Below are 72,089 nucleotides of genomic sequence, written 5' to 3'. Positions count from 1 at the left end.
CCTGCATTCGCTGGCAGATTCTTTACCACTGAGCCATCAGGGAAGCCCCATGAACTGATTTTTTGCAAGCTCTGATGATCACTGACCCAGACAGGAGTTTTTGTCCAGCTTTTCTACTCAACAAACAATAAAACAGTTATTTCCCAAACTAGGCCAAACATTAGATTATTTACCTAGTGAGATGTCCAATCTTGTAGGAGATGTGAATCAGAATCTCCTTGTAAGAAGTCTGTAAATCTGGGTTTGTAGCAGACATTCCAGAGGATTCTTAGCATAATGCAATTTTGAGAAACACTGACTGAAACCAGTCTATTTTATCTCCCTCACCTACAGATTTTATAACTCTGAAACTCGCATGATTTTTGCCTTCCATCCTGATGAGCTGTCATGTTGATCAAGGAGATCTCTGAGCTGTCTGACCCTCTAAACCAACCAAAAGAGATTTACTAAATAATCTTGTTTCTTGGAAAAAAAAAAAAAAAAAAAAATCTGTCCTGAATATTACTGGAAGAACTGATGCTGAAGCTGAAGCTCCAATACTTTGGCCACCTGTTGTGAAGACCTGACTCATTGGAAAAGACACCGATGCTGAGAAAAAAATGAAGGTAGGAGAAGAAGGGGAAGACAGAGAACGAGATGGTTGATGGCACCACTGACTCGATGGGCATGAGTGTTCATAAGCTCTGGGAGTTGATGATGGACAGGGAAGTCTGGTGTGTTGCAGTCCATGGGGTCGCAAAGAGTCAGACATGACTGAGCAACTGCACCCATACTGTTAAGTTCTGCTTAGCTTAAATTTAGGAATTCACATCCTTAGTAGGTAGTTTTTTGTTCTGTCCTATTAAAATACACTCTAGTTAAGGAAGAAGTGATTGTAACAATAGTCCATGTCCACATCAGATAACATAATATCTGGCAGCCTGTATTTTGTTCACATAGGCATGCAGACCTGTTTTATGAGGCTCTGGATGTATAACTGGAATTTGTAGGCTATTAAGATTGCCCTAAACCTCATTTCATCAAAGTGACTTACAAAAAAAGTCTTGCAGATGGCAGTGGGTTGAAGGAGTCATCAAATCTCTGAGGAACACTAGCTCAAAACCTGGGACCACATGTCTCTGCTACTTAGTAAAGTAATTGCAATTTCAGTTGCAAATTATAAGTATTATAAATAATATAGAATATAAAAAGCTAACACTGAGATCCTAACTTCAACCCACATTCTCCTCAAGAAATCATTTGCCTCGATTCAATACTGTTGGCTTCCCCATTGGCTCGGCAGTAAAGAATCCACCTGCAACACAGGAGATGTGGATTCGATTCCTGGGTCAGGAAGATCCCCTGGAGGAGGGCCTGGCAATCCACTCTGGTATTCTTGCTGGAAAAATTCCATGGACAAGGTAGCCTGGTAGGCTACAGTTCATGGTCTCACAAAGAGTTGGACATGACTGAAGCGACTGAACAAGAAAAAAAAATACTGTTGAAATGCAGAACTGATGATCACCATGTAGCTTAGATGGGATTTTATATTACAAAGACATACACACACATTAACCATGTCACAGAGATCATACTAAGCTCTTCATATGTTATGTCTGCTCCAGTCTTTTGAGAGAGATCATTTAAACACCTTCCAGCAGCAGTAATTCATTTTACAAATAACTGTAAAGTGCCTTTTATGTGTTAGGCACTGGGCAAGGTCCCATGAAACTTTATTTTGGAATCATGGAGCTAAAACAGCTTATTTCAAAACATAAATTATAGAGAATCTTTCCATCTATTTTTCTTACCTAAAAATGAGATATTTATCTTACCTAAAAATTCCCTGGTGGCTCAGTGGTAAAGAATCCACCCTCCAAAGCAGGAGACTATACAGGCAACTATAAGGCTAACAGTATATTCATTAGGAAATGCAAAGCAGGTTCAACTCCTGGGTTGGAAAGATCCCCAGAGGAGGAAATGGTAACCCACTCCAATATTCTTGCCCGGGAAATCCCATGAACAGAGAAGCCTGGCAAGTCCATGGGGTGGCAAAAGAATGGGACAAGACTGAGCGACTGAACAACAATATCTTAAGTATAAGCTTCATCCCCTTAAAATTTGCTTTCTCTCCTGTAATATTTTCTGTGACAGCAGCATATGGCTAACTATATCCATTAGGAAATGCAAAAATCTTTGTCATGAAAGTGCTTGTATAAGGTAGAAAAGTAAAATGAACATATGTTGCTATGTATACATACCTGTGGTACATACCATGATGAAAAGTTGCTTCCCTAAGTGACCCTAATAAGAAGAATGACAACTGCAGAGTGATGATTGAGAAAGGATTTTTATATGAAGGAGGCCATTTCCTGACCTAAATTATTTAACATCTGATTAAAAGGGAATGGCTACCTACGCCAATATTCTTGCCTGGAGAATCCCATGCATAGAGGAGCCTGGTGAGCTGCAGTCCACGGGGTTGCAAAGAGTCAGACACGACTGAGTGACTAACTTTTTTTTAAGACTAGGAAAATATGCCAATTTGTCTTTTTTCATTGATAAATGTTAATACATAATATTCCTGTTATATGAAAACTATTTATTTAGGTTGTCTCATTCTGGGACTAGGAACAAATATCTGCATGTGAAGTTTTTAGAAGGAAGGAGGTGATCAGGCGCCCACAGTCTGTTTACATAATGCTGACCTTTAGTACACTGCCCAGCACTGTAAATAACCAAAACCAACTCTGGAAAGTGTTTACTTGGCCTTGCCCTGTGAGTTAGTGCTGAAAATCAGTGATGTAAATCAACCAAGTTCAAATAATACTCCACATATTATGTGCTTAAGTTTCTACTACATGAAATTAGAATTTTCATAAAGTTTTCCAAAATACATTTTTTAAAAACCTGACATTCATGCATCTCCAAGAAGCTTACATAAATCCTAGTAAACAAGATGAAACAAGGAAATGCTGTTTTAGTATATCAGATTGCAATTGATTAAAAAGGAAGATGTAAATGGTTGCTGAAAAATGCATTAGGAAATCAGCACCAGTTTCCAGGTGGAATGATGACCTGGCAACCTTTGCAGATTTCTTTGGTAATCCACAGTCAAAAGCCCTGGGTGGGGCAGAGGGGTGGGGGAGTTGCGGGGGAGGGAAAGACCTGCAGTTCAACCCAGAGATTTATTCTGAGGACATAATCAGTGAAGAGTACAAAGATCTACATAGAAGAATAGAAGAATGTTCCTTTTGGGGATGGTGAACTCCAAGATTTCTCACTAAATATTTAAAAGTTAAAGCCCAAAGTCTCTGCTGTGGGGGTCTCCTTAACTGGACATAACAAGTGGGAGAGAAGGGGTCTTCCTGTCTCTGACATGGGAAGCTGGCTGCACTGTGCTGTACATGGGAGCCCGGGACCATGGAAACGAGAGTGGGCCCAGAGCACACCTGAGAGTGGGAGGAGCACAGATGCTCAGGCAGGCAGACCACCTGACGCTGCGGCGATTGTCTGGATGAACCAATAGAGGCACAGTGAGGGCACTGTCCTGCCCCTCTACACCCCACCGCTGATCTGTGGGCCTGTGTAACACCTGCCTGGGCCTCTCTGAAATACCTGGGGTGGGGGGAGGACTTTTTGAGAGACGGGAAGATTCTGCTATAATATAATATGATATGATCTGGGATACTACTGCAAAAAACCTGGGGGCCCAGGTTCAAACCCTGGTTGGGGAATTCGAATCTTGTAAGCAACGTGGTGTGGCCAAAATGAAAAAATATATATAACATGACTTAATTTTTATCTAAGAACAGGGCAGATTTGGGGATTTTGGAGTTTTAAGTATATAACTGGCAATCACAGATTTAACATTTTTGGATTCAACTATCTTTCATTCAACAAATATTTGAGCACCTGTGTGTGTGTGTGTGTGTGTGTGTGTGTGTGTGTTAGTTGCTCAGTCATGTCCGACTCTTTACGACCCCATGGACTATAGCCTGCCAGGCTCCTCTGTCCATGGAATTCTCCAGGCAAGAGTACTGGAGTGGGTTGCCATTTCCTTCACCAGGGGACCTTCTCAACCCAGATCGAACCAGGTCTCCTGAATTACAAGCAGATTCTTTACCATCTGAATCATTAGGGAAGCTCAACTTTGAGCACCTACTATGTGCCAGAAATCCTTCTAGACTCTAGGACCACAAGCATTACAGATGTGTCATTCTACTTTTAGAAACTAACTCTTAATTAATGACACATTAAATTGCCTTTTGTTGTACAGATGTGGGATTTGAAAAAACTTTTAAGCTAATAGAAATAGTAACAATTTAAAAATTTCAAATCCAGCTATTGACAAATGTTTTTCTTGAAAAAGTTTATGTAAATAAAATACCATGTACTCATTTTGAATATTTTATTATTCCTATAGACACATGTAGTACATGCCTTGAACTTTAGAAAGCAATATAAGAATGCAAATTTATTGCCCCCCAAATTGATATTTTTACCATGAAAATACTTATGGTCAGAGTTGAGCAGAAGAGAGAGGTATTAACATATTATTACAGTTTCAAATTATGATCTTTTTGTATTCTAATATTCACTACAGGATGATCAGTGTGATAAATGATGCTTATGTTTCGTCTCAGGGCAAACCTTATCTAGGCTGTTGAACATACTTTGAAAACTATGGTCCAATGTATTGCTTTATAGGTCCTAATTTTTTTCAATATATTTTTTTAATTTGACTGTGCCACACCACTTGTGGGATCTCAGTTTCCCGAGCAGGGGTTGAACCCAGGCTGCAGGAGTAAAAGTCTGGCATCCTAACAATGAGCTCACCAGGAAACTCCCTTTATAGGTCTCAGTCTTGAGGAAATTAGAGCTACAGTCAATATCCAGTTCAAAAACAAGCTAATTTCAGATATTCAGTTATAAATACCTAAATTTTCTTTAGATAATTGTACCTCTTTCAGTTTTTTAAAAGATATCCCAATTGTCTGGTTTTGCCTGGTAGTTAACTTCATGCCTCTCTGAAGGCATGCTGTAAGGACTGCTGGAAGCAGTACTACCCTGATCTATGTTCTTGCTGGACATGGGAGCAGTTAGGTCACAGCTCCCAGGATACCTCTTGAGTTGGGTGCTTCATGACTGACTTCTGGCCAGTAGAATTTAAGCATTTGCGATGAGTGATGTCAGGAACCAGTTAGGAAAATTGACACTGGGCATTCCAAAATATAGACAATTTAATGCAGATTTTTCTTTGCAAGAGTGTTGAAAAAACTGAGTAAAAAAAAAAGAAGAAAAGAATGAAGTGGCATAATGTACGGTATCATAACTATGGTTGATACTGCTGTGTGATTATTTTGAAAGCTGCAGGACTGGAAAAGGTCAGTTTTCATTCCAATCCTAAAGAAAGGCAATGCCAAAGAACGCTCAAACTACCTCACAATTGCACTCATCTCACATGCTAGTAAAGTAATGCTCAAAATTCTCTAAGCCAGGCTTCAGCAATACATGAACCGTGATCTTCCTGATGTTCAAGCTGGTTTTAGAAAAGGCAGAGGAACCAGAGATCAAATTGCCAACATCCACTGGATCATGGAAAAAGCAAGAGAGTTCGAGAAAAACATCTATTTCTGCTTTATTGACTATGCCAAAGCCTTTGACTGTGTGGATCACAATCAACTGTGGAAAATTCTGAAAGAGATGGGAATACCAGACCACCTGACCTGCCTTTGAGAAATCTGTATGCAGGTCAGGAAGCAACGGTTAGAACTAGACATGGAACAATAGACTGGTTCCAAATAGGAAAAGGAGTACGTTAAGGCTGTATATTGTCACCGTGCTTATTTAACTTATATGCAGAGTACATCATGAGAAACACTGGACTGGAAGAAACACAAACTGGAATCAAGATTGCCGGGAGAAATATCAATAACCTCAGATATGCAGATGACACCACCCTTATGGCAGAAAGTGAAGAGGAACTCAAAAGCCTCTTGATGAAAGTGAAAGTGGAGAGTGAAAAAGTTGGCTTAAAGCTCAACATTCAGAAAACAAAGATCATGGCATCCGGTCCCATCACTTCATGGGAAATAGATGGAGAAACAGTGGAAACAGTGTCAGACTTTATTTTTGGGGGCTCCAAAATCACTGCAGATGGTGACTGCAGCCATGAAATTAAAAGACGCTTACTCCTTGGAAGGAAAGTTATGACCAACCTAGATAGCATATTCAAAAGCAGAGACATTAGTTTGCCAACAAAGGTCCATCTAGTCAAGGCTATGGTTTTTCCTGTGGTCATGTATGGATGTGAGAGTTGGACTGTGAAGAAAGCTGAGAGCCAAAGAATTGATGCTTTTGAACTGTGGTGTTGGAGAAGACTCTTGGGAGTCCCTTGGACTGCAAAGAGATCTACCCAATCCATTCTGAAGGAGCTCAGCCCTGGGATTTCTTTGGAAGGAATGATGCTAAAGCTGAAACTCCAGTACTTTGGCTACCTCATGAGAAGAGTTGACTCATTGGAAAAGACTCTGATGCTGGGAGGGATTGGGGTCAGGAGGAGAAAGGGATGACAGAGGATGAGATGGCTGGATGGCATCACTGACTCGATGGACATGAGTCTCAGTGAACTCCGGGAGTTGGTGATGGACAGGGAGGCCTGGTGTGCTGCGATTCATGGGGTCTCAAAGAGTCAGACACGACTGAACGACTGAACTGAACTGAAGAGAGTAGATTTTAAGAGTTTTCATTACAACAGAAAAAGAATTCTTTTCTTCTTTCACTTGTATGTATATGAGATGATAGATGTTTAAACCTATTGTGGTGCTTGTGTCACAATATATGTAAGTCAAGTCATCATGCTGCACACCTTAAACATACACAGTGCTATATGTCAATCATATCTCAATAAAACTTGAAAAAAATAGAAAAGAAAATTAGTAACTGCAGGAAGCACCTACCAGCCCCCAAGACTGGAAGAATAAAGGGACTAGGTGGTGTCACTACATAACAGATCTATGGGGATGTGACACCTAGCTGGTTCTCAGAGGAGCCCTGTCCTGGTGCTGAAACTACAGAGGGACTGAGGGCTCCATGTGCACTGGTAAAATCATATGGTCCCTTCAGTGGTAGGTGGTAGTTGTTAGGCCTGTGGAGTGGTGCCTGAGCCCTGGTGCTGAGACTGAAGAAGGGGCTGTGCCCAGTGTGTAACAGTGCCACTATGAAATTAAAAGACACTTGCTCCTTGGAAGAAAAGCTATGACAAACCTAGACAACATATTAAAAAGTAGAGATATCACTTTGCCAACAAAGGTCTGTATAGTCAAAGCTATGTTTTTTCCAGTTGTCATGTATGGATGTTAAGTGTTGGACAATGAAGAAGGCTGAGCCCTGAAGAATCGATGCTTTCAAATGTGGTTCTGGAGAAGACTCTTTAGAGTCCCTTGGACTGCAAGGAGATCAAACCAGTCATCTCTAAAGGAAATCAGTCCTGAATATTCATTGGAAGGACTCATGCTGAAGCTAAAGCTCCAATACTTTGGCCACCTGATGGGAAGAACTGACTCATTGGAAAAGACCCTGATGCTGGGAAAGATTGAAGGCAGGAGGAGAAGGGGATGATAGAGGATGAGGTGGTTGGATGGCATCACCAATGGACATGAGTTTGAGCAAGCTCTGGGAGTTGGTGAAGGACAGGGAAGCCTGGTGTGTTGAAGTCCATGGGGTCAAAAAGAATCAGACATGATTGATTGACTGAACAACAAACAACAAGGACACTCTTTCACTGACTGCTGCTGTTTAAGGGATATTTTTTTAAAACACTTAATTTATTTATTTGGCTGCACTGGGTGGCATGTGGGATCTTTTGGTGGCAGCATGTGGAATCTGAAGTTGCAGCTTGCCAACTCTTTGTTGTGGCATGTGGGATCTAGTTCCCTGACCAGGAATTGAACCTGGGCCTCCCTTCATTGGGAGCGCAGAGTCTTAGCCACTGGACCACTGGGGAAGTCTCAGGAGATTGATATGATGAAGAATAAGGGAGTCTCTTTTCCTCTGCTCCCATCTGCCGGTCTTCCATTAGTATCTCATTGTTAGAAGGCACTAGAAGCCAGTTAGCTTCCAAGGAAGTTTAGTAAATAAAGTTTTCAAGGTCCCTACTGCAGAAGTACCTATCAGTGCACAGAGGGAACAGAAAGACTCATGAGGAGACAAGAGGCTGGTGACAGGCCTGGAAGATCACACAAAGGAATTTGAACTTCATTTTTGAGACAAAGAGAAGCTCTCTGAAAAAGAAGAAATCGATTAAAATTTCTGGAAGCCTGTGCTGGAGTTTAAAAATATTTAAAAGAGGAAGAAAATGTGAATATGCCTAAACTTTGCATGTTTTATTTTCATATAACATTTTTTTCCCATTAAGAATGAACACAGGCTTACAGTAGAAAATTTGTAGAGAAAAAAATATGAAAAAGAAAATAGGGCTTCCCTGGTGACTCAGTGTCAAGAATCTGCATACCAATGCAGGAGACACAAGAGACATGGGTTCAGTTCCTGGTCTGGGAAGATCCCATATGCCATCAGACAACTAAGCCTGTGGCCACAAACTACTGAGCCCAAGCTCTAGAGTTTGTGCTCTTCAACAAGAGAAGCCACCCCAATGATAAGCCCGAGCACCACCACTGGAGAGTAGCCCCCTCTCTCAGCAACTAGAGGAAATCCCACACAGCCATGAAGATCCAGCACAGCCAAAAATAAATAAGTAAATATTTTAAAACAGAAAATAATTCTGCCATCTGTCTTCAGTTCTGTTCAGTTCAGTCACTCAGTTGTGTCTGACTCTTTGGGACCCCATGGACTGCAGCACACCAGGCTTCCCTGTCCATCACCAATTCCCAGAGCTTGCTCAAACTCATGTCCATCGAGTTGGTAATGCCATCCAACCATCTCATCCTCTGTTGTCCCCCTCTCCTCCTGCCTTCAATCTTTCCCAGCGTCAGAGTCTTTTCCAATGAGTCAGTTGTTTGCACCAGGTGGCCAAAGTATTGGAGATTCAGCTTCAGCATCAGTCATCTATAGACTGCCATCTATAGACTGTTACAAATAACATTTAAGTACAATTCCTACTAGCCTTTTGTCTAGAACTATACATAGTTTTACTATAGCTCTTTCTTCAATCACTATTCTGTTGTGAGCATTTTTTCAAAGAGCAGTTTTTTTAACAGTTACATATTGTATTCAGTAAAATACCCTATAAATTATGTCACGATTCGTGACATTGTTAAACGTGGAACAGAATGAAAAAGTAGAAGTTTACTAGATTCCCGAGGTTCTTAGATAGCAGATACCAAAATGAATTGGGAGACAAACTGCTCTGCAGTAACATCGACGTCATTATGTGAAAACTGGCTCCTGACTTGGAATGCTTTATTTTCATCTAGGCTGTAACAGGGTCAAAAGTGGAGATGACTTCATACTTAAGCAAGTCAGTCTTCAGTGGGGTCCCCCGAGAACTGGTGTGACTGACATCCCTGTGGTTAGCGGAACTTAGTAGACTGCTATCTGACTCTTGACTGGAGAACACTGGGCAGAGACCTACAGGTTACCCGCTCTTGGGCTAGGAAGAGAGGACAGCGGCTGTTCCCATTGTGAATTTGCGAGGGTAACAGACAAGCGCTTCCAAGGGCAAGATCTTGGCTGCACCTGTGAGAAAGAGCTGGCCTGGAACTGTGTTAGATTCTGTCCACGGGGGGCCACCTGGGGACACTGGTCCCCCCAAAATCTGTGTGGAATAGACCATGTCATGTGCTGCTGCTGCTGCTGCTGCTGCTAAGTCACTTCAGTTGTGTCCAACTCTGTGCGACCCCATAGATGGCAGCCCACCAGGCTCCCACGTCCCTGGGATTCTCCAGGCAAGAACACTGAAGTGGGTTGCCATTTCCTTCTCCAATGCGTGAAAGTGAAAAGTGAAAGTGAAGTTGCTCTGTCGTGTCCGACTCTTAGCGACCCCATGGACTGCAGCCTACCAGGCTCCTCCGCCCAGGGGATTTTCCAGGCAAGAGGACTGGAGAGCTGTGTCTAAACAGACCATTGAAAACAAAACCAGGAACTGAGGGGACAAAGTTCATCTGGAAGAGAATGCATCATCCGTATCAGTAGTTTTTCAACCTGGAATGTGTTTGTACCCCTGGGGACATTTGGCAATGTCTGAGGATTTTTCGTTGTCACAACTGGGGTTGAGTGGTGTGTTACTGGCCTGTGGTTAAAGGCTGGGTGTGCTGCTGAGCATCCTATGATGCATGGGACAGCTGATGATTATTTGGCCCAAGTGTTAAATGCTAAGTTTGGAAGACCTTGGTGCGTATCATGTAGAGAGAAGGAAAGACTCAGTAGGAAACATTTGCCAAACCTTGACTATGGGGCACAACTCTGTGAATAGGCTGAACATACTGAACACTTTCAATGGGTGAATGATTTTATATGTAAATTGTTGTTGTTGTGTAGTTGCTCAGTCGTGTCTGACTCTTTTGCTACCCCATGGACTGTAGTTTGCCAGGCTCCTCTGCCCATGGGATTTCCCAGGCAAGAACACTGAAGTAGGTTACTATTTCCTTCTCTAGGGGATCTTCCTGACCCAGGGATCAAACCTGAATCTCCTCCTTGCAGGAAGATTCTTTACCATTAAGCCACCATGGAAGCCCTCATTATCTCTCTATAAAACTGCTATAAAACAATGGGTGGGAATTCCCTGGTGGCATGATGGTTAGAATCCTGGGCTTTCACTGCCATGGCCTGGGTTCAACCCCTGGTTGGGAACTGAGATCCTGCAAGCCAACATTTCAGAAACAAACTTATCATAGAAAAAACTTAATATATGTAAAGAATGCCTTGAATAGAAGTGTTCTAGAAGTTAATCAAATGGAGCCTTTATTTCTGTGTCCCACTATGACTTTATAATATGTCCACTAGAAATTCTTCCTCTGCTCCTGGAAGATTTTTTTTTTCTCATTTCCAGTTAATAACATTTCTGTGATCACTTAATGTCACCAAAATATTATCAATTTAGAAACTAGAATGTTTAGTCTACCCAATCAAAGCTTTGAGTAGTATTTTACATTAATGGATTTTCTAATGGCTGAGTAGCAAAGAATCCACCTGCAAATTCAGGGGATGCTGGTTTGATCCCTGGATTAGGAAGATCCCCTGGAGGAGGAAATGCAGCCCACTCCAGTATTCTTGCCTGGGAAATCCCAGGGACAGAGGAGCCTGGTGGGCTACAGTCCACCGGGTTGTAAACAGGCAACACGACTGGGCAACTAACATTTTCGCATTCACCTCCTTAGTATTACATTACATTAGCACCAGAGAAGCAGTGAGGTGACCTGTTTTTGTTAATTGGTAATGACATAATTAAGAAATTGGAGAAAATAAACAGCGCTTGCAATTTCAAAATAAGACTAAAGTTTGAGAACTACTGATTAGAGAAAAAAAGTCATGATTAATCTCACTGTAGCACCACCTAGTGGAACTTCAGAAGAAATCAATAGGTTTTTTCCGTCAGTCTTGTTCACTAGCTAAATTGGGCTGGACTCTTTGTGACCCCATGGATTGCAGCAAGTCAGGCTCCCTTATCCTTCACTGTCTCTCAGAGTTTGCTCAAATTCATATCCATTGAGTTGGTGACGTTATCCAACCATCTAGTCCTCTGCCATCAGTCATGGGAACAAGGGAAAATATAAAGTGAACTAGGTTTCATCGAACGTATGCATGGGTGCTCAGTCATGGCCGACTCTGCAACCCCATGGACTGTAGCCTGCCAGGCTACTCTGTCCATGAAATTTTCCAGGCAAGAATACTGAAGTGGGTTGCCATTTCCTTCTCCAGGGGATCTTCCTGACCCAGAGGTTGAACCCGCATGTCCTGCATTGACAGGCAGATTCTTTATCACTGAGCCACCAGGGAAGCCCTTAGATTCTCCTTAGAATTCTTAAAAAAAAAAAAAAAAATTATTTCTATGTTAAAAGCATATATAATTGAGAGCTCTAGGCCCTGTAATTTCACTCCATGTAGTAACATGGTAACATGGCTTCAGAAATTTCAGTCTGCAAAATGAGGAAACACTGAGGATTCTAAGCTTTATTCAGTCACTAAAATAATCTGCAGTATAAGATGGAGACTAGAAAATTAACTGCAACTACTATTGCAAAGTTAAGATTTTTCATAAAATACACTGAGTCAAAAAGCAGATGAAATGAAGTTTCTTCATTATTCAGTTTCTTAATTTTTCCACTAAATTCCAAATAGAGTTGGGGAAATTCTACTGTTTCTTCTGACACTTTTTCTTTAACAGGGTCTATCATTTTCTTCTGTATCCCTAGGGTGTCCTCTAGGATTGTCAAGCCAAATTCCATTTCCTAGACATGAGCGCTTCTGCACTCATGTACCTAAAAGCATGCACCTTTGGAGCTTTTCTGTATTTGTCTGTTGCTCCCTTGGCTTTTCCTTGGCTGGATTATTGCGCTAATGGATTCCTGGCTAATTGATTTGCGTGTGTGTCTGCTAAGTCGCTTCAGTCATGTCCAACTCTTTGCAACCCCGTGGGCTATAGGCCGCCAGACTCCTCAGTTCATGGGATTCTCCAGGAAAAAATACTGGAGTGGGTTGCCGTTTTCTTCTCCAGGGAATCTTCCTGACCCAGGGGCTGAACCTGCGTCTCTTGCGTTTCCTGCTTGGCAGACAGATTCTTTACTACTGCACCATCTGGGGAGCCCTCCTCTACTCACGAGGAATTATCACTTCATTCATGTTGTGTTCGTGTTAATAAAACTGTCGCTCATTGGAATCTAGCATGCTATAGGAATTTTTTGCACGGTGCTAAGTCACTTCAGTTGTGTCTGACTCTTTTCGAACCTCTGCACTGTAGCCCACCAGGCTCTTCTTTCCATGGGATCCTCCAGACAAGATACTGTAGTGAGTCACCATGCCCTCCTCCAGGGGATCTTCCCAACCCAGGGATTAAACCCACATCTCTTATGTCTCCTGCACTGGCAGGCAGGTTCTTTACCACTAGCACCACCTGGGAAGCCCAGCTGGTTTAGAAGATTTATATTTCACTTTTTTTTTCATTTTCAGAAATGAGATCTATTATTTCAATTTTAAAAGACTATCTTTTTCACTTGATATCGTCATTGTTAATTCCTCCAATTGTCAGCTCTTGTCATCACATTTTTGGATCAGCTGTTAAGTCACATCAGCCTACTGTGCTCCAGCCAGGCTCCCTGCCTCTTTTGCCCTCTCAGGTTCTCACTTCCATGAGCCAGAGCACAGACTCACAGCTTCAAAGTACATTCTAAGTACATTCAGCTCTAATTTTGTATGGGAAAAGAACCATTTCTCCAAAGAAGCAACATAATTATGGCTAAAGTCTATCCTGAACATCTATATTAAATTATTAATTACATTTCACAATTCTTAAATGGTCTGTGTGGTTGAAAGTTTTTCACATTGATTGGTCATTTAGGTGTCTTCTTTGGTGAATCACTGGCCATTGAGTTGATCATTTTTCTATTGGAAATGTATTTTTCTTTTTATTTGTACATTCTCATTATCCATTAGGGATATTCATCTATTTCCCCCCTAATCTATGACCTTTTTTAATAAAAAAGGAGGAAAAAAAACATAACTAGAGGTACCAATATTATTTCAGATTTAACCTTTGCAACTGTGCTCAACATTTTCCTGTTACAAACCAGCATCCTTTTAATATGTTCCTAAGTCTACCCATAATACCATCTTTCTCCTAATCTCCAAAGCTAGAATCCCCTAAAGAACCTTTAACTCTTCTCTCTATAAAGTCCCTTATACCCCAAACTATCACCAGGTTCTGTCATTTCATTGCATGGCAACCCACTCCAGTATGCCTGCCAGGAGAATCCCATGGACAGAGGAGCCTGTGGGCTATAGTCCACAGGGTCACACAAAGTTGGACACCACTGAAGTGACTGAGCACGTGTGCACCTGTGCTTTTAAACTTAAAAGGCCAGGAAGAAAATCCTTTAATCATCTCCCTGCGCACCAGACACCACATCGTAGCTACATCCCATCCCTGTGCACAAACAGAAGAACGAAAGTGCTGCTTAATATGGAGAAAGGACGAAGAAGACAAATGGAAATGCTGGGAAAGAGGAGAAAGGGTTGGATGAATGCTGACAAATACTGTGGAATCAGTGTTCTGCTTCATGTTCACAAGTAAAACCTTGACTCCTGAATGGAATATTTGTGATGGATCACTAAAGGGGAATTCAGGATGATTTGCATACTGTTTTTTGTACTTAAAAAAATTATTTTTGACATGTACACTCTATTTATGGTTGTCCTGGGTCTTCATGGCTGTGCGCAGGCTTTCTCTAGTTTCAGAGATTGCGGGCTACTCTCGAGTTGTGGTGCACAGGCTTCTCACTCTGGTGGCTTCTCCTGTTGCAGAGCTTGTGCTTTGGGTGCATGGGCTTCAGTTAGTTTCAGCACAGGGGCTCTCAGTAGTTTCAGCTCCCGGGCTCTAGAGCATAGAATCAATAGTTGTGGTGCACAGGCTTAGTTGCTCCAAGGCATGTGGGATCTTCCAGATCAGGGATTGAACCCACATCCCTGCACTGGCAGGTGGATTCTTATCTGCTGCACCACCAAGGAAGTCCTATTTGCATATTCTTTATCTGAGACTGAGGTAAAGTGCAATTAGCAGGCTGTTGGATACAACATCCCCCTGCATCTCAGAGAGAATTACCTTTTGACAGAGTCCCTTCTTCCCTGCTAACTCGGTGGTAAAGAATCCACCTGCAATGCAAGAGTCGTGGGTTCAATCTCTGGGTCAAGAAGATCCCCTGAAGAAAGAAATGGTTACCCACTCTAGTATTCTTGCCTGGGAAATCCCACGGACAGAGGTGGTCCATGGAGTTGCAAAGAGTCAGAAATGATTTATCAACGAAACAACAACAAGAGTTCCTGCTTGGCCCCAGGGCTGGAAAAATGTTTCTCAGCGACTCTGTGACGTGGGTGTGATGACTCCACTTTTAAAATGAGGAAACTGAGCATGTTTTAACCTTAGTTCACACAGGTATTAGGTGGGTTGGCAAGAATTTGAAGCCAGATACATATGATTGAAAAATCCATGTGTTCTATTTTTTGTTGCCTCTCATACAATTTTGGACTCATGAATAGTATTGGTCTAAGAGAGTATTTCCTTCTTTTTGAGAGACTGAACCTGGTCCACAGCAATGGAATTCTAACCACTAGACCGCTAGGGAACTACCCCAAAATTTTAAAACAATTAAGTTAAATCTAATTTCCTCACAGGCTAGGAAGTTATGTTCAACTTTCTATAACCCCACCACCACTTATAACCAACTACAAATGACACCTGTTTCATTTGCACATTGGTTGTGGTGGTGGTGGTGTAGTTGTTACATCATGTCAGATTCTTGTGACCCCAGGGACTGTAGCCCACCAGACTCCTCTGTTCACCAGGTTCTCCAGGCAAGAATACTGGAGTGAGGTGCCATTTCCTGACCCAGGGATCGAACCTGCATCTCCTAAATTGCAGGCAGATTTTTTACCACTGAGTTGCCAGAGAAGCCCCACCTGCACATTACTGTCTGATATATTTCGCTAACATAACTCACTTATATGAGAACCACAGGACTCATATAAAATTTTATTGAGTAATTCAGCATCTCAGTCTGTACCTACAAAAAGAGAAAGGAACACTTGTAAGTTACATTGTGTTAATCACTATGCTATCACTTTGTTATTCATGAATTCTGTATTTGCAAATACACTTCTTAAAATTTATTTATAACCCTCAAATCAATATTCAAACACTTTAGTGATGGTAGTGATATATAAGGGCAGACTAGGGGAAAATCTGAGTTGCTGAAGGAGGTGCAAGTCTTAATTGAGGTCTGATATGGTTTTGCCAAGAAAACGCACTGGTCATAACAAACACCCTCTTCCAATAACACAAGAGAAGATTCTACACATGGACATCACCAGATGGTCAACGCCAAAATCAGATTGATTATATTTTTTGCAGCCAAAGATGGAGAAGCTCTATACAGTCAGCAAAAACAAGACCAGGAGCTGACTGTGGCTAAGACCATAAACTCCTTATTGCCAAATTCATACTCAAATTGAAGAAAGTAGGGAAAACCACTAGACCATTCAGGTATGACCTAAATCAAATCCCTTATGATTATACAGTGGAAGTGAGAAATAGATTTAAGGGACTAGATCTGATAGAGTGCCTGATGAACTATGGAATGAGGTTCATGACATTGTACAGGAGACAGGGATCAAGACCACCCCCATGGAAAAGAAATGAAAAAAAGCAAAATGGCTGTCTGAGGAGGCCTTACAAATAGCTGTGAAAAGAAGAGAAGCAAAAAGCAAAGGAGAAAAGGAAAGATATAAGCATCTGAATGCAGAGTTCCAAAGAATAGCAAGAAGAGATAAGAAAGCCTTCTTCAGCGATCATTGCAAAGAAATAGAGGAAAACAACAGAATGGGAAAGACTAGAGATCTCTTCAAGAAAATTAGAGATACCAAGGGAACATTTCATGCAAAGATGGGCTCGATAAAGGACAGAAATGGTATGGACCTAACAGAAGCAGAAGATATTAAGAAGAGATGGCAAGAATACACAGAAGAACTGTACAAAAAAGAGCTTCACGACCCAGATAATCACGATGGTGTGATCACTGACCTAGAGCCAGACATCCTGGAATGGGAAGTCAAGTGGGCCATAGAAAGCATCACTACGAACAAAGCTAGTGGAGGTGATGGAATTCCAGTTGAGCTATTTCAAATCCTGAAAGATGATGCTGTGAAAGTGCTGTACTCAATGTGCCAGCAAATTTGGAAAACTCAGCAGTGGCCACAGGACTGCAGAAGGTCAGTTTTCATTCCAATCCCAAAGAATGCTCAGACTACCACACAACTGCACTCATCTCACATGCTAGTAAAGTAATGCTCAAAATTCTCTAAGCCAGGCTTCAGCAATATGTGAACTGTGAACTTCCTGATGTTCAAGCTGGTTTTACAAAAGGCAGAGGAACCAGAGATCAAATTGCCAACACCTGCTGGATCATGGAAAAAGTAACAGAGTTCCAGAAAAACATCTATTTCTGCTTTATTGACTATGCCAAAGCCTTTGACTGTGTGGATCACAATCAACTGTGGAAAATTCTGAAAGAGATGGGAATACCAGACCACCTGACCTGCCTCTTGAGAAAGCTGTATGCAGGTCAGGAAGCAATGGTTAGAACTGGACATGGAACAACAGACTGGGTTCCAAATAGGAAAAGGAGTACGTCAAGGCTGTATATTGTCACCCTGCTTATTTAACTTATATGCAGAGTACATCATGAGAAACACTGGGCTGGAAGAAGCACAAGCTGGAATCAAGATTGCTGGGAGAAATATCAATAACCTCAGATATGCAGATGACACCACCCTTATGGCAGAAAGTGAAGAGGAACTCAAAAGCCTCTTGATGAAAGTAAAAGTGGAGAGTGAAAAAGTTGGCTTAAAGCTCAACATTCAGAAAACGAAGATCATGGCATCTGGTCCCATCACTTCTTGGGAAATAGATGGGGAAACAGTGGAAACAGTGCCAGACTTTATTTTTGGGGGCTCCAAAAGCACTGCCGATGGTGACTGCAGCCATGAAATTAAAAGACGCTTACTCCTTGGAAGGAAAGTTACAACCAACCTAGATAGCATATTAAAAAGCAGAGACATTACTTTGCCAACAAAGGCCCGTCTAGCCAAGGCTATGGTTTTTCCTGTGGTCATATATGGATGTGAGAGTTGGACTGTGAAGAAGGCTGAGTGCCGAAGAATTGATGCTTTTGAACTGTGGTGTTGGAGAAGACTCTTGAGAGTCCCTTAGACTGCAAGGAGACCCAACCAGTCCATTCTGAAGGAGCTCAGCTCTGGGATTTCTTTGGAAGGAATGATGCTAAAGCTGAAACTCCAGTACTTTGGCCACCTTATGCGAAGAGTTGACTCATTGGAAAAGACTCTGATGCTGGGAGGGATTGGGGGAAGGAGGACAAGGGGACGACAGAGGATGAGATGGCTGGATGGCATCACTGACTCAATGGATGTGAGTCTGGGTGAACTCCGGGAGTTGGTGATGGACAGGGAGGCCTGGCGTGCTGCGATTCATGGGGTCGCAAACAGTCAGACACAACTGAGCGAATGAACTGAACTGAACTGATGGCCACACACTGCCTTGTTTCAGCTCTCATACTGTATGTGTGTGTTAGTCACCCAGTCACGTCTAAGTTTTTGAGACCCATGGTTTGTAGCCTGCCAGGCTCCTCTGGCCATGGAATTCTCCAGGCAAGAATACTGGAGTGGGTTACCACTTCCTTCTCCAACTCATACTGTATATCTACATCATTTTCATAGTCTATATCAAATGCCAATTATCACATTTTTATGTGTTCTGTTGCTGATTTCTCTGTTTAAAATGCCCCCCACATGTAGTGCTGAAATGCTATCTGGTGTCCACAAGTGCAAGAAGGCTGTGACGTGCCCTATGGAGAAAACACATGTTTTAGGTAAGCTCTGTTCGGGCATGAGTTCCATTGCTCTTGGCCCAGAATCCAACGTTAATGAATCAAGAATATATATTAAAAAAGCGTCCTTAAAGCAAAAACATAAACAAAACAAGGTTATGTTCTGATTGAGAAACATGCTGGGATGAGAGGCTTGCCAGGAACTTAACCCTGTGATTCCCCCAGAGAGATGGCTCAGTATTTGCTGATTCAGTCTCCCAGAGATTTTATAGAACCCAACTATCTAGAATGATGGGGCTTCCTTAGATGGCTCAGTGGTAAAGAATCTGGCTGCCAGTACAGGAGCCTCAGGAGATGCGGGTTCGATCCCTGGGTCGGGAAGATGCCCTGGAATATGGCAACCCACTCCAGTATTCTTGCCTGGGAAATCCCATGGACAGAGGAGCCTGGTGGGCTACAGTCCATGAGGTCACAAAGAGTTGGACATGACTGAGCAACAGGTCTTGCATCGAGACTGATGAGAACTGACTGCAGCAACAGCAAAAATAAGGTAATTTTTCTTTTAAATTTTCATCATGGAAAATTTCAACTGTGTAAGAGAGACCATAATAAACAGACCTTTTGAGCCTTATGACCCAGGCTCAATAACAGCTGATCCAGTCAGTTTCCTCCTTCTTTCTCTCTAGCTGGATTAAATACAAATCTCAAGACATGTAACATTTCATCCTTAACTATTTTTTTTTTAATGGTAAGGAAAACTTTAAGACTATTGTGGTAAAGTGTCAAAACTATTGAAATAGGAGAGATGAGTTCAGCTCTCATTAAGGACAACTTGGGCTTTACAGACAACAGGTTACGTGTGCGAGAGGGGGGTGGGGGTTGTGCATGGAAAATTACTAAGAGAAGACATCAAGCATAGGGAGAAGTTTTTCCAAACTTATTTTAAGAGCTTTCTTACTGAATGGCAGGCTAGGGTGATTAGATATCAATGATGGGAGATGAGAAATTTGATTAAACATTGAAAGTGATCACATATCAAGAGAGGGAAAAATCCTCTCTAAGCAGACTCAGCTCATCCTTAACAACTATTTTATCGGTAAATTCTTGTTAATGTTTTAAAATTATAAGAGTAGAAAATCTAGAAAGCAGAAAATTACAAAGAAGGAAATAACCATGTAAATTGATACTGAGTGCACATTTTGATTGATTTCTTCTGTCTTCTTACACAGAGTAAATTGAAAGATGGGAACCATATTGAATAGATCCTCTCTTTTCATTGAATAGTAAGCCAGTTTGCCATATCTTTAGTCTTCAAAAATAAACGGTACTCTTTATACATTATCTCATTTAATAAGAGGTATGCCATTTTTTCCATGTTTGCTTTATCATTTTGAAAAGTGTGATTCCTTATTTAAAATCACACTTTTTATCTTGTTATAAGTGTACCTTCACACACACTGTAAGAGATAATCCAGAAGACACAGTATGCTCTCTACTCAGGTCCCTCCACTGGGAACGTCTTGCAGAACTATAGAGCAATGTCACAACTAGGAGAATGACATCTCTCAGTCAAGACAGAACTTTCCATCATCAGGACGATCCCTCCTGTTGATTTTTCACAACCGTACTCACTTCCCTTTGGTCGTCAAATCTTCCTTAACCCTCTGCTGCTGCTGCTGCTGCTGCTAAGTCGCTTCAGTTGTGTCCTGACTCTGTGCGACCCCATAGACAGCAGCAGCCCACCAGGCTCCCCCGTCCCTGGGATTCTCCAGGCAAGAGTACTGGAGTGGGTTGCCATTTCCTTCTCCAATGCATGGAAAAGTTCTCCAGTTGTGTCCGACTCTTAGTGACCCCGTGGACTGCAGCTTACCAGGCTCCTCCATCCATGGGATTTTCCAGGCAAGAGTACTGGAGTGGGTTGCCATTTCCTTCTCCAATGCATGAAAGTGAAAAGTGAAAGGGAAGTTGCTCAGTCGTGTCCGACTCTTTGCGACCCCATGGACTGCAGCCTACCAGGCTCCTCTGTCCATGGGATTTTCCAGGCAAGAGTACTGAAGTGGGGTGCCATTGCCTTCTCTGCCTTAACCCTCAGGGAACCACTAATCTGTATTTCTATAATTTGTCATTTCAAGACGATTAAATATATATATAGCATCATCGACTCAATGGACATGAGTTTGAGCAAACTCCAGGAGATAGTGAAGGACTGGAAGGCTTGGTGTGCTACAGTCCATGGGGTCACAAAGAGTTGGACACGACTGAGCGACTGAACAACATATATATATGGAATCACACAGTATATAAGCTTTCAAGACTGGCTTTTTTCACCCATCCCAAGATTCAAGTTGTTTTCTATATCAGCTTTTTTTTTCCTCTCCCTTTTATTATTGACTAGTATTCCAGGTATGGATGTAGCACAGAATGTTTTCCCATTCATCCACTGAAAGATACTTAGGTTTTTTCTAGTTTTTGGCTATTATAAATGAAGCTGCTATAAAAATATGTGTATAGATGTTTGCGTGAACACAGAAATGCATTATTTTCTATTGTGGCTGTAACAAATTGTGTTCAGTCGTGTCCAACTCTTCGCAACCCATGAACTGTAGCCCACCACGCTCCTCTGTCCATGGGATTTCCCAGGCAAGAATACTGGAGTGGGTTGCCATTTCCTCTTCCATGGGATCACCTAGACCCAGGGATTGAAACCGTGTCTCCTGCATTGGCAGGTGGATTCTTTGCCACTGAGCCACCTGGGAAGCCCCAATTTCTTCAAGCTTAATCTAAAAAACCCTCAAATGTATTATTTTGCAGTTATGGAGATCAGAATTTTGAGTTCCTTCTGGAAGCTCCAGGGGTGCATCTGATCTTGGCCTTCTCTTTCTGGAGCTGGCCAGCATTTCTATGCTCATAGCTACATTCCAAGTGCTGCTTCCAACATCACAAGATCTTCTAACTCTGGCGCTCCTTGTTGTTTTGTTGCTAACTCATATCCAACTCTTTTGTGACCCCATGGACTGTCGCCTCTCTCTTACAAGGGCCCTTCTGATTTTATTGGACCCACTTGAATCATCCAAAATAATCTTTTCATCTTAACATCGCTAACTTAATCACAACTACAAAGACCCTTTTGCCAAGTAAGGTATCATATTCACAAATTCTGGGGACTAGATTTAGTCAAAATATAGCAAAGCCATTATTTAGTCAACCACAAGTTTTCATTTCTTTGGGGTAGGTGCTCAAGAATGTAACTATCATTGATGATCACACGCTTAGCTTTATAAGAAACTCTTAAACTATTTTCCATAAGGATTGTACTAGTTACAGTCCCACCAGTGATGTAAGGGTGATGCAGTTCTCCACTACAACTTTGCAAGCATTTGGTCACCTTTTTTAGTCATTCTGATAGATGTGCAGTGATATCTCACTGTGATTTTAATTTGCATTTTTTTTAATGGTAAAAGACACTGAACATCTTTTCAAATGCTTAATTGCCATCTGAATACCCTCTTTGGTGAAATAGCTGTCCATGTCTTGTCTGCTTTATTTTTAAAGCAACTTAGAAGTGCTTCAGAAACTCTCACTAAGGCTGCTAACAGAATTTATGGGTTCTTTGGGTAGGTTTTTGACCTGGATCTTTGAGGAAACTTAAGTGCAGTGGTTCTAAAACTTAGTGTGCCTCACAATCACCTGAGCTTGATAAAATACAATTTGCTGGGACCCATCTCCAGTGTCTGATTTTCTAACTATGGGGTGGCACCCTGGAGAACTGGCATTTGTAACAAACTCCCAGGTACCACTGATGCTTTTATCCCAGGATCATACTTTGATATGCTTTAGGGAGACTTTAGGGCTACTTGATGTTTTCTTTTGCCATTTCCTTGTCACAGTAAATTTCCTTGTAGTAAACACTACAATGAATGAAATACTTACGCTCCAAAGTGAAGTGCTTGGGGAGAAAAAAAAAAAAAAAGAGGACAGAGGTAAGGCAAAAGCACACAGAAATTAATCTGATCTCCCAGGGGCCAAAGACTGGAACAATTTGAGCAACTAAATTAATTATGAAAGCACTGGATAAATATCCATGAGTCCCTAGTGATAGAAATACGGGAGAAAGGTCAGATCTTCCTTGCACAGGAATTCCAAATACTCCAGGAGGGGAGCTTTAATTCCCTTCTCTTGAGTATGGGCTGGATTTAACGACTCACCTCACAAGACTAGAGTATGGAAAGTGGAAAATACTAATTTTGCCATGGAAAACCTGGCAGACACAGCTTTAGCCCAAATAACCAGGATTAACATGATCAGTGACAAGTCATACTGATATCACAAGCCCTGATATAATGACATAAGGAAGGCACTGCACTTGTAGTATCGTTTCCCTAAATCCATAACCCCAACCTTGTTGTTAGGTCACTAAGTCGTGTCCAACTCTTTTGTGACCCCATGGACTGTAGCCAGCCAGGCTCCTCTGTCCATGAGTTTTTCCAGGCAAGAATACTGGAGTGGGTTGCCATTTCCTTCTCCAGGGCCTCTTCAGGCCCAGGGATCAAACCCATGTCTCTTACATTAGCAGGTGGATTCTTTACCGCTGAGCCACCAACCCCCACCTAATTGTGAGAAAACATCAGAACTCAATTTGAGATTCATTCTAAAAACATCTGCCCTATACTCTTCAAAAAAGTGTCAAGGCCATGAGACTAGACCAAGAAACTCACAAACTGGGGGGAGATAACAAAGAAAAAGAATATTAGTGAAAAAAACGGGAAATCCAGGTGGTCTGTAGCTAACAGTACTATAACAATGTCAATTTCCTGGTTTAGATAAATGTAGTAACTGGTTAAGTAATACATGTCTATTAGGGGAAGCTGGGTAAAGGATACATAGAAATTCTTTGCAACACTTCTGTTAATCTACAGTTATTTCAAAATAAAGAAGTTCCCCACCCTAGAGTTTCTGACCTAGTATATATGGTGGGTACCAAGAATTTTCATTTAAGTTCCCCAGAGATGCTATTAGCCTAGGGAAACACTCTGGAATACACCGCTTTAGGGAAACCTTAGGGCCACTTGTTTTCTGCTTTTTCTTGCCACTATAAATTTCTTTGCTTGGAAAATTCCACGGACAGAGGAGCCTAGTGGGCTACTGTCAGTGGGTTCCTAGATGGTCGGACACGACTTAGTGACTGAGCAGGCACACACATGAGAACGAAACAAAGTTGTTGACCTTTCTGTTTCAAAGCAGGTTTTAATTGGGGGGTGGGGCAGGGAGGGGGTTCAGTGTTCTCCTCAGAGATTGCTTTCACCTTAAGGATATTTAAGGATATCATCCCTTAAAAATGCATTCATCAACCCTCAAATTGAATTTTCCGTGCTTGGTTCCCTTATACTATGTTACTTAAAGATAACAAAAAGCCTTAGAAATTGTCTTAAATACTGGGAAAAATTCAAATAGTTTAAATGCTGCTGGGTACGAAGTGAATCTGGGCAATTACTACACGTACAAGGTTCATTACAATTTGTCTCTCACTATCCATCCTCTTTCTGATCTTTAAACTGAGCACATGGTCAATCAGAATGTGTCAAAAACATATCTTCCCAGGGGAAGCTGACCTGACCTAAAAACGCCTCTTGGAGATTTATATGAAACACTGGACTCTCAAGATAGGATTCACCTCTATCATTCAGTGCTTCTGTAAGTTCACGCCAGGTGTCAGAGGCTGTGGTGGGGAAGGGAGGGGACAAGAGAGTATTTGCAATGCTTTGTTGAGCTGGTCACCCTGCTTTGCTCCCAAGTCACTCAAGTGGGAGAGTATGGTTTAGAATCTTTTGGGGCTAGAAGGTGGCCTAAACAAGTATACATGAAGTATATACTAAACAAGTATACATGAAGTCTTTTCTTTTTTTTTTTTACATCTTAATGCAGATATAATTGACATAAAATAAAACGCACATATTTCAAGTATATGATTGCGTAAGTTTTGACATGCGTAAACACCCACGAAACCATCACCAAATTCAAGATAATGAATATACTCATCACCCCAAAATGTTTCCTCTCTCCGCTTTATGACTGTTTTTCTTATCATCATAGTAACACACTTTGTTTAGCTGTGAGAATGTATATATGTGATCAGTCATGGCCTGAGATATGAATTGATTTTTTATTTTCTACTGTATTTAATGGCCCCTTTTTAACGGGCCAGTTTTTTAGCTGTAGTGGCTTAGACGGTAAAGCGTCTGATTGCAACGCAGGAGACTTGGGTTCGATCCCTGGGTTGGGAAGATCCCTTGGAGAAGGAAATGGCAGCCCACTCCAGTATTCTTGCCTGGAAAATCCCATGGACAGAGGAGCCTAGTTGGCTACCGTCCATGGGGTCGCAAAGAGTCGGACACGACTGAGCGACTTCACTTCACTTCATTCAGTGCTTCTAAAATATTGTTGCATTGTTAAACACAAAGTTAATCTCTTATCCGACGGTTTTGAGGTAAGGATTTGGCCATTTAAGTTATTCCTTTATATACAGTCAACATTCACACGGGTGAGGCAAGGAGTCTTTGCCTTTAATGCAAAGACGTAATTTTAACCAAACATTCAAAATGTTGCAAATCAGTTCCTTTGGTTTTGCAGAAGACTAAGTTTCTCGGTTTCTCTTGAACCTTGAAACGTCTGTCCTTTTAGGATTGAAAAAGCGTTCGGCAACTATGCTTACCTTTCCCAAAGTAACTTTATTCATTCATCAAAATCATCGGCAGGGGAGGGCACGGTCTGAACTCGGAGGGAACGGCAGAATATGAGTTATTCCTGCCATGCTCCTAGGGTTTAGCGAGAACGAATATTCGCCGGGGCACCCGCTATGTGCTGTTAAGTGTCGGCGCCCAGAACTCTAACACAGCCGCTAGCGCTGCATATGCTGGCTCCCGGCTGGGCCAGCAACTCGGTCCCGGGGGCGGCTGACTGCCCCCCGCCGACCTCGGCTTTGGGGGTGGCCTCGGCTCGGCTGCGGCGTTCCTACCTGCCAACCCTCACTTCGCGCCGGCCCAGCTCTAGAATCCCGGGCAACTCCGCCAGCCTCCCAGGCTAACTTCCTGTACAGAATGCGCCGGAGTCCGACTCCCGACCCACTCCCGGATGCCGACCCCCGACGCGCGCCCAGCGGCCTCAGAGCCGGACAGAAGGAAGGCACAGACGCACCGCTGGAAGTTGGCGCTCCCAGTCCCTCTCGCGCGCTCCCACCGCGGCGCCTGCGCCAAGGGGCCGACCGCGCGGGCCCGTCTCCGATGACGTGGCAAGGCGGGGGCGGAGCCAAGGTCGGCGGCGGGAGGGTGGGGGAGGAAGAGCGAGGTGAGCGCGGACGTCAGAGTGGAGAGCGGAAGGTCAGGGAGGCTCGGAGCGGAAGTGAGACCAGGGAGTCTGTCCGCCATTGTGGACCCGAGAAGCGAAGAGCTAGAGGGGGAGAGGAGCGTGCAAGCGGAAGAGACGAGCCCCTTCCACCAACTCCCGAGCGCGAGGCCGTCTTTCTGGCTTCTCAGCGAGCGGCGGCGGCAGGAAGAGCCTCTCGGCCGAGGGCGGCAGCCAACTGCTGTGAGTGCACAGGGAGAGGCCCAGGCGGCGGCGGCGGCGGCGGCGGTAGCAGCAGCAGCAGCAGCAGCTCTCGGGTTGCGGTGAAGAATGTCAGCCACTAGCGTGGATCAGGTGAGGGAGCAGAGGCCGCAGGCTTGGCGAAGGCCCGAGCCGCGGAGCTCCACCCTCGCTTGGGGCTTCGGCTCCTCCCTGTCGCCGCCGCTGCCCGGCCCGTAACGGTGCCCGGGGCGCAAGTTGCTGCGGTCTCGCAGCCCGGGCTGGGGCGTGCGCCGTGGCCCAGGAGCCTGCGGCCCGGGCGGGCGGCCGCGGGGCCGCGGAAGGTGCGGGCAGAACTGCGCTCCGGGGCCTTCGGCCGCGTCCCGAGGGCGGCAGACGCGGGGCTGAGAGCGAGCGAGCCCGAGGAGACGGCTTCCGAGTGGCGGGTGGGAGGTTTCAGGACCGGGATTGTGGGGAGATCGGTGGCGTTGGAGGATGTGGTGGGTTTCACTCCTACGCGGATTGTTTAAAATAACTTGTCTCCGGTAACGTCTCGGGTTAACACACTTTTCCTCTCTTCCCCCCCTGTTTTTTCCTTCTTATTACTACACCTTTCATCTTGCTACACAGAGACCTAAAGGGCAAGGAAATAAAGGTGAGTTCGGATATTTTTTTATCTTTTCATTGTTAGTTTGATGATACTCTTAAACTACGTGAAGACCTTTTTGTTTTTGATTTTTTTTTTTTTGAAATGCAGAATTAGAAAAACAGTTCATCACAGCTAAGGCAGCCGAATGCTGTCTGAAAGTTTGGTAGTTCCTTGCTTTGAAGCCACTTTTATGGGAATCAAAAGGATACAAGTAACAGTTTTATTAGTTGTACTTCACTTAAGGAAGTATTGGTTATGAATTGTAGTGACGTTTATTTAATTTTATAGTTTGTTTTTTGTGTAAGTTCTGCAGATCCAACAAATGCAGGTAGATAGGTGGGCATTTTCCTCGACATGTCTGGTTTACATCGAAACATGGAACCCACATAATTATTCTGTTACATTAGTGAAAATTGTATTGTTAATCACTGGTTCTGTTGAAGTCAGTTACACTGAGGCAATAGCCTGTTAGAGATCAAAACTGAGCAGGCATGTCATCTTGCTATGTAGCCCTGAAAGGTTTAACTCAGTATGGTATTTTAGAAATGACAGAGAAGGAAATAATTTGTGAGGTTCCTGCCAGGATTATGTGGTTTACTCTTTAGTTAGAAGGGAAAAAAGTAACATTGAAATTCGAGCATTTTAAAAAATGAGTGTATTTTTTATTTATTAATATGGAACAATACAGTCAGCTGACTGAAACATGACATTAATCATGTGACATTTATAAGTGTAGAACAATAACTGCTTTCTTGGGACAGTGCCAGTTAAATAACATTGCAGTGAACTATATATTTGTTACATTTTATAATAGGGCTTGAAATTAGGCTAAACAGAATTAAGCGTCCTGTTTTTTATTTCTGTTGCAAAGTATTACCTATAAAGTAAAATCTGCAGAGCCTTTTAGATGTAAATTCAATGTTTTTATTAGTGTCCTTTATATTCTTAGGGTTTTTATTAGCTATTTCAATAAATTTAAAAGGATTGAGTTCTGTATTCACAATTTAGTTAATTTTCTTTGAGTTGTACAATTTCTTGACAATTTTTGATGCTAGTAATGGCAGTGTATTAGATAATCCATTGCTTCATTTTGATTAAAGATATATATATAAACAGCAATTTTAATTTATAGACTGATATTAATTTTAGAATTATTTTCTGTGTTGTAAGCATAAAGCTCACAATTTGATACTGATTTATGTGAGTTTTAAAAAATTGGTTTCTAAATTTAAAGAGAATGATCCATTAATTTCTTTCATGCTGGTCTGCCCATTAGAAAGTATATAGACTTAGACATATGTGAAATCTGTGGTCATTATTGCCTAGCATAAATTATTTTATCCTAGATCTGTGGGGAGGTGGCACTTTGCAAGGCTATTTGAAATGCTAAGTGTTTTGTGTTACCTGCTTTAAGGTAAGTGTGCAAGTTCTATGAAGTACTTGTCTGACAAAACAAAATAGAGTATCTCCAGCATTGTAAAGCATTACTATAAGTATGGTTTGTAACATAGTCATTTAACTTAGGTGTGTCCTTATGACATCTTTGATATTAGAGATATAAATTTTCTATAAACAAAATTGTGTATTGACTACAAATATTTTAGGTTATTAAAATTATTTTCCTCCATCAGTATCACCTCAGTTGGATACATTTAGTCACACATACAAAGTATTTATTTGTATAAATGTTTATTCCAAGAAATTTTCTTTCTTTCTACAGTTTACAGTTTTACCCATGGATACAGTAGACTAGGATCCCTAGGAGACCTGTGTTCTAATATTACCTATGGCCACTGACTTGCCAAGTGATCTTGAGCACATTACACTTCTTGGTCAGAATTTCCCCTCTCCCTGTAAAATAAACGTAATAATTCTGGCCTTGAATCCTGTTGTATGTTTTGAGGGTTGTTGTAGTTAAAATAACCCACCTCTTTAGTAGCCATTATATTTGCTGCCTCACCTCATCTGTTGTTAAGGTGCAGGAAAGCTATTGCCTAAGACATGGCAGGGGCAAAAATATCGACTGGCCTAAAAGTATTCGTAATGACTTAAGATGCTTCTGGGGCTTCCCTGGTGGTTCAGACAGTAAAGAATCTGCTTGCAGTGCAGGAGACACGGGTTCATTCCCTGGTCAGGAAGATCCCCCAGAGAAGGGAGTGGCTCCCCAATCCAGTATTCTTGGCCTGGAGAATTCCGTGGACAGAGGAGCCTGGTGGGCTACAGTCCATAAAGTCTCAAAAGAGTCGGACACAACTGCGCGACTAACACATAAGATGCTGTAAATTGGTGGATACTCCAAGTACACAGATACACATATACATTACTTGTATTTTTATGCCTCTGTGGGGAGAATTACAAGAAGGCAGCACCTCCAGCAAACTGATGAGTGACTGTGTTGGAAAAAAACTGCTCTGCCTTAGTTGACTTGCTTTTCAAGCTAGTAAAATCGTTTTATATTTATTCTGTTTCTTTTTATGAAGCAGAAAGACTTTCCTTGAACTAAGCCCCAGTATTCTAAGGATGAGTATGAAAGTTAAATTCAAAACTTAACAAACTTACGAAAAATGCATATCTCTGAGGAACTATCAAAGTTTTGAAAAGCATACTCCTTTTTAGTTGATTTAGTATGATTTCAGGGACTGTGAGTTTCCTTTCTTAATAGTCTTCAGTTGACAGCATCAGCCTAATGTCTTTTAAAGGCTTTAATGTCTTGATTTTCTACCAAGTATTTTTCTGTATGTCCTTAAACGCACTGAAGGAGCGAAAATTTGCAAAGAATTCTGTATCAATCTCTTTGTAAGGCAAAAATACTTTTGAAGCATAAATAACACTGTTAAGTTTACTTGTTTATAAGTTGGAATTCTTTTTTTTTTTTTTGGAATTCTTTATAATCGATAGGCTGTCACTATGTTAAGTATTAGAACTCTGTTATTCTTGGCCAGGGTAGTACTTCAGGATAGTAGAAATTTAAGGATAATTGTGTACCTATTGGCCCATAATTTAAGGCTGACTTAATATCATTTTATTTATTAACAAGCTGAATTTTTCCTTGCTGGAATAAAAGTGTATATATTTTTTTAAAAGTGTATTAAAATGTCTCCTTTCCTTGCAGGCACCACAGATAAAAAGTGTCAGATCCCAGGCTCCTTGTAGCCTCAGGCCTTGCTGCCTGTTTCCTCCTTTCCCTTAAGTTTAAAAATAGGCACATATTTGGAAAGGAATTTATCTTTTCCCTCCTTTCCTCCCCTACCCCTCTGAGCAGAGGGAAATGTTCATTGTTTGGTACCACAATTTTAGAAAATTAGGCTAAATTTGACTGTTTTTTTAGTGTTTCAGGAAAGCAGTGAAAAATGCCTTGTATTTTGGCAGTATCTTTTGTATATTCTCCCCACCCTACCCACTCTGGAAATGATTGCAAAGCACTTTACTGTTGTTAATAGGCTTCATTTTATTAATCCTCAAAAGATCCCTATAAGGAGATAGAGGGTATATGGTATTGTCCCTGTTTTTATAGGTGGGGAAACATGATGCACAGATCTGTTGACTTTCCTAACTTGATGTAGTCAGGACCAGAGCAAAGAATCACCTGACTTCTAAGGCCCATGTTCTATCTTGATTTGACTCTGCTTCATAGAGCAGAGGAAACAGGCGAAGAATCATGTAAGTCATCTGTTCTTTTTTCCCTGAAGAACTTGTACAGACTATAGAATTGGCTGGGATTTCATTACTTTTTAATGGCTTTGGGTCTCCAAGACATTAGACTATCATTAAGGGATGTTCAAAACCTAGAGTCTTTAAGACAATTGAATTTCCTTAAGAAAGGTATGCTTCTGAGATTCAAGGACTAGCTTCTTACTCAGATTCTAATTTGATGCAAATTGCTTGTCAGTATGAGTGAAATACTTGAAACAAAATATTTTTATCCTTAGATTGACATAGTCCTTTAATAATCTTTTAGGACTTGTTAAGACATTTTAATGCATCATTTATAAAAGACTGGACCTGGGAGTATTTTCTTGGTCTCATCCTTGTAGAAGAGAAAGAACAGGAAATGAGTAAGAATAGCAGTATAATATATATTTAGATTAATTATAAGTAGGTACTTTTAAAAAAACTTTTAGCAGTGTAGAATAAATTTCTGAGACTCTATAATGAGTATAAATGATAAATGGTTGTAATTTCATACAAGGTAGCTGTTTCAGATACTGGCGAATACATACCAGTGACACATAAGTATCAGTCCCGGAGTGTGGTGAAGAAATGTTTTTCAGGAGATTAATGGATCAGGCATAACTAGCTTTTTGATAAAGGATTGGTAAAGAACAGGTATATTAGAATCTTTTGGCCTGAAATGATTAGTCCACCAGAAATAACTTAAGGTACCCTCCGCTTTAATTTTGTTTCTAATAGTTGTTACATATGTAACTCCTGGGGAGCACATTCAGCTCAGCTCTAGTATTGATACAGTCCTTATCAAATACAGTTAAACCACCTCAGTGGAGCCAGGATTGTGGTGACCTTCAGGTGTCTCTTAGAGGCTTTGAGGGGCAGTGGAGAATTCATGAGAGGTCTACTTTGAAGGCTTCAGAGAGTAGTAGTTTTTGAGTGATCATTGGTACCCAGAATGGCAAAAAACAAGGGATTTTATCTAGCTTTGTTCCCATGTCTCTGTCAACTTGTATATTTCGTTTAGGTCCCTAAACTTGTTGGAATAAATTAAGGAAAATAGAGATGCTATTATACAAGAACACACAACTTAAATCCATTGCTCCTAACCTTAATTTATAATATTTTATATTTAATGGTTATACTTAAAAATACACTATTTTCAGCAATAAATCTTCAGGTATTGAAGGGCTTTTTTTTTGTTCCTAAGAGATTAGTCGCAAACTTGTTAATGTGGTCCTAAAGTAATTTTTAGTCCTATTTGGATCTTGTAATATTTTATACAATAATAATATCCAAGATTATTACATACTGTCATTGAATACTCAGATGAGATGAAGTAGGTACTATTAATAACCTCCTTGAACAGGGAAGTAGAGTTAGAGAGGCTAAATTATGAACTTGAGATCTCCCAGCCTCTCAAGGTTGGATTTGGGACTCACACCAAGGGCCTTTTTACCACCTTGAATCTGTGCTTAAAAGTACCAAGATAGTGTCCAGAACAGCAGCTTTATACAGAGCATTGATGGAAGTGATCTCTGAACAAACATGGCATTATAAATCAGCCTCTAACTGGTGTTTTCATATGTTGCAAGAATATTATGGTTATCTTCAGTGTCTTAGTTTTATTTGAACTTTCTTGTAAAAGTCTTCATTGTTTATTGTTTAGGATTAAGGCCCTTTTTATTTAGGTTTTTTATGATAATATTTTATTGTGATACTACTTCAAGTGAATTTTTAGTCACTGTAACTGGAGATACATAAGATACTTATTTTAACTTTGGTTACCAAACAAGGTTTTTTATTTGTCTTTAATAGACTGAATAGTTACAGTGATTTAACAAAGGTAGAGCACGTTCAGAAGTCTATCTTGTCAACAGCACTGCCTGAAGTGGTTATTTTAGATTCAAATACAGCATTAGCAAACCCTTCCAACATTTAAATTTAACTGTTTGCTTACTACAGTGTTGAAATTGAGATGTTTATGTTATGTTTTTAGTAGTGGGAAGTATATATATATAGTTTGTGTTTATGTGATCTTGGGTTTATATATACACAAGATTTGTAAGTTTTCGGTGCCTTATAAATATTTGTATCCAAAATTAAGTTCATCCTTAAGGGGGTTTTCTAATGAAAAGAACAAAGAACTCAGGATAATTTTTTCCAGGCTGACTTGAAAAATACTGAAAATATTAGGTTATTCTGTGAGTTTCATAAAGATAATTACAATACATCTAATACAAACGTATTTTTTAGTTTCAGTACAAAACGGTTCGATTCATCAAAAAGATGCTGTAAATGATGATGATTTTGAGCCATACTTAAGTAGCCAGACAAATCAGGTAAGTCTGACAGGCCCGTGTTTAGGAAATGAAACAATATTAATTGATTTTTTAAAATAGATGTTTTAATTGAATGAGACGAACCATATCGTGTATTAATCTAGTGTGCCTACATAATAGTAAATAACAGTTGCGGGTTTATGACACAGCGCAGTTCTTTGGAAATTGTAGATGGCTGAAACTCAATTATGAAATGTAAAGATTTAAAGATGAGCTTTTGTATATATTGTGGTTAGATTGACTGTTGAATTTAATCTTTCAATGCTGCTGCCATGTCTTCATAGCCAAAGCAAATGACAGGGTTTAATTAGCTAGAAATTTGGGGGAGAGAACAGTTTGTACCTGAAATTTTTGGTTAGTATATTTAAAATTTTTATTTAACCTGATAATAAGGAATAGAATTAAAGATACGATAAACACACTTGCCCTGTATATTGTAAGCATAGAGAATTTCATCAAATCAAGTAACTAGTGGCTTTTGAGGTTCTTTGTTTGAATTTTTCACAAATAATCTTGTGAATTTATATACAGGAATAATTTAGACTTAAACATTGACCAAACTGAATGATATTCCTTAGTCTCTGTATTCCATTTCTGCACCTCTGTTAATAAAAATACCACTACTGGAAATAAATTTAACAGATAAGCTTTCATTATTAACCGGTTTTTTTAGAGACAACATTTTGGAATGAAACTACTTTTGTTAATTTTCCTTATAAAAAGATGCATGAAAAAATATACCTTGAAATATTAACCTAGATTGTTTTTAAACTTAATAAAAGAACAAGGAACCAAATATTGTTATAGAACTTTGCAGTTGCAGAGAAAATTTCAACGAAAAGTAGTTCCCAATTTGTGGAATATATGATTATTTTTAGGACTTTGGAGAACTATGGTTATGTTCAACCTAATCTATGTTTATTTCTCTCTAACACTCCCTTCTATCAGTTGATCTACATCCCTCAAGTATGTTGGGAGGGAAGAAATAAATGAGAAAAAATAAAAATGAGTGATAAAATGTACGTTTTTTTAAGATGTTTGGCTACTTCTAAAAATGAAAAAAAAATCATTTCATGCATATGTAATCTAACTTTGTGGTCTCAGTAACAATTCTACTTTCCACCTATAGGTGTGAAAGAATGTATCACTGGAAAGTAGGGGAAGATCATTTGTTGGGGGCGTGTAGTGAAGGTTTTAAACGAAATAAACAGTACTCTGTTCTGTTTGGACCCAGACAGTAATCTCAGTTAACATCCCTTATGGCAGTGTTTCCAATTTTTTGAGAAATTCTGATATAATGAGTTATAGTAGATACTCTGCTAACAAGGTCTCCATTGTTAGATAAGTTTGGGAAATTTATTTGGTTGGGAAATTTATTTGGTTTAAATAATTGAATTGTTTTTTGCTACTTGATTTTGTACTTAGTGTGTTATAATGTAAAATAGAATGTCTAAGGCAAGGGTACAGTATGAGTATTTTCCGAAATGTTTGTTCAAACTTTATTTTCAAGATATTTTAATGGATTATAAATGTTTGAGAATTGCTGCCTGTTTAAGAATCTTCTTGTTTTATTTGGTAACAGATATTTCATAATTTATTTGTCACAGGGACTTAGAAGATTGGTTTTTTGGCATTCCACAGAGATGCTTCAGGTCTGCCTAGGGGAGACCTGGGGAGGGTAACCTGGATCCCACCTGTGTAGCAACCAGAGCTGTGCTTTGCATTTTATGTGTTTTATATGTTGGAATTCTGCATACAATTTCACATAAAGCATTGGAAAGTCATTGTTTTTTTTTTTTAAGACTGTAAGGGCATTTACATTAGTGAATCCAGTTTTTAAATTGTATCATAAAAGTTTCCTTATGTTGGGGCAAAAACATCTATAAAAGGTTTGTTTTAATATGATGTTTAAATGAAAGGTCTTATGCTTTCTATTAATTAAATCACTTAAATCAATGATGAATCAATGTAATGTACTGTTTAAAGAGATGTCTTAAAAGTTTGATACCAGTGAGACTATATTTTACCACCTCCTCCTTGCCAGTACTAATGAATAGGTTTTGACCAGTTACCTTTCTGTAATAACTAAAAATAATGATCTAATCAGGGTAAATGGTACTAAGACTTCCCCAGTGGCTCAGCAGGTAAAAGAATCCACCCACCAATGCAGGAGACACGGGTTTGATCCCTGGGTTGTGAATGTCCCCTGGAAAAGGAAATGACAAGTCACCCCAGTATTCTTGCCTGGGAAATATAGTCAGAGGAGCCTGGGGTCGTAAAGAGTCGGACACAACTTAGCAACTGAGCATGAGCATGAACAATATAGAATATTGAAAACTGGCTTTATTGGAGAGCAAAATTGAAAATTATCTGAAATCTTAAAGATAAGCCTTACAAAATTTAAGTTTGTTGTGGTTACTTAGCTGCAATAGAAAATACAAATTGACCTTTTAAAGTAGATTAGTGAAAACTTGTATTGGTGAAATATTTGAAGTAATTATTTGGAGATTTAAAGTTATGCAAGTATTTATAGCTTCTTGCACTGACCTAGCCGAAATAATTGTTTATTTAAATTTTCAACAAAAAACACAGTATGTCTTTAAAATGAAATCCCTTCATCTGATTTTGCTATTATAAATAATAAAAATTATATTCTTTAGTCTGGAAAGGTTTTTACTGTTTGTTTTATATACTTAGAGCTAAATCAGTTCAAACTCAGAGATGCTTTAAAAACAGATTGTTGGTCTTTTACTTCTGTGGCAGTATATTTCTTCTATTTTCCTAGTGCTCAATATCTTAGGAAATAATTTTCATAGTAATTTAAAAAATAAATGTCCTTCAAGACTTAAAATTAGTTCTCTATAGTTCCTCAAAATAGTCTAACAAGGAAGTTGATTGAAAATTCAGGTTTAATTACTGTTAAAAGATGCCATGTGATTTATGAGTATAAATTTGAAGAATAAATTGAAAAACACCAAAGTTTGAATTTGTCTGCTTGTGTATATATGTGTATATATATATATATATATATGGGGAAATAAATTCCTAGCTGTGTTGATCAGAGAAGAGGTATAGAGAACTAAGAACATAAAATATCTTTTTCTGTCCCTGTTATTACTGCCCTTGGGTAAGGTTTTCATTATCTCTGCCTGTTGGAATGATTTCCTGACTGGGGATTCCATATTGCCACTCAGTGGTCTTCTTAAAGTCGTAGTCTGTTGCCACAGTCCTGTTTAAAGACTTAGCAAAGTTTCACCACAGTGGGTATATTCATAGTGTTGAGTGCCATTAAAGTGACTCCATTCTCTCCCTGACTCATCTTTGGCCAACTTATCCATCTACATTATCTAGGGAATAGGACTTATTTTCTGGATATTTTCTTTCATGATCTCAAACTTTTTATCTATATGTATGATTTACACACACAGTCTCATATGTCTATCACTTAGTGAAGTCTTCTGATTTTTCCCAGTTACTTGTTCCCTCTTGTTTATGCTCAAGTGTTTTGTTTTGCTTTGTTCTTATTTCTGTAACTATCCTTCCTAGATTGTCTTCCCTCCTAAATGTGTGAAATGCTCTAGGCCAAAGACTGTCTTCTTTTTCTTTCTGTCTCCAGTGATTGGCACTGTATCTGGCATGTAGCAGGCATTCATTAAGTATTTATTGAATAAGTAGATTAGGTTAACTGCTAGAATTAAGAAATGAAGAAGTATGGCTGGTGAAATAATTCAGATTAATTGAGTATAATATATGATGCTACATTTTCTTACAACATCTATGTGATTACATATGCATGTATTACACTTTTTAAGAAGTATAATAATATTTTTAAAATAATAAAATTCACATACACATTAAAAGTATATTAAAATCAACATTTCGTTGTTAATCCAGTAAGTTAGTTCTGGAGTTTGAAGCACCTCGTTCTTAATGGATAAGTTTTCCGTTTTTCTCTGCAGACATACTGTTAATGGTGAATAACACTTTAACCTTTTTTGTATTGACCTTCTAAGACATTGTATAGTATTCTCTCTTGAAGTTTGGATATTTATGAAGTAAAAATTGGTATTAGTATGGCTGGAAGACTCAGTGATAATTGAGTTGTACTGAAGTGCCCTCAGGTCAGAATAGTAATCATGAATTTTTTCTTACTGTTGTTCAAACTTTGAGATAATAGAAAAAGGCTAAGAAATGATAATTATAAGTGATTGAAATTCTAAGGAAGAATTTTTAATCTTTTCTATATTTGTTTTCAAATTAAAATAAGATTAACTCCTATACTTTAGCACTTTGCAATTAACAGGTAGATTTTTTAAATTTTGTAATTGATTAGAGCAGCAAATATCCTGTTTACCAGTGAAGGAACAAGGTTAGAGAAATTAAATGATCTGATGATCACTGACAACTGACATAGAAGCTGGAAGAGTAGAGAATTGAACCTATGTCCTTGATTACAACTTCTGTGTCATACTGTGACTTTATACTCTTAGTCAATTTGAGTGAAATTATATGCATTTGGTGATGAATTTACATTTTAAGCTTATATTTTCAAAAGGCAAGTTAAATTGTATTAATGAATACAACTATTGTTGATTGAATAGTTAGTGTGTCCTAGGTACCTTATCTTTATTTCTTTCAATATTTGATGAAACTCAAGCATTTAAATAGCTTGATACTGGTTTTACACAACTGATGGGTTGGGATTAGAATTTAGATTAGATACCTCCTGGCATCACATCTACCTTATATAATTAAATGGTCTCTCTCCAGATTGTATTTCTGAGTTTATGCTCTAGGTAAAGGGTTTGTGGATCTGTTACTTTACAAGTATGTTTCATTATATCCATTGAATTTTATATCAATTTTTGTGTGTACATATTGTTACCTTCCTATTTCCAATTCGTTCTTGAGTAAGAGAAATACCAAACATTTCACATCACTTTGTTTAGAAGTCATATATCTTTACAACAAAGTAAAACTTCACTATGAATAAACTATTTTAAAGTGATTATTTGGACATAAACTGTTAAATTGATTATACCTCGTAACAGATTTGAAGTAAAAGGTGAAAGAGAGTTTTGAGTTATATTGTTTTCCATCATCAGTAGGTAGAAATTTTGTTCCCCTTCTTTACCCAAGGTACTTTCCTAATTGATATCCCACTTAGCAATTAAGAATTTACCTTATATTTGGCAAAACATTTAAAAATATTTCCAATTATAACAAAGCTCTGCTAATACAAATTGTGTTTACTGTATCTTACTTTTAAGCTTTGAATAGTTTCCCAGTGAAACTTTGTTTTCACTAGAACCCAAACTGAAACCCTAGCCCAGCAGGAGACTGTTTAGGTTTTTCTTTCACAGAGCTAAGAAAAAAGCTTCTCTTTCAGCTATAACTACTGAAAGAATTAGGAATTAGTTAGCATTGTTTGGTCAACTGGAGAGAGCGGGCCATTTATCCATTGTGCTCACTGTGGATAGCTCTGGAGTTAGGTATGGACAGCTGTGCATCTCTGCTGACTAGCCTGAGCTGTCTAACAAGATACTTGTGGTTAATGGAGCACGTTTTAACGTAATTTAAACTTAGTATTTTGACACAATCACTAATTTAGGGGTGAAGTAAAACTCATGATTCAAAAGTAATTATATTTAACAAAAATCTTCACACAAAAAGGGTTTGGACCTGGTCCAGCCCCAGAAGTGAAAGAAATGGCAAAAATTTGTTACCCACTGAATCTAATGATACAGGTTTTTTTGTTTTGTTTTTAAACTAGGAATCAGTATAAATAGATAATCTATTAAAACCAGGTTGACAAACTGATCCAGGGACCAAAACCTGTTTTCTTTGAGGAAACCCTTGAGCTAGAAGCTTTTTAAGTAGTTATAAAAAGATGAATATGTGACTGCAACCAGAGGCTGTATTTGGCTTGTGAAGCTTAAAATATTTGGTCACTGGCTCTTTAGTTTGCTGATACCTGAATCGTGTGATGTGTATAGACAAATTAGAAACTTGATATGTAACTGTTGTGCAGAATTCAGCATTTGTGAGGGTAAAGAAAGAATATTCAACATAATTTATGAGTATGGTTTTGCAAACACTTTTATCATGAAGAATGAGCTTCAAAGCTTTTCTCTTTGTTTTTACACTCCCACATCCAGGTAAGGATGCACTGAGTCCAGATTTCAGGCTAATACTCTAAATTAGAACTTTGAAAGTGATTACCTGCATATGCATTTAGCTCTCTTATTCCCTTGTGTGATGTGTCTTCTTAACTGTAGGTTTTCCTTTAGAATGAATATCTTATGTCAGTATTTTTTACAATGTAGACATTTAGTAAAGTGTTTGGTTAGAATAAATAATAAAGTAATAAAGGGAATTATTTTAATAACTTGAAAAAAGTTAAAAATTAAGAAAATCTTGATTATTTATATTGGCTAAACTTAGGCTTTCTCAAGTGACTTCAGTATGAATACTTTAACAAGTAATTTACTGATTGAATTATAAACACAGATGTGAGTGTATCCATGGCTAATGAAGTTTGCTCATTATTCTTCAAGAATTTTATTTTTTTATCAAACCACTGTTGGTGATTTTCAGCATTCCTCAGGCTTCATTTCCTTCATGCTAATATTGTGAGAATTTTTTGAATATATTTTTGGATATGGTTAATAATTATCTAAAAACTAAATTAATAAATAGTTGACACATATATTTCCAGTTTTGAATACAGTGGAATTAATGTCAAATGTATTTAAAGTCTTTTTTTTTTAATATTGCTAAATGACAGTTGTTTTTTGTTTTTATGTTCGTGTTTAACTGGAAATACTTGGTAAATCTGTGTCTTGTTTAAATGCAACCTTTATTTGATTCTTTTGTTATTTTCATTTAATTATACCAGAATTATTTCAAAAGACAATATTAAATTAGCTTTCTTATAGATAGTGTACAGTTTTAACAGTTGTGAGGTATATATCACGGATACCTTAATAGTAATAGTAAAGCATTTTAACTTTTAGTAATACGCCTTTTAAAAAATAAAATGAATTCCAGGTAATATCTATGGTATGATTGTCACACATTCATGTGGCTATTCTTTCTTGAGTGGGAAAGCAGTGACAGGAATAATCCCCTTCCCACACACCCTGCCCCCCCAACTTCTGCCAAATGCACTTTGCTCCATTACCTTCTTCACTTTGCTCCAGGAAACTTAGAATGTAAAGTGAATAATTAAACTTCAAAATGGTATTGGCCCTTGGAAAAGGAATACAAATTGTCTCGACTGGAGATTAGCTAAATTTTTTCATCTTGATGAATTTTACAAAATTTAAAGCTCTGTTCAAGGCTTTGAAAGTCACACCCTGAATATAGAGTGAAAATCTATTACAGATTGTCCCTTGGGGGAATTTGTTTCAGGACCCTACTGATATCAAAATTCACAGATGCTCAAGTCCCTAATGGCATCTGTACCATAGAACCTATGTACAGCCTTCTGTATACTTCACATCACCTCCACATTACTGATAATAACCAAATAATGTAAATGCCATGTAAACATGTTGCCCATGTGCCAAATTCAGGTTTTGCTTTTTGAAACTTAGTGAAAAATTTTTTTTTTCCTGAGTGTTTTTGTGCCATGGTTGGTTAAATCCATGGATGCAAAACCTGTGGACTGGAGGGCTGACTATTAGACATATTTGGGACACAAGAAACCTACCTTCAAAAGAAGTCCATAGACTGATTTTTTACATTGGCTAGTTAACAAATTTGAGTTTTTTTCTTTAATAAGCTTTGAATTTTGACATCACTAAATGAATGATGATTTCATTTTATTCAAAATAAAGGCCAATTTAATTACAGTAATTCTGGAAAAAATGGTAGGAACTTAACCATTTCTAAGTTAAAATTCTGATCAGGAAGTTGGTAAATTTACTGTGTAAAAATTTTTTTTAAGTTATTTATAATTTTTTTTTTTGGCTGCATTGCATGGCATGTGGGATCTTAGTTCCCCGATCAGGGATTGAACCTGTGCCCCCTGCGTTGGGAGTGTGGAGTCTTAGCCACTGGACCACCACCATATTATGTAAAATTTAGGACATAGAGAATAAGAAAAGTGGTACCTGTTACCAACCATTAAGAAACCATTAGAATTTCATTTTGTTTTTCAAAATGAGCGAGGCAAAACTAAATATGGATTTATATAATATTAAGTCTTTTTTTTTTTTTCTTCTCAGTGTGAACATTTCTCTGTTTTTTACAAAAATGCAAAATTGCTGGACTGGATTCCATCATAGATATACTGTAATTTGTTATTTGGCATCATCTGTGTTCATTTAATTCTTACCCATAAATTTTTTCATACATCAGTGGCTTAAGATAAAGCTAACAATCTGTTTCTGCAAGTTTATAAATCAAGTTTTTGTAGAAATTAGAGTGTTTTTAAATTGTGCCCAGAGGATCTGGGTCTTACATAAAAATAATCCCCATCCTAACCTCCCATCCCCCCAAAAATCCCTGTAATTTTATTATAAATATATTAAAGTAGTCATCAGTAAATTTTTCTGTTGATAAAATTAGATTTAAAATTTTAATTTTTTTTTATCTGAAGCAGGTACATCTGTTTCCCATTCATTTAAAACAATTTGATTTTAGGAGTGTACCCCTCCCCTCACATCTTACATCACTTCTGACTGTGATCTTTTGTTTTCCAGAATAACAGCTATCCACCAATGTCAGATCCATACATGCCTAGTTACTATGCTCCATCCATTGGATTTCCATATTCGCTTGGGGAAGCAGCATGGTCCACAGCTGGAGACCAGCCTATGCCATATCTGACAACCTATGGACAGATGAGTAATGGAGAGCATCATTATATACCAGACGGTGTGTTTAGTCAGCCTGGGGCATTAGGAAATACCCCTCCATTTCTTGGTCAACATGGATTTAACTTTTTTCCTGGTAATGCTGATTTCTCTACATGGGGGACAAGTGGATCTCAGGGACAATCAACACAAAGTTCTGCTTATAGTAGCAGTTACGGCTATCCACCTAGTTCTCTTGGGAGAGCTATTACTGATGGACAGGCTGGATTTGGCAGTGATACTTTGAGCAAGGTGCCTGGCATTAGCAGTATCGAGCAAGGCATGACTGGACTGAAAATTGGTGGTGACCTGACCGCTGCAGTGACGAAAACTGTAGGAACAGCATTGAGCAGCAGTGGTATGACCAGCATCGCAACCAATAGTGTGCCCCCGGTTAGCAGTGCGGCGCCGAAACCCACCTCCTGGGCTGCCATTGCCAGAAAGCCCGCCAAACCTCAACCGAAACTTAAACCCAAGGGCAATGTGGGAATCGGGGGTTCCGCTGTGCCGCCACCTCCTATAAAACACAACATGAATATTGGAACTTGGGATGAAAAGGGGTCAGTGGTAAAGGCTCCACCAACCCAACCAGTTCTGCCTCCTCAGACTATAATCCAGCAGCCTCAGCCATTAATTCAGCCACCACCCCTGGTGCAGAGCCAACTGCCTCAACCGCAGCCTCAGCCGCCACAAGCGCAGCAGCCACAAGGACCTCAGCCACAGGCCCAGCCTCACCAAGTACAGCCCCCGCAGCCACAGCTGCAGAACCGCTGGGTGGCGCCCCGGAACAGGGGGGCCGGCTTCAACCAGAACAATGGAGCGAGCAGTGAAAACTTTGGTCTAGGTGTCGTTCCTGTCAGCGCTTCCCCGTCGAGTGTGGAAGTGCATCCCGTGCTGGAAAAGCTAAAGGCCATAAACAACTACAATCCCAAAGACTTTGACTGGAACCTGAAGAACGGACGTGTGTTTATAATTAAGAGCTATTCTGAGGACGACATACACCGTTCCATTAAGTACTCTATCTGGTGTAGTACTGAGCATGGGAATAAGCGTTTGGATGCGGCTTACCGTTCCCTGAATGGGAAAGGCCCACTCTATTTGCTCTTCAGTGTGAATGGCAGTGGACACTTCTGTGGAGTGGCTGAGATGAAGTCTGTTGTGGACTATAATGCGTATGCTGGTGTCTGGTCTCAGGATAAGTGGAAGGGCAAATTTGAAGTTAAATGGATCTTTGTCAAAGATGTCCCCAATAACCAATTACGGCATATTCGCTTAGAAAATAATGACAACAAACCAGTTACCAATTCAAGGGACACTCAAGAGGTACCCCTAGAAAAAGCTAAGCAAGTGCTTAAAATAATTGCTACTTTCAAGCATACCACCTCAATCTTTGATGACTTTGCACATTATGAAAAGCGTCAAGAAGAGGAGGAAGCCATGCGTAGGGTAAGAGTACAGTAATTTTTGTGTGTAGGGTCTTTTCATTGGGGTGGTGTGTATGGATGGATAGTCTTTAATGCCTTGTGGTGTTATATTCTGAGTTTAAGAACATTACCCTGAAGGAAACTGACCACTTAGCTTATGGAACACGACTCTGTAAGCATCCCTGAAGGCCTGGGATGCCTTCCCAAGGGCAACCCTTACTCTGAATTTGCCTCCTGCCTATTCTTCATACTTCTCAGATGATACAGGTCTTTGAGTCCTGTTCATTAGAGCTCTGAATTCTGCATTCGTTATTAAGAACTGGCTAAGGATTCTAGTCACTGATCTTTTAACTTTAATTTTATGGGAATATGTATTTGGAGTTTGAGACAAACAGCTTTTAAATGTTTGAATGTTACTGATGTTGTGTTTATGATAAATAGATATTTTCCCTTAATATTCCTGAGGCATATTTATAATTTGTGCACTTACAGCATTTGTACAGAATATATTGAATAGTGAGGATCTGACTTTAGCAAGACAGCTTAGAACTGAGAGGAAGTGGACTTAGATGTAAACTGCAGAATTCGATTTCTGATTCTGTTATTTGCCCTCTGTGAGACTTTATGGGAGACTGACCCTGAAGTTAAATACTGTTTACACTTGCCTCAGGTTGGCCAGGGTTTGATCACAGAGCGGGACGGGCTGAGGATTGTTTTCTGTTCCAAACTACAAAAGTAAATTGCAGAGTTCTGTTTTTAGGAGGAGAAGAGAATGGATGGAGTAGGCAACTGGCAGATTTTCCATTCATAATACATATAAATTTCTAGTAAAGCAGAGCTCATTAGAAGCTTCTCCAGTAAATTAAGTTGGTTACGATGGAAAGCTTCTATGTAGAAATGAAGATAAAGCAGGAACTTCAACTTGTTCTGTATGTAAAACATCAGTGGTTTGTTTCTGTGTGAACCTAAGTATCTTGTGGCTTCTTAGTCTGTACAGAAGAGGGAACTCTTTAAAGTACAGTCCTCACTGCTCAATAATGTTGGAAATAATGATCCTAAGGCAGTAGTTTCCAAAACTTATGCCATACAAATATATACAGTTAAGGTGCTTCCTGATACCGCAGCTTCTTGAATATCCCACTCTAGGAAAATCTGATACATTTGATCAGAGGCCTGGTGTGCAAGCATCTCGGGTGATTCTGGTGCTAGTGATCACTGCTAAATTTTGAATCAATTCAGCACAATACAACTGACTGTGAAAAGCACCACTCAGCCTTACCAATGAATTGCTGAATATCCTTGAGTTTTCTCCAGGTTAAATGTGGGAAGTGAGGGAAAAAGAGGATCAAGAGTAGCTTTTTTGAGCTCAGCAGTTGAGTCAGTGGCCCCACTGTAAGCACCTTTGCAGAGAGTGAATCAGAAGGAGTGATTGCGCTTTTCTTTCTCCCACCACTAAGGATAGGTCACCCTTGTACATATTCTCACATTTCTTCTCTACCCAATTTGAAAATTTATCCTAGTTTTATTTTTTTGTTATATAATTGTCTCAGGAATTATTTATGTTTTATAATCGTATATACAACAAAGATTTAAACTTAAAATTTTTGCATTTAAATTGTTTCATGGCTTACTGCCAGTCTTTTTATAACATCTAAACCCACCTTTGACATTTTAATTTTGAATCTAACTTACTACCATCATCAATTTTTTTTTTTTTAAGAAAAGTAATTTGGTAATTATTAAAGTGCTTCTAGATCCAAAAAATGCCTTTCTTTGGCCATGATATGTGAACAACAGTTTTATCTGGATATAGAAATCTTGGGTCACAGTCTTTTCATTCAGGCTTTGTTTTATAGTTTTCTATTTATAGTATATTATTTATAGTTTTATATTATGGAGAAGTCTGAGACCAGCCTAAATTTTCTTTCTTTGGAAATAGCTGTTTCTCTTTGTGTGCACAAAATTTATTCTTGCAGTGTGAACATGTGTGTGGAATGTGTGCAATGTGGGTCTCATAATTTTCCTTATTCCTTCATTTATAGGCCAAGTTTTTTTTATTCTCCCTAGTAATGTCAAAAAATAATACTGAATCTTGGTCCTTCAGTGCCATTGGTTCCTATCTTTATTATTGTTCTTTGCATTTGGAGAATTTCTCAGAATTGAACTTCCATGTCATGGATTTGACTGTTGACTCTCTAATTTGTAAGGCTTCCTGTTCCTCACAGACAGCAGTAGTTTGTTTACATTATCACATCCGTGTCTCCTTTTATACCTGTTGTTTTCTTACCTGAAGCCCTTGTTTCAGAGTCCATCTTGATTTTATCGAGCACAAAGATGACTGTTGAAAGCTTATTTCTGCTTCCTGTAATTACCATTTTTAGAAACTCCTTCCTTTTCCATAGCTTCTTTGCCTTTCTCTTTTTAAAAATTACAGTAAAGTTGAAAAATACCTTTTGCTGCCTCTTTCTAGTCAAGTGCTCCCTTCCCCCTTCTAGTAAGTAATTCTCTGATCTTTTCTCTGTCTCCGTAAGGCATTTTCCATAATTTCACATAAATGAAATTATAATATGTGAACTTTAACACTGGAGTCTTTTACTCAGCACTGTATCTTTGGAATTTATGTTTTGCCAATCAGTTCTTTGTTCCTTTTAATTACTACCATTCCATTGTATGGATTTACCACAATTCATTAACCAATCATTCTTTTGAAGGACATCTGGTTGCTTTCAGATTTGGAAAATAAAAGCTTCTATAAATGTTTGTATTGTATAAATCTTAACAAAATTTTAAAAAGTCTTACAGTGAAAGTCGCTTTTTTGGGGTGTACAGTTCTGTGAATTGTAACACATTTGTAGATTTGTGTAACTACCGCAACCAGGTTATAGTATCCCCCAGATTATCTTTTTCTGCCCTCTTCGTCTTTTATCTTTCCCCTATGTCTATCTGAATTCATTGCAGTTTGGTTAGTGTCTTTGTGTGTGTGTGTGTGTGTGTGTGTGTGTGTGTGTGTGTGAAAAAATATTTTAAGACTCCTGGCTTTTTCTTTAAACCAGACAGAGATCATCTGGATCAGGTGTTTGCCCTGAAATAGGTTGGTTTCTGTGTGGTGCTTTAGTGCTGATGTTAGTTGCATATTGTCTTTCCATGGCAGATGCGAAGATGAGAGAGCCATGATGTATTGAGTTGGCCAAAACATTTGTTTGGGTTTTTCCAGAAGATACAATGGAAAAACCTGAAAAAAGTTTTTGGCCAACACAGTATGTTGATGTGACAAGTTAAGTGATTCATCAGTGAAGGCTAAGAGGGAGAGCCAGTGCCGCGGACATGCTAGTAGCTAAAACTTGACTCTCCTTAGACCTTGAAACCACCACATCAGGAAATCATTTCCCCCACTGATTAACTGTTTGGCATTTGGGACATCATGTATCCTTGCCATTTTTTCCCTGGTACTGTTACTCATTTGTGTATTTCCTCTTAGACATGCTTGTGTTTGCACTCTAGCTTTCCAGCAAGAATTGCTTTCAAATACCCTGGGCATCCTAGTGATGAAGGATGTGTTCCTTGTCTGTTGTAGTCCTTTTTGGCTCCATAAGAAAGGACAAATCAGTGGTGTTTGCTAGGATTTCCTTTACTGGTTATGCCTCTTTTCTTTTTTAAATAAAAGGAGAGGCAAGTCATTATCCTAGTATTCACTTTTAATATGACACCTTCTGTCTTGTATTCAGCTGAAATTCCTCAAAGCTTCTGATACCCTGGAAGTCACACTTCCCCAGGTGACCTTGGGTAAAGTAGGGTTTCTTAAATGACACATGAAATGGAACTACTTGTAACAGAAAAGACTTAATATTTGTAAGAGAAAAATTTGCCTGGATTAAAATCTCTTCATCAAAAGAAAGTTAAGTAAGTACTTAAGTAATACTTTAAAGGAAGTTAAAAAACGTGCTAGGAACTGGTAGGAATTTAACATAACTGACCAAAGACAGTTATATATAAAAACTCCTGTGAATTAGTTTAAGAAAAAAATAGTCCCATACAGAAATGGGCAAAAGATAAGGATAGTCCTTTTAAGAGAAAGGAAACAAGTATGACTAGTAAGTATAAAAAGGTATTCAGTCTTAATTCAGGAAATGAATTAAGAGTTAATTCAAGACTAAAATGAGAAAATATTTTTTATATCTACTCACTTGGCAAAATTAAGAAATTTGATAATAGCAAGTTTTGGAAGGAGTGTATACCAACAGAATGTCTTATGTGTTTGCAGATGGGCGCATTAAATTGATACAGCAGGTAGTTTGGGGCAGGTAGTTTTGCATTTTCTTAACAAAGCTGAACATTTCAGTACCTTACAATTCAGCAGTTCTCCTCTAGGATATGCACCTAAGAAAAACTTCCCACATACCCCAGATACATACAAGAACGTTCTTAGAGTGTAGTTGACAGTAGTAAATAGCAGGAAACAACCTAATGTCATCCGCAGGAGCAGTGCTTGCCTGATACGGGTTTTTTGAGAGTACGTTTCATACATCATGGCTCTTTACCCCAAAAATGTATCGTGTATATTTTCTAAGGATAAGGTTGTTCTCTTAGTTACCATGATATTCTTTCAGTTCGCCCACAGTGTCCTTTTAAGTGTTTTGGGTTTTTTAGCTCTTTTTTTTTTTTTTGTAGTATAGGATCTATAAAGATTGGAACAACCCAAGCAATTTTGAATAATAACTATTTTAGAACATCTATGCTAACATGACTTCAAATCTTTGTCTTCTCCAAGTTTGAGAAACTTTTTTCCTGTACTTTCCTTCTTTTTTTTTTTCAGGCAGAGAAAGATTTATTATGAGAAGAAAGAAAGTGACTGGCTTTAGAGAGAAACCAGTGCTCACCCTTTACAGCCAACCCTCCTTAGTTTATCTTTAGCCCACAGCTGGGGTCTTGTGATCACGGGTCTCACAGCAGGTTTTCCTGTACTTTCTAATAGAACTTTTGTAATTTAAAATTTTACATTTAGTTTTGTGGTTACTGTAATTTCCTTTCTTTTCTTACTATGTTTATGTTTTTCTTTAAGTTGTTGAGCTGACTTGTGGTAACAGACAAGAAGTGTAAAGAGCTAATTTCATCTTGTCATTGCTAGAGGTTTTTTTTTTATTGACTAATTTTTTTCTTCCCCTTCTGGTTATTTTGGCAGTGGAGGAATTCCCCACCTTTCTTTGCCAGCACAGCACCCTATGGAGGAGATGATCACACATAGCCTGTTGAGTTATATAAAACTTGGAAAGTTCTGGTTATATAAAACTTGGAAAGCCAGATTTTCTCGTTTATAGTGAAAGGGTAGTTGTGAAGCTTAAAGCTAAAGGAAAAATTAATGCCAGTGTCATTGTAGTATTTGTATAGTTCTTCATTTTTAGATTTGAACACACAATTTTGTTATATTTGATTAAAATCAAGCTTGACAAGGAAAAAAAAAACAGGCAAGACGGATCCTCTAAATGAAATAGGTAATTCAGAGACCAGAAAGTAATTTATAAAAGAAAACTTGATTTGTTAAGATTCGTATGTAAAAAGAAGAAAACCAGAAAATGTTCTTGGAAATGAAAAACACTATCAAATTTTTTAAAAAAAATCTTTTTAAGCAAGTGGATTAATACAGTGTTAATGTTTTAGTTCTGAAATTTTAAATCAAAGAAATTTCCAAATGTGGAGCAACAATGATGAAAAATACAAGGAGTGGAAGACATGGTGGAAAGGAGATCCACTGCCTCTAAAGGAAAAAACAGTCAGAGGGCAGAATGATTAAAGAGAACTTTCCAGATCCAAGAGATGTATGTTTTCAGAATGAATGGGCTCACTGAGGAACCAGCAGGATTATTTAAAATTTTAAAAGAAAAAAAGGTAAAGAGACAAGCTTTCTGAGCAAAAGACAGATTATATGCCTACTACCTATAAGCCACAAAGGAAGGAGAGTCAGACTACTATCAAAATTCTCTCATCTACAACTCTGGACACATACACAGTCTGATTTTGTTGTGTAGGGGAATGGGGCATAGAATCAGGCTCTTGAAGATGAGTGTTAAATTATATCAGTGAGGGACGAGTGCAAAATAAAATTTTCAGGTGTACAAGAGCTTAGCTACATATCCTAGAAAAACTTGAAGAGGTATTTCAGCAGAATGAAAAAGGAATTCAAGAAGGATGACAGCTGCTAGCTGGTTACATTAGAATATCCTCTGTAGAGACTCTATGCGTTTTGAGTCAGACAGTCCTCATTGTACAGAGTGAATCTCAGGGCTGTAACCATCTGCCTGCTCTGTCTGTTAAATGGCATTGTGGTCTTTGAAGCCTGACAGAGACACGAGCCCTTGGTTGGGATGCCCTGAGCACTCATGGTTGGAGTTGCTCTATGATTCTAGGATTCTTTGCGAGTCCTTAGCACCTAATGCTTGGCCTATAGTAGGTAAAGTCAAGGATGGTCACTGGAACTAAAATAGTGAGCTCTGTTGTAGAGAAGAAGAGAGTATAGCATTCACTGTGATAAATTGCTCATCATATACAATGGGAGGGCTTCCTTCATAGCCCAGTCAGTAAAGAATCTGCCTGCAGTGCAGGAGACCTGGGTTCAATCCCTGGGTCAGGAAAATCCCCTGGAGAAGGAAATGGCAACCCACTCCACTGTTCTTGCCAAGGGAATCCCATGGACAGAGGAGCCTGGCAGGCTACAGTCCACGGGGTCACAAGAGTCGGACACGACTTAGCAACTAAACCACCACAACCCTACAGTGGGAATCAATAATGTATATATTAGTATGCCAGTTAAAGTTACAGTGGTAGCCTGTCCGAGGAAGTTAAAATAGAAAGGACTTGAGGAGGGTAGGGGAGCTTTACTTTCTTTAACTTGCAATTGAGTGTGTTACTGCAAAATAAAAAACTGCTAATGTCTGGAGTATATTTGCCCAGTATAAATTCGAGTCTACATAGCCATCTTAACTATTTAGGTAACATTTTACTGAAACTTTACTTTGTTATAATGACTGCATCATTTAACTTCTACTGTATTCTTTCATTCTTACAAGTCCTTATTGATCAGTAAACAGACTGAGGTGAGATTTTTAGTTTAATAGATTTTTAATTCCATATAAGAAATAATTAGTGTTTTTGAGTACCTGTAACTTTGGGGTACACTTCTAAAATATGATACTCTTTCCTTAGAAAGAGATGAAGCCCTGCAGCTTAAACTGAAACAAGCAAGATATAATTGTAATAAAATCCCTATTAAATAGTTTCAATTTCCAGAACAGTCTGTATAATTTAGTCATTTATGCTATTTTATATTGTTGAGTATTTCCAAAGAGTAAGTTTTAGTCCCTGATAGAAGTTTTTTCACAGTTGGAGCAATTTTGATTCTGAGATGAGATGATGTTAGGTCTGTCTCAGAGTAATCAAGTTTGTGTTGATACAGAGGAAATTACTTGAACAGTAGGTATATCTTTGTCAACAGTAAACATTTTCCTGGCAGTTCTATACTGCTTTTTCTCAAGTGGAACATTTAGTTTAATGCTTTCTCATTGTCAGATTATAGTTGTTAACTGTTGTATGGTTGAAGTTGTCTGTTAGTGAGTTCATTATGGTGAACAGAAGCAAACTCAGTGTATAAAATCCCACTTTTCATTTGATCCTCACTGTAATAAAAGATTTCTCTGGAAGATAGGTTTTGGCCCAGGATGTATCATACTTGATAGAATAAACTTACATATTTAAGTGAGTAATTCTATGATAAAATCTTGAGTGGTCTGATCTTCACTGTAGAAGATTTCTCTGGAAGATAGGTTTTGGCCTAGGATGTATCACACTTGATAGAATAAACTTACATTACATATTTAAGTGAGTAATTCTATGTTAAGACATTGGGTGTTCTTCTGAATAGTCAAGATGGTTCCATTTTTATTGTAGTAACACTCTATTGTTAGCTTCATAAATAACTCATATCTATTACGGTGTGAACAATCATCCTTAAATTGAATGGTATTTCAACTGTTTCTTTTTCTTCAGCAGCAAATGCATGATTACAGTCAACCCTCCATGTCCACAGATAAGAACCTGTCGATATGGAACCCATGGATACAGAGGGCCAGCTACTGTGAGGGCCTTGAGCGACCTTGGATTTTGATATCCACGGGGGTACTGGAACCACCTCCCTGCAGCACATAAAGTAAAAGACCTAGGATGTAAAAAAGCTACATGTGAACAGATTCACTTACGAATGACAGTCTGGAATATAATAAGTTTATTATTTTCATTTTATCATAGTCCAAAACCTCCCTCCAAAATAGGGTTGCATGTTGATTCCTCTGCTTGTTTTTAAGAACTTGTTACTGGGTCCCAGATAAGTTCCCCCCGCACCCCTGCCCCCACCAGAACCCTATCGTGAATCTTGCGCTAGTCATCCTTTATCACCATATATTTAGACCCTGTGTGTTCTCTTCTTAACTGTTCCCTTATTCATTCAACAGATAAAGGTTTACCAGTAAGCCGCTTAAGGTAAATAGCCCTTGCTTTGTAGAACTAAGAGTTTGGGGAGAGACAAATATAATTGTAAAATTTTGTAGTTTTCACTGTTGAAAACTTCATGACTCTTATGGAATTTTTTTGCTAAGTATTTTATATTTTTTTCTGCTGTTTTAATTTGTATTTTCAGTCTTCCCAGTTGTTTGCTACAAGCTTATAGTGATGTCCTATATTGTGTGACTGTACTAAATTCACATATCAATTCTAGTAGTTCTAATAGAACATCTAGGATTTCCTGCCTAACAGTCATATCATCTGCCAGTAGAGACCATTTTATTTCTTTTTGATTTTTATGCTTTTTTCTTAAAGTTTATTACTTATATAGTGTTAAAAGGAAGTAAGTCATTTACCTGTAATGTTTAGGTGATGACCCCTCTGAGGACACTGAAGAAAATTTTTGTTTTAAACTCTCTCCTACCTTTAAGGGTATGGGAGTTCTTAGCTCATCTGTTAAGCTGTGTCAAAAAGACATGGGCTGGCGAGTAAACTTCCTCCCAGAGTTCATCTCCACAGGCCGAATTCTAGGTGTTGGTCTTGAGATCTCCCATGCCTTTGCTGAAATCTGGGTGGGGAAGAGCCGTCAGATACCTGTATCTGCTTGGTTGATACCTAGCCCTCTATTCATGGAGAAGAGAGGGAGGAGAGATTTTTCTGCAGACTGTTTTTTTGTTTTGTTTTTTTTTTTGAATTGTCATTTGTTATTAAAAGTAAAAATTGAGTTCTGTGAATCACTTTTGGAAAGTTTGTATCCTAAAGATGTCTGAAGTGCTGTCTCCTGAACCAGCGCTAGAGGCTTCGTCCTTTTCCAGGTCTGCTGGGCCTTGGCTCCTTTGTGTAATTCAGGTTTCCTGTCTCCCTGTGTTACTTCTGTGTCATATGTACTTGGTTTTAAAACAACACTAAAGGTTATGTCACTGATAGATAGCTCGTTTTTCCTTAGTCTCATGCTTTTAGTGGTCTATGAGTAATAGCATATGCAGAGATTTCTCATAGTCAAATGTTTATTTAATACTGACAGTATCAAGCACTGTTCTAGATCTTGTCATATAAATGTGGGGTACTTGAGGGTTTTTTCCTAAAGCAGAGGTGTTGATGACCTTGTAGACTTCAGGAGGAATTGAATTTTGTTGAAGGACTTTATACCATGCTGAGGACTTGCAAATTTGTATACTCACGCTGGACCTTTCCTTCTTTCTCTAGACTCATGTATCTAATTGCCTATGTAACATCGTCACAGTTGTTTCATAAGCATCTTAAATCCAATATGGCTTCTGTTTCTTTGTCTGCCCCAGACCTGCTCCCCCTTTGTAGAGGGCCATTGTCCTTCCAGAATAATTTGTTATTTCTCTTTCACACTCCATATGTAAACCAGTCTGTTGGTCAGTCTTGTTGGCTCTGTTTTCAGAATATATCCTGAATCCAAGTGCTTCTCACTAGCCCTGCACCCTTCATTATTATCATTACCATGTTGGAGGATTGTTGTGCTGTCCTTACTGCCTTCCTGCACCTACCTGTGCTCCTCTCCACACTCTGTTATCATCAGAACAGCCCATAAGAGATCCTTTTGGGACAAGTGAGACTGGATTCAGTTTTCTCATGCTTTTCTGAAGTTAGTATCAAAGTATTACTAACCTCAAAATACATCAAGAAATATTCTTTCTTTTCCTTATCTCTAATTCTGGGATAATTAATCAAATGCATTTATGAAACCATGAATCTGGTAGTTTTTAGTTTTTTAATTGTCAGTTAAAGTTCTTTAGTTTTTATAAGTCTCTTCAAGTCTTCTTTTTACTGTTGAGTTTGTTTTGGCACGTTGTATTTAATAAATAATATTTTTAGCAAGTTGTTGGTTTTGTCTCAGACATTTTTGGCACATTGGCATTTGGGACCCTATGGACTGTAGGGTCCTTTTCCAGGTCTTGTAGGTCTTCCAGGGTCCTCTGTCCATGAGCTTCTCCAGGCAAGAATACTGGAGTGGGTAGCCATGCCCTTCTCCAGGGGATCTTCCCCACCCAGGAATTGAGCCGGAGTCTCCCACATCACATGCATATACTTTTTACTGTCAGAGCCACCAGGGAAGCCTCATATTGGTGTTAATCAGATCAGATCAGTCACTCAGTCATGTCCGACTCTTTGCGACCCCATGAATCGCAGCATGCTAGGCCTCCCTGTCCATCACCAGCTCCCAGAGTTCACTCAGACTCACGTCCATCGAGTCAGTGATGCCATCCAGCTATCTCGTCCTCTGTCGTCCCCTTCTCCTCTTGCCCCCAATCCCTCCCAGCATCAGAGTCTTTTCCAGTGAGTCAACTCTTCGCATGAGGTGGCCAAAGTACTGGAGTTTCAGCTTTAGCATCATTCCTTCCAAAGAAATCCCAGGGCTGATCTCCTTTAGAATGGACTGGTTGGATCTAATAGTATTTTAAATTTTTTTTAGCTATATCAGTCTTCATATTATTTACGCTTTCCTTTTTTAAAAATGAGTCTTTTCTAGAGATTTTTCTATTGTTAGCTTCTTTTACCTCCTCCCCCCAACATCAGTGTTTATTTTTGTTTTCTTGTGCTGTCTTTGTTTTTTGTTTTCTGTTAAATTGTTCTCCTGGGTCTTATATTCTACTTTGGGGGACTTAACTGCTGCTCCTTTCCTAACATACTGAGTGGATGATGAGCTCATTTTTCAGCTGAAAAGTATATATATTTTCAAATCAACACTTGTAAATTTCTAAGTGCTCTTTGAGGGCTTAGATTTAGTATATTGTACTGGTGTAAAAACTTTGGAATTTTTGTTATGGTTTTTTGGGAGACTTTTAGAAGTGTTTTAGAATTTCCAGTGTGGAAACATTTCGTCGTTGTTACCTGTTTGCTGTTAAAATTGATGTCAGAAAATGTGATCTGTATGATACCTATTCCTTGGTATTCAGGTTCGTTTTCTGGTCTAACATGTAGTTCCTTTTTGTAATTGTTCATTGTGTACCCTGCTGTAATTATTTGGCTCAGTTTTCTGTTTTCTGTATATTCAGTCTTTATTTTCACCAATTTGTCTTTATCAATTACTGAGAGAAATGTGTTTAATTCTCCTACTACAATTAAGAACCTATCAGATTTTCTTTGTAATTCTGACAACTTTTAATATATGTAAAGTTGTATTTTTAGCTTAATACTGCTGTAATTATAAAATGTTTTTCATTCAATATGTGATTGTTTATCTCTAACAATGGTTTTTGCCTTTAGAATCCACTATAACTGTATATATCAATCAAGTATATACAGTTGATTGATTCAGTCTTCATCTGGCTTGTTTTTCAGTATTTTTAACTTTTCTGTCTCCTTATGTTTAAGGTTAATTTCTTGTAAATCATTTTTTAATACAAATTTTAGCTCTTTTGTGGTTCTGTTGAACCTACATGTTTTGATGGCTTTATTTAAATGTGTATTTCTGCTGCTTTATATTTGTGCTTTCTCATTAATCATTTCATGGGGAAGAATGAACAGTGAGCCATTTGTTACCTCCTGTGTTTTATAATCCAGCTAATTATAGCAGGCTTCACCATTTCTCGTACAAATCTGTTTCCTTCAGCTGAGAAATACACTTCCTTTATGTTTAGGCTGATTTTTTTTTTAAGCTTTAGGTACCTTGTAAAATTAGACTGTAACTTCCTGGTTCCAAATTATTATTACTTTTTTCCAATTTTGGGGGGTCTTTTTCCTTTATGCTGTTGGATTTTTGTTTTTGTTTATCCTTTTGGAAATTAGCTCGCTTTGTGTCTGTTTTCATTTTTGTTTTATTCTTTAATTTCAGAATATCCCACTGATACTTATGGGTGCATAAAATAGTTTATTGGTGGTTATTTGTATAGTAGGACATTTATTTGTTAAACTTTCTGTGTTAAATACTGTTATTCAAGTTGTAGAAATATACACAAATGAAGAAGGAAGGGCTTCAGTAACAAAGAACTTTAGGTTGTCTTTAAAATCTTAAATAATTTTCTGATGTCACAGAGGATGGGACATCAATTTTACCATTTTCAAAGTATGCACATATTTATTATGGAATCTGTATTACTCATGAAAAAGGAGTAGTGAAACCAAAAATAGAGTCTTAGGATGTATTAGACACAAGTGGCTTTCAAACTATGGTCCTTGGACTGGAAGCATTAGGATCACTTGTGAACTTGTTAGAATTGTAGGCTCAAAAAATAAGTATTGCGGGTGGATATTTGGTTAAAAACCATCATGAAAACGTCACTCAGTTTAACTTTTGTTCAAGGGATACCTGCTTTCTTAAAAGGAATTATTAGTAATAAGTATTAATATTTATTCATATGAAGAATTATGCTGAATGTGAGAGTATGACATGGAGAAATTAACACTGAAAGCTTAATTGAATGCAACTCTAATGCACCTCTTTTCCTTTCCTCCTGACCCTACCTCAGCCAGTAGTTTTCAGATTGCTTCACAGAACTTAACAGTCTATTTGATACTTAACCATCAAGAACTCATGGAAGGGGCTAGAAATACATTTATTGTAGCAGCCTCACGTAAACAAAATTCTGTGGGAAAACAGGGCTGTGGAAGGGACCTATAATCTCTTGAACTGGGTCTTTGTATTTGAAATTGTTTATTTTAAAATGGCTTGTGGTACTCCCACTGAGGTGTGTGTAGGTAATAGTGAATCGTTTTTGCCTAACTACTTGAATTAGTATTTGAAGAACTTCTTATGGACATGGTTTTCTTTCTATGTGCATCTAATTTAAATCGCTAAACAATGATGATGTTTCCTTAAAGGTCTTTGTGTTTTTCTTTCAGGAGAGAAATAGAAACAAACAATAACCCTATGAAGATGTCCTGTTAGAATCACAACACTAATGATGTAGACTCTGGAAATGCCTAATAAGTCAAAGACAACGTTATTAAAGCTTTTTTCTGCTTAAGGTGACATCTTTGAACTCTAACAACACAGAATTGACTCTTCTTGTAATGGTTTTCATCAGCGCGTCTGCCCTTATACTCTCACCAAACACACTTGAGAACTGTAACTCCGTCAAGCACTTTCTGTCCTGAAGCTTTTACCAGTATCTGCTGTCTTTTGTAATTATGCATCCTAGCTAAGGCACAGAAGACTGAATGAATGCAAGGATTCATTAACTCTTTGAATTTGTTAAATACTAACAGTTAACCATTAGAAGTGGTTCAATGATGTAAGAGTCACACTGCTTCAACTTTTTCTTTGTTGTAGTTTTTAAATTGTCAATTTTTAGCTATTTGACAGATTAAAAGCAAAAGAATCATGCCATACTTAGTCCTGGAGTTCAAGTCTAAATGTTTATGTGAAAATTATTGTAGTAAACTTTTAATATGGCAAAGCAACCTTAAGCTCTATTTTAGCCAAATGAAACATAATCTGAGATTATATTAGAACATTTCCCTTGTCTTCAAACTGTTTGGTGTAACAGAATATTGATATGCAGCTTGGTGGGTCTCACCAGTTAATGCACATTCTTCTCCCCTCCTTCCCCCAATAATATGTATACTGAAAAATGTGCATTTGTCTGAGGAATTATTTTGTTTGCTACCACTTAATGAATCTCAAAATTTTGAGTAATGTACCTCAGTCTAATCAGACTTTTTATGACCTTTATAACTACATTTAAAACCCTTAATTCCTATTTCTGGGTGTTTGCGAGCCTGATTGCTATCATGAAGTAAAAATTTATTACTCTAGGTATTCACTAGCTAAATAAACATAGTTCTTGTTTAGCAAGCATATATTGTTCCTCAAGTCCTTTCTCCGGCTTTTGCGGTGTCCTGGCATCCTTAAAATATTTGAAAATATGGCCTTGATCCATGGATTAAATCAGTATCTAAGTGAATGTGTTGATGTTTTATTGATCAGATCTATATAAATGGGAATACAGCATATATCTGGGTATTCTTATAGTTATCTTTTTAACATCTTATTTTTTTCATTAATGACATATCAACGTTAATTTTGTATCTTGAAACAAATTGATTTTGTATAATTAAACGTGTCAAGCATCTGTATTACCTGATTTGATGGCATATGGTTATGAAATAATGTACTGCCCCTTATATTACGGTTCCAAAAGGAGAAAGCTATGTAGAAAGATACATTAAGGATGGAAATAGCAATATAGTAGATTTGAATACCTTGGTGTTTTGCATTACTCCACTTATGTTTACATCATGTTTAGAAATGTTTTCATTACTATGGTCTTTGGTCACTTCAACTCAAAAATTTAGTGACAGATATTTCTTTGAGGCTTTCATTTATATGATTTTTTTGTACAATATTTTCTTAAAATGTACAAATACTGTATTCAGGTGAAAAAAATACAGTATTTGTAGATAAATTGTAGTGACTTCACAGTGCTTTGGTAGTCCCAGCATAGTTATCAGTGTTTACTGAAGGGAACATCAAAATATTAATAGTGTATTACAAAAATCAAGACTTTCTTAAAGGAAAATTGCACCTATTTTACCTTTTTCAGAGTAAGCCATGAAATCTTGTAAGATATCTCTTAACTATTTATAATGAAAGTTGGCGTTTGGGTGTAGTCCCCGCAGCAGCGTTCCACGTCCCTTGGGTTATATGGTGGGACGGGTCAGAGGACTGTTGTCACTCTGAAGGTCCTGTGGGAGAAAACTGTGCAGGAGTGACCTGTAGAAAGGCTCTGAGTCCTCTGAGCTGCTCTTTTTCTTGGTGCTTTATTAGCAACTCTGAATATTTTTTATAAAACTAGTTGTTATTATTCACAGATCGAAACTTGTTTAATTTACAGTAGGTTTCTGTGTAAGAAATGTCACAGAACACTCAGCAGGCAGGCTGATTGCAATAGCAGACTCAGAAGTGTCACCTGTAATTCTACTCGTGGTGAGGAGTTCCTCCCAGTGCCTTTAACCTGGATTTCTAATATTAAGTGAAATGGGTGCAGCATTCCTTTGGGAAAAACAAAAACAAAACTTTTCAATCGGTGAATTTTTTTTTTCCCCCTCATTTAAGTTTTCTTCAGAGTACCTACTTCTCTCCCTTCTTGGTCTGTCAATGTACAGCAGAATGTTTTTCCTCTTAAGTGAAAGGATCGCAGGTTGTCCCATTAGCACAAGGAATGGGAGGTTTCTTAACTCCCGGGACCCAGAAGAGTGAGAAATTGGGCTCTTCAACAGGAGACTGACCCGAAATTTTGAGCAATCACAGATTGAGACATTATTGGCCCAGTAAACTCCTTGCCTAATGTTTTTCCAAGATCCGGTTTGAATGTTTCTTAATTAAAGTTTATCTTACATGGGTGTTTTATTTTGAAAGGTATTATATAGTTTGTATATTTAACAGTAAGGGGGAAAATGTAACCAAAATTAGTATTCTTTCTCTATACATATTGGTACTTGAAGACTCCTTTCAGAAGAAACCCCAGCCTTTTCCTGAGTTCAGTCCTTGTTTTAACTTAAGTGATCTTTTTAATTCTGAAGCTGTGTTCTTTTTGAATACCATGCATGGGGGTTAAAGCTGATGTTAAAACAGTTTGCAATAAAAAAAAAAAAAGAATCAGCTTAAGTCATTTAATCATTTCAAGTGCATTCTGCATCCTATAAACATAAGTTTGAGAAATTTAAGAGAATTGTGTTTCATTAAGTTTTGCATATCTTTTGTTATGCCATGTAAATTCCCTTTTTCATATGATTAAAGAAAGGTTATGATAAAATGATTAGTTCATTTACATTCACTTGTAGCAATTACATGAGAATTTGAATTTTGTCGTGTTTGGGTTTGTTCATTCCTGTGAATGATGGTACAGTTAGGTGAGATTTTCTGTTATGGTACCCAAACTCACCATTTGGTCCTCTTAATCTTTGAGGGTTTCAATAAAAATTGTTCACTCATATCTGTGTTCTTTCCATTTTATCTTTATAAATATACATTGCCTTCCAGAAAAACGTTAACGTTTTTGCCAACTCTGTTAGGAATTTCCTGATTGACATATTTCTCAAGTACAAATAGATTATATCACTTTAGTTGGCCATTTGAAATTAAGTAGGGGAATTACAGAGAGGAGGAAGGCTAACAGTTTATCCTAATCTTTATCCACTCCAGTGAGCTTATTGAATTACATACCATTAATACTAAACTTAGAGGAAAAGAGAAAGAGGCTTATTTAATGGGAGGAAGTCTTGGTACCAGCTGTCTAATGACCATAACCTCCCATTCTTGGGACCAGGGAATGCTTTTTAATAGTGTGTACATTATCCTTTGGGCTGGTTACAGCTTATGGAGGTAGGGTGGTGGTGACTCTGAATGGTGTGTTGGTAATCGTAGCTGGGCTCTGTAAAGCACTTGTTCAGACGGGGGAAACCAGAGTTTAGTTTTGTGCTGCATACAACACAGTTAGCCTGCGATCAGGACATTGTTTTACAGACACCCCAGGTGTCCACACTGTGGCATCACTGGAAGCCCCCTTCTTACTGTTCGTCTCCTAAACAGAAGGTTTGCCTCACTTCAGCAGCTTATATTTGAGGCTACTTGTTTCTGGTTGGGACTCTTACTGGCTTGGCTTTATCTTGATGACATTAGATTCAGTAATTCTAGCCTAGGAACAATCTTGCAGTTAGAAGCTAAGTGACCTAAGTTGTTTGCTTGCTTAGTTGACCCATGAACAACACAGGTTTGAACTACATGGGTCCACTTGTACATGGACTTTTTTTAGTAGTAAATATGAGTGTACTGCACAATCAGGTTGACTGAATCCGTGGACTCGGTCATTTCCTAATCTTAACGTGTAATCTTTCCCCATCTCTCTTGGTGCATCACAGTGAGGAGCAGAAGTCCCTTGTAAATCACCCACAGATAGGACAGTTTAAATACAATTTATTTATAAACATTGCACTAAATTCAGAATGTGTCTAGTCCATAACTTGAGTTACTTGTACAACATTGGAACTAATTGTAAATAAAAGTTGTTATAAAATTTAGTGTTCAAGTAACATGTGAGTTCAGAGTTTGTAGCACTGTGGGTTGGGGCTTCCACATCCCTTCCTGCTACGCTGGGCCCTTCCAAAGAATACCCCTTACTTAACACAGTCAGAGTTTAGCTGCTGGAATGTCATTTTGAAACATCGTTGGCTACTTCTGACATGTTTGTAACCCGAGTAGAATTATTGTATAGAGGAGGATTTTAGAATTGGAAATTGGAAAGTCAAACAGTCACTCTTTTTTTATCCCCCCTTAGGAAATTTACCCATTTCATGGATAGGTTGCAGTTGCTCTACATTTTACCCTATTAATGTAGAAAATACTGAAATAGAAGCTGCTTTGTAAAATGAAAGACAAAACATTGTATCCAAAGATAAACTATGTGTTACACAATGGTTCCTTTTCCCTTAGTATTAAATTTTAAATATCTATTTCTTTTTGTTAAAATGATTATTTTACATACTCCATAAGTATATCTGCATCACAAACAGCTCAGTAATTCTCATACTGTTGCTAGAGGCTTGTAATAGGAAGCGCACACGATTCCTTCTAACTGGTAGACTGACCCTGAACAGATCACTGTGTGGTCAGTGCTGTTAAGTTCAGGAGGTTGGCATAAAATGCATCTTAGCTTCTTTGCAGTTCTGAATTTTTACAACTTTATGATTTAAATCACTTTCTAAGCTTGACTTACTCCGGCAATGAGTGTTCGTTCAAAAGTAAGTCTGGAAACCAGTAAAATTTATGATAGTTATCTTTTGTTTATTTCAAAATATAGGTACTGAAAACCTCAAATTTGATTTATTGCCTCTGATAAAATACAGCCACTACTTCCCTTCACTGAGTCTTGAAGTCTAGTGGTTCAAACCGTGATCTTAGCGACCTCATGGACTGCAGCCCACCAGGCTCCTCTGTCCGTGGGATTCTCCAGGCAAGAGTACCGGAGTGGGTTGCCATTGCCTTCTCCCGGCTACAGTCCATGGGGTCGCAAAGAGTCATCAGGACTGAGCGACTTCACTTTCACTTTCTCTTCTCACAGAACAACTGAGAAAACGGTACAGAGAGTTTCCATCTACTTTGCACCCAGTTTCCTTTCTTGTTAACATCTGCCATTAGTCTGGTACATATGTTGTAATCAATGGATTGATATTGATGTGTTTTTTTTTTTTTTTTCTAATTTTTGTGTGTTTTTACCGAATGTCCTTATTCTGGTTCAGGGCCCCATCAAAGATAGATACCACATTACTTTTCAGTTGTCATGTCTCCTTGGATTCCTCTTGACCAAGATGGTTTCTCACACTGGGTTTTGATGACCTTGATAGTACTGAGAAGAACTGGTTAAATATTTTGTAAAGTACTCCTTCTTTGGAACTTATGTCTTCCTTATGATTAGACTGGGGTTACAAGTTTTTGGGAGAAAGACCACACATGGGTAAAGCTGCCATTTCTACCACATCATGTCAAGGATACATACCACCGACATGCACCTGTTGATTTGACTTTGACCGCTTGGCTGTGGTAGTGTCAGATTTCTCAAGTCACTCTTCCCTCCTTTCCATGCGGGGCTTTGGGAGGAAGTCACAGTCCATACTTGGGTAGACAGTTACACTCTTCCTTCATCCTTGTGTTTATAAAGAGGAATACAGGAATCTTACTACTACCTAGGCTCATCCTGGCAGGCTCGTGTGTCCTTTTTACTTTTATTAATTGGAGGATAATTGCTTTACAATGTTATATTGGTTTCTACCATACAAAAACGTGAATCAGCCTTAAGTATGCTTATATCCCCTCCATCTTGACCCTCCCACCCCACTCTAGGTCATCGTAGAGCCCCCGGCTGAGCTCCGTGTGCTATACAGCAGCTTCCCCATGTATTTCACACATGACCGTGTATATATGTCAGTGCTACTCCCCTTTTCACTTTTATCTCTTTAGAGCTACCCTCCCCTCCCTCTTTTTCTTTCCTCATTTCTCAACAGTTAGTTGTATTTTGGAGGAATTCTAATAGAGATTCATACCTCCTCCCTGAATGGATTCTAATTGTGTGTATAACAGTGCAGAGGTTTTAATAAAGGGAGTGAAGGTGTATTAATAGGGAAAAGTTAGATGGTAGCTGATTATCTTGGTCTTACGTATAAGAACAGATAGTCATTCAAATTTGCCTGGATTGAAAAGCCAGAGGTAAGAGTTAAACAACATTATGGTTAGAATGATGCACTCCTTTTAAAGAAGGTGATTTAAATAGTTCGGCATCCTTTTTGATGGAATGGTTTTGAAATATTTCTGAGTCTGCTGCGTAATATTCTCGCCAAGAGCCTAGACTTTGGAGACTGATAAACCTGTACTGGAATCTGGGTGCACTAGGCTCCGAGCCTAGATTTCCTCATCAGTTAAAAAAATAAAGGGATGAGTATTAGTCACTCAACCGTGTCTGACTCTTTGCGACCCCATGATCTATAGCCCGCCAGGCTCTTCTGTCCATGGAATTCTCTAGGTAAGAATACTGGAGTGGGTAGGTAGCCATTTCCTTCTCCAGGGGATCTTCTTGACCCAGGGGTAGAACCCAAGTCTCCTGCATTGCAGGCAGATTCTTTACTGTCTGAGCTACCAGGGAAGCCCCAAAAGGAGTGAGAATGGAGCCTATTTCAGAAGGATTAAATAAAGCGGTGAGCACAACCCCTGGGTCTGTGGCAAGACTGTAAGTGTTAACTTGCTCTTTTGTTTCATGTGGAAAATTTAAGATTTATTGATTACCACTGGACATTTCTTAGGATAATCTTCACTACTCAGATGCAGTAGAAAGTTTGATTATTTTCAGTTCATAGTGTTACATGATTGAAATCCTGAGGACAGGCACTGCCTGTCTAAAGTTTAGTTAAATTATTATTTATCTTTGTTTTTTGCAATTTTGGGTTTTCAGTGACTGTCAGCCATTGTTTTTCAAAGTAAGTAAAGTGCAACAACACAGTTAGTTAATCCTGCTAGAGCAGAGCAGACAGTAAAACCAAAGGCAAATTAGACTAAAAGGAGAGCAAATGGAATAACAAGAATATCTATAAGCAATATAAGAAAATAAAGGCAAAGATGAAAATTAGATCAAGAAATTTTGCTGTAACTAAGACCTGGCACTGCTAAGTAAATGTGTGTGCTTAGTCGCTCAGTCATATCCAACTCTGTGCAACCCACTGGACTGCAGCCACAAGGCTCCTCTGTCCACAAAGTTTTTCAGGCGAGAATACTGGAGTGGATGCCGTTTCCTTCTCCAGGATCTTAGTGACCCAGGGATTGAACTCGCATCTTCTGTGTGTCTTGTGATGCAGGGGGATTATTTACCTGCTAAGCAATAAATAAATACTTAAAGAAAAAAAAAATGATGCTTTGAAACAAATGGGCATTTGAAAAACAAATGCCCCTTGATATCCATGCCACTTAAGTATGTTAGTGAATTATAAGAGCTTCACAATGAATATTTAGTAACAATTCAAAATGGAAACAGTAATGTGGATGTATTACCTCAGTATGGCGTTGGTAACATTGTACAGCTTTAGAAGGAAGAGGTATTTGACATATAGCAATTCTAGCTACTCTGGCACATATTCAAGATTATATCTTGAGGTAAAAAGTTAACAAATTAAAGCTTTATCATAATATTTTTGCATGCTAATAAAGCGATTGTCTCCAGTATATTAAGCTTATTCTGCTTGGGCTGTCAGCAGTAACTGACTTGGTTAGAGCACAGTTAATACTTGCATCTCAGAGCTGTTTTCTAGTTTGCCCTTGTACATATGCTTACCAATATCATTTGTGGTTTTTTCTAAGCTTGTTTATTCCAGTTGTACTTATTTCTTTTATTATGAGATTTAAATATGTAAATTGATAAAATGTGACTGAAGGAGAGTTGCTTTGAAAACTAAATTGACGGCTTTGAAAATACTTGATAAAAGGGAGTTGTCTAGGTGTAGATCAGAAAACGGAAAAAAACTTGGCAGGAAACTCATTAAAATGTAGAAGTTGCTTGTAGTTTGCAAGTGTATTTTCAGTTTTCACTCCAGTGGGAAATTTTAGATGGTGCCTTAGAGGTGAGGTGTGGTTCATAGAAGAAAGACATGATTCCTTTTTGAAGAACTCTTGGACCTAAAATCAAATCCTTGTGGGATCCTAGTTCTGAGATCAGGAACTGAACCCAGGCCCTCGGCAGTGAAAGTACAGAGTCCTAACCACTGGACCATCAGGGAATTCTCTACATATTTGTTTTAAATTACAATGTGCAAGGTTTGTTTGTATCACTTACGAATCCACTCCTTAAATGACATATCTTTCATTATTTAACACTTTATTTTAAAGGTTTTGACCTAAATTATCCTTTTCAAAGTCCCAAAACTTCTTTCCCTCTGTATTAAATAACATGACTGCCTGTGTCCATATGTAATGATAACTTGGTAGGACATCTTTGCAAATAAATGTAATAAAGACAAGTATTCATACCCCTTGGAAAATATAATGTGCCAGCACTTACATATTTGTTCCAAATATCTAAACTATGAGCAATGTTTTCTGTGTGTAATGTTGGAGAGAAGAAATGTACCCACTAACAATTTCTCGTATCTAAATTTAAAGCCAACTGAAACCATGTCAAGTCTTGAGTCAAACCATTCCTCTTTTGGAAAGGCACATGTTTCCTTTCTCAGAGTTTATGTAAATTGATGGTTTTCCCCCGTTACTCCTTTAGTAAGGTGGGGGGCGGGAAGGCCTGAGAAAGAAGTTAGATATTCAATACCTATCTTGGAGTTGTATGTGGCCTTGGCTTGATTCTTTGTTTTGGTTCTTCCCCCAATCCCCAAATTTCTTCAGCTTTCCAGGCGATGGTTGAAAAGTCACGTGTTAAATGAAATGTGAAATGGAAAACTGAAGTTTTCAAATTTCTTCAGGTTTCCAGGCAGTAGTTGAAAGGTCAAATGAAAAACCAAAGGGATGAATATCAATAGCATATATATGTATGTGTGTGTGAAGAAATATTGAACAGCTTTCTGAGAAAGGTTCAAATGTAAAAAAAGACATTAATGCGAGTTTCATTCTCATAGACACAGCCTCTTCTTCCCCTTCAGTTCTTGTGTACCATTTGGTGTAGAAACATCCATTCCTTTTAAGGAAAGCCTCCCATCTTTTGTCACTGTAGATCTGCTTTTACATCATTCAGGAGTGTCACACAGGACCAATGGTAGACAAATTACTGCCTTGGAAGTGGTTCATGGATGGTTTTGAGTCTTGGATCTACTGTCCTAGTATCTAGTCTTAATGCAACTCCCCATTTAATAATAAAACGATCACCAATCACTATCCTATTGTAACATTTACGTCACATTTATAGTATAGTATAATACTATATAATCGTAATAACCTCAAATTTATTAACAGCTTGAGCCACAGTTCTCAAACTTTTCTGTTACCCTGAAATGATTGAGGAACCCCAAAAGCTTTTGTTCCTATGGATTTTATCAATAGTTACCATACTGGAAACTAAAACGGAAAAATTCTGAAGGCTTAATGTTTCATTTAGAAGCAGCTGGATTTTCATCGGTCTTGTGTTCAAGCTGTTGCAGTATCCCTTGTCATGTAATTCTCTGGGAAACTGAACTGTACACTCAGTAGAAAATAAGAGTGAAGAGTCCTGGTATGATTATGAGTATAAACTTGGCACTGTGGATGCCCCCTGGGAACCAGTGCTTTGGGGACACTTGATGGACTGTGTGGTGTTCGTGGTGAATAGCTGTCCTTAGATCTGTCAGCTCCTGTTGGATAACTCCACCATTCATGGGTACACAACCCCCCACCTTTCTAGAGAGACACACCAGTCTTTGTCCTTCTTGATCTGCCAACATAAAGTCCAACAGGCTTCTCAGTTAACATCTTCATTACAAGGAACCTATTGTTCAGAGATTTTAATTACCCCTGAACTTTTTTCCTTTAACTTTGTATCATTTCCTCACCTTATCTGCTGTTTTATTGCCTATAGAAATAAGAACGTGAGTGATTTGATGCTCAAATTAGTTTTTTTAAAATATATATTTATTTGGCTATGCCCGGTCTTAGTTGCCACACTCAGATCTTTAGTTGCGACATGTGGTATCTAGTTCCCTGACGAGGGATCGAACCTGGTCCCCCTGCATGGGAGCATGGAGTCTTAGCCATTGGACCACCAGGGAAGTCCCTCAAATTAGTTTTGACTTGTGTTCGTATTTGTCAGGGATTTGTTTTGGGGGATATCTGCTGGGGGATGTTTGCTTTCATCCTTGGTCTTCCTTGCCTCTCCTAACCCCACTCAGCACGCTTTCACTTCCTTTTTCCTCTGCTCTCCTTTCCACACCACCATTTAGCTTACAAAGCTCCAAGCAAAGGTGGTGGGAACAAAAGCACGGGCCGTGCCGAGTGAGCGGGGTTCCTCTTCTCCATTTTCCCCAACTCCACTTCTCTCCTGTCCAAGTCGGCTCTCCTGTTTCCATTGTTAACCAGCCCAGATTCCCCTCCAGCCTCAGCTCACACACCTTCTCTCTGCCCTGTCCCCATCCTCCAGCCACCCTGACTTTCTTTCATTCCACATACTTTAGATTCACTCCCACTTTCAGGGTCTTCTGTCATCGGCTTGGATCAGATATTTGCTTTCTTCTAGGGACTCCGCTAGGATAACTTCCTCAGAGAGGATGTCCTGAGGGGGATTCAAGAGGGAAGGGACATAGGTACAGCTAATGCAGATTCATGTTGAGGTTTGGCAAGAAACCATCACAATATTATAAAATAATTACCCTCAAATTAAATACATATATATATATATGTATATAAAGTGAAAGTGAAAGTTGCTCAGTCGTGTCCGACTCTTTATGACTTCATGGACTGTATTGCAACTATATACAGTCCATGGAATTCTCCAGGCCAGAATACTGGAGTGGGTAGCCTCTCCCTTCTCCAGGGGATCTTCCCAATCCAGGGATCAAACCCAGGATATATATATATAAGGGAGAGAGAGATTGGATGTCCCTAGTCTCCATAGCTGAAACAGTTACCCTACCACTCCATTCTCTTACCCTCTATTTTCTTCATAGAACTTCTCCAGAAGTATTTGTGTTTGTTCTTGTCTTTGTAAACTGTGAGATTAGGAGGGAAGAGACTTCTCTGGAACGTAAAGTGCTCTGAAGCTCCCAGTTGAATGAGTCATCGGCACCTCCCAGCGCTCCAGGGTTGGGATGAATGGAGCCTTTGCTATTGATGTTTCGATGGTGGCCTTTGCTGATTGAGATCCAGATGTCAGTCTATAAACTGGCGGTGAGTGGAGCAGGAAAAAGTTGCTGCTGCTCATTATTGTTTGAAAAAAAGCCATGTGACTTTCATTTTTCTCACCAAGGGGCAGGTTCACCACCTGCCAATATCTCCATTTCAGTGCAAGTATTCTATTTGGCTGCTCTTTTGAAATCTGCCAGCTTCCCTCCCACTTTTCCTCCCTCCTTTCCTCCTGATCTCAATGAGGCAGCAGTGAGCGGTGGCATGAAGCAAGATCATAATTCCCTGCCTAGAATTGAACCTGGGTAACCTGAGGGAGGGACTGGGGGCAGGAGGAGAAGGGGATGACAGAGGATGAGATGGCTGGATGGCATCACCGACTCAATGGACGTGAGTTTGAGTGAACTCCGGGAGTTGGTGATGGACAGGGAGGCCTGGCGTGCTGCAATTCATGCGGTCACAAAGAGTCGGACATGACTGAGCGACTGAACTGAACTGAACCTGAGTGAAAACCAGGAATCCTAGCCACCAGATCTAGATCTAGCCACCAGGGCTAGAGGCTAGAATCTCTTTTTCCCTGGATCTTTGCCCCCATTGAAAGATCCCGGGGGCAGAAACTATAAATGCAGGTTCAAAGTTTATTATTAGAGACGTAGCACAACAAGTGGGAGAGCACAGAGAGAAATGGTTTGTTTAGTTAAGACAGAAGCAAGGACAAGGTGAACACCCACAGAGAAAAGGTGTGACTGTCCCCCTAGAGAGGAGGAGCTCAATAAAGAGGCAATTAAGTCATTTATATAGGGCAGTTCTTCCGGGTCTTTGTTTACCTTTAACCAATTTTCTGGTTTCTTTTTCCACACCTGATCTATCCTGGGACCCTCTCCCGGGTACCCACACAACCCCTCAGCCAAGATGGATCTTGAAGTGAAGGCTTCTGGGAGGAGCAAGACTCATTATGGCTGGTATTATCCCCTGACTTTTGACCCCTAGGAGCCTTTCTGAGCATGTGTAGTGTCTCATGTCCCCAAAGCGGGGAGGGGTGGGGGAGGGATGGAGATCCTTTAATCCTTTACTCAAACAGGGTTTTGCCCTTCTTTGTTCTTGCCATGACTATTACCTTAAGGATTTTACAAGAGACAAACACTGGCAATTTTCCCTGTTTCTGTTGTTACTTCCATTTCAGAGGGCAAACAGGAGGCTGCTTGTAAATGCCTTAACTGGAGCCCACCTATCTCTCCTCTCAAGAAATGCCAGCAGTATTAAGTATCTAATCTGAAGGCCACTTCTTCATGGCCCATGAAACACAAACAGGAGGCCAGTTTTAAACGTCTAACCTGGAGCCCATCTATCTCCTACCTCACTCCACTCTTTCTCCCTCTTTCCACCTCCTTCCTTCCTTCCTACCTTCCTCTCTTTTTCTGCAAATTGCCTTTGTCATTTAAACTGAACCATCTCTGCGTCAGATAAAGGGGCGGGTGGATAGAGTGTGATGGGCCTGCAATGGTTTCGAGTACTGGAAAAGACCTGTGAGGTCACTGAATCCCATGTTTCAATTTCTAGTGGAAGAAATAGGCTGCGAGGCTACGACTTTCCCAGGGCCCCCGTGAGTGACAGAATGAGCACTTCAAAGCCCAGATTTTCTAGCTCCCATTTCAAAGCCAAAGGCTTCTAAATCTGTGCCCAAGCTTTCTCCTTAGTTGTTGACGGACCAAACAATTCAGTGTCTTCTTGTTCGTAAAGTGAGAAACATCCCCGCTCAGACGTGTTCGAGCGTCCGGTGAGGATGCGCGCCGAGGGGCATCCTGCCCGCAGCCTCTGGGCGTGTCAGCCCCGGCTCCGCCCTCGTCCTCTGACCTGCGGTCCTGGCGCCTCAAGTGGAAGAACCTGTTCTCCTAATTGGCCTGGTGTTTGTTCCTTTCTCCGCATGCCAACCTTACGTCTTCCACATCCTTTTCAAAGCCATGGGCTTTTCAGCTCTCACAGGACCAGTGTGGCCTAGACAAGTGAATCATTAAGAGTTGTCTTTTTTATAATGTGCCTAATTTTTAGAGATCGAGGTTTACTGAAGCGTATATAGCACTTTTCACTTTAGAAATGTAGCCATTTCTTTTGTTGTTTAGTAGCTAAGTCGTGTTTGACTCCATGGAGTATAGCCCACCAGGCTCTCCTCTCTATGGGGATTTTCCAGGCAAGAATACTGGAGTGGGTTGCCATTTCCTACTCCCGGGGATCTTCCTGACCTATGGATTCAACTTGTGTCTCCTACATTGACAGCTGGGTTCCTAACCGCTGAGCAACCAGGGAAGCCCAGTCACTTCTTTAAGTTACCCTAATGCCTCTACTGTATAGAAAACTGCCCCACCATCAGATCATCCTTATTCATGATACAGGAGTGGGCTTCCCAGTGGCGTTAGTGGAAAAGGAATCAACCTGCCAGTGCAGGAGACATGAGACAGGAGCGATGCTTCCAGTTTTAGATGAAGTAATAAGGATTTTATCAACTGACTTCTATACTACCCAGCTTCGTGTGATTTGTAATTGAATAAAACAAACAAAAAAATTAAATTACATAAAACGACAGCAGAGGGAGCTATTGAGGTTTGATTACATTTTCCATTGCCCTGGCTGAGGGTTTTCTTTATCATATTTCGACTTAGACTTTCTCAGTTTTCTCAGTTGTCAACAGGCAGGGCAAGTTTTATTATATTAGAAGAGAATATATACGCTGTGGAGGATTACAGAAAATGAGTTTTTATTTTTTTTTAAAATCTGGTCCCCTTTCCATCCCTTTATCATTCCCCCAAACACCTATTAAGGTAGTTGGTATAAGAAAAGTCATAATTTTACGACAGTGATTTTAGAAATGAAGCTCCTCCATTAGGCTAAATCTGGGTCAACAGGATTAGCTGTTCTACAAGCCACTGTCCCAACTTGTGTTTCTGTCTAGCTTTGTGGAGACTGATTTGGGGGTCTCAAAGTCTTACAGTGATTGCCTGTATTAATGTGAGCACTATCTCTCCACCCTGCTTCAATTATATACGGTGGAAAATGAGACCTGAAAGTGTTGAAATTCACAGCATTTTGTGAAAAACCCTCATGCTGAGGAGGGAAGGTTGCCCTGGATGATATGTGCTGTGTGCATGTGTGGGTGGGCGACGGTTTGGGAAGGGAGGTGGAAAAAGTTTGTTTCAGGCCTTTCTTAGGTCACACCCACGGGTGTGGTCTGCTTTTGGTCTCCATGGCTGTGGTCCCTGCTTGCCCTGTGCCCCGTAACTGGACCCTCAGGTTCAGACTTCTCCCCGCTCCAAGCCTACTCTCTTCACTTCAGCCATTGTCTTCATTTTTTCAACACCACTCTGAACTCCTCTCCTAGCAAGTTCTTTTTGTGTACATAAGTGCACAAAAAAAGGTGTGAGGGGGTGGGCGTACTCCTTGCTGTATTGTTTGTAATAGCAAATTAAAGAATGGAGACAAACCTGTTGGTCTAAAAAGTAAATGGTGGAATTCCTTACAATGAAACATTAGGTAGCTGTAGATGCTGATGCAAGAAGGTGGTGATATATTTTCTTAAATTAAAAAAAAAAAACTTCATGGCATATATGATCTGTACCAGGAGTTTTAAAATTTACACAACTGAAATAAGAGATCCACATATAATTTTAATACATAATTTAAGCATTTTAAAAAGGGTTTTATAGCTAAAGATTTTGGAAGTATACATAAGGCATTCATAACAATGACTACTTCTAAAGTATGATGTTAACCTTGCTGGCTGAAGGGGAGGAAAGAGGAGAGGTTTTGCTTTTTGTCTTATATCTTTCTTTTTTTTTCTAAAATGCAATTTTGTTGTGTATTTATTTTATTATTATTATTATTGGAGTAGAATTGCTTTTAAAATGTGTTAGTTTCAGATGTACAGCAAAGTGACTCAGCTATACTTATATCCACTCTTCTTAAGAGTCCTTTCCCAAGGTCATTACAGAGTACTGAGTAGAGTTCCCTGTGCTACACGTGCATGTGGGCTCAGTCATTTCAGTTGTGTTTGACATTTTGTGACCGCCATGGACTATAGCCCGCCAGGCTCCTCTTGTCCGTGGGATTTCCCAGGCAAGAAAACTGGAGTGGGCTGCCATGCCCTTTCCCTTCTCCAGGGGATATTCCCAACCCAGGGATCAAACCTGGGTGTCCTGCATTGCAGGCAGATTCTTTACCACTGAGCCACCAGAGA

At 39.1% G+C, this 72,089-nt stretch overlaps 1 protein-coding gene across 9 annotated transcripts; it reads left to right on the top strand.

Moving 5' to 3' along the window:
• The first annotated feature begins 25,962 nt into the window (after positions 1–25,962).
• YTHDF3 (YTH N6-methyladenosine RNA binding protein F3) lies at positions 25,963–59,167 on the top strand. 9 transcript variants are annotated; one of them, XM_070382331.1, is made up of 9 exons: positions 25,963–26,243; positions 26,739–26,763; positions 30,272–30,417; positions 32,680–32,765; positions 34,373–34,417; positions 41,474–43,072; positions 51,091–51,247; positions 51,549–51,576; positions 56,410–59,167. In XM_070382331.1, exons 3-7 carry the CDS (start codon positions 30,360–30,362, stop codon positions 51,244–51,246), a joined length of 1,944 nt encoding a protein of 647 aa, XP_070238432.1. In that variant the 5' UTR covers positions 25,963–26,243; positions 26,739–26,763; positions 30,272–30,359; the 3' UTR covers position 51,247; positions 51,549–51,576; positions 56,410–59,167. The 9 variants fall into 9 exon arrangements, with proteins under 9 accessions (XP_070238432.1, XP_070238430.1, XP_070238433.1 ...); XM_070382329.1 differs by having other exon boundaries at positions 51,088–51,247; XM_070382332.1 differs by lacking the exon at positions 30,272–30,417 and having other exon boundaries at positions 51,088–51,247.
• The last annotated feature ends 12,922 nt before the right edge of the window (positions 59,168–72,089 follow it).

The sequence above is a fragment of the Bos mutus genome, chromosome 14 (genome assembly GCF_027580195.1).
Source record: "Bos mutus isolate GX-2022 chromosome 14, NWIPB_WYAK_1.1, whole genome shotgun sequence".
Taxonomy (NCBI): Eukaryota; Metazoa; Chordata; class Mammalia; order Artiodactyla; family Bovidae; genus Bos; species Bos mutus.
Note: the sequence above shows the minus strand (reverse complement) of the source record. Positions and strands in the feature narration are given on the sequence as shown.

Excerpts from the sequence above, each read along its gene's own strand:
- YTHDF3 (XM_070382330.1), top strand. The coding sequence starts at position 30,360 with ATGTTCTATCTTGATTTGACTCTGCTTCATAGAGCAGAGGAAACAGGC. Across the intron at positions 30,418-32,679 it reads GGAAACAGGCGAAGAATCAT|TTTCAGTACAAAACGGTTCG; the intron begins GTAAGTCATCTG and ends CGTATTTTTTAG. Across the intron at positions 43,073-51,087 it reads AGGAGGAAGCCATGCGTAGG|CAGCAAATGCATGATTACAG; the intron begins GTAAGAGTACAG and ends CTTTTTCTTCAG.